The sequence below is a fragment of the Microtus oregoni genome, unplaced genomic scaffold (genome assembly GCF_018167655.1).
Source record: "Microtus oregoni isolate MIOR12 unplaced genomic scaffold, Mior012 000005F_ref0000423, whole genome shotgun sequence".
Lineage (NCBI taxonomy): Eukaryota > Metazoa > Chordata > Mammalia > Rodentia > Cricetidae > Microtus > Microtus oregoni.
Window position 1 is genome coordinate 13,568,328 of NW_024543064.1, and position 59,041 is coordinate 13,627,368.

At 52.5% G+C, this 59,041-nt stretch overlaps 2 protein-coding genes across 2 annotated transcripts; both read right to left on the reverse strand.

Annotated features, from left to right (window-relative positions):
* Positions 1-13,299: 13,299 nt before the first annotated feature.
* On the reverse strand, positions 13,300-26,499 carry Tas1r2 (taste 1 receptor member 2). The gene is made up of 6 exons (XM_041652975.1): positions 26,309-26,499; positions 23,881-24,181; positions 19,994-20,770; positions 18,278-18,487; positions 15,460-15,583; positions 13,300-14,280 (listed from the first exon to the last, which is right to left on the reverse strand). The coding sequence occupies exons 1-6, from the start codon at positions 26,497-26,499 to the stop codon at positions 13,352-13,354; spliced, it is 2,532 nt and encodes an 843-aa protein (XP_041508909.1). The 3' UTR covers positions 13,300-13,351.
* A 3,323-nt stretch (positions 26,500-29,822) lies between these two features.
* Positions 29,823-54,984, reverse strand: Aldh4a1 (aldehyde dehydrogenase 4 family member A1). The gene is made up of 15 exons (XM_041652877.1): positions 54,849-54,984; positions 46,181-46,274; positions 46,006-46,098; positions 44,998-45,045; positions 44,182-44,337; positions 42,590-42,739; positions 42,437-42,511; positions 41,210-41,397; positions 38,828-38,901; positions 37,102-37,298; positions 36,877-36,924; positions 36,050-36,202; positions 35,396-35,517; positions 34,578-34,696; positions 29,823-31,946 (listed from the first exon to the last, which is right to left on the reverse strand). The coding sequence occupies exons 1-15, from the start codon at positions 54,875-54,877 to the stop codon at positions 31,834-31,836; spliced, it is 1,659 nt and encodes a 552-aa protein (XP_041508811.1). The 5' UTR covers positions 54,878-54,984; the 3' UTR covers positions 29,823-31,833.
* Between the last annotated feature and the right edge of the window lie 4,057 nt (positions 54,985-59,041).

Here is a 59,041-nt window from a genome sequence, read left to right on the forward strand (position 1 = left end):
GTCTGATATCAAATCACTCTTCAGATCTCCAACTCCTTTCAGCTTTGTTGGCTGCAACATACTTCTCTCTCTTGGGCTGGTTATACAACCAATCTACAGCCTGTCTAGGCAGGTGTCCCACAGCTCTGGCATCCCCAGCACGTTTGGGTCTCCAAGGCAATCTTAGGCTTCACCTTAACAGCCTCACTCAATGTCCTTTCTAGGCCTTCATGCGGGGACACCCTTGACACACACACGTGACCTCAGCAGGTTTCCTTAGCTGCAGAGGGAGATTCCATAACCCCATTCTTCTGTCCTTGACTCCAAAATCAGAACCCTGTGGCCAAAACTGCCAAGTTCTTGGCCCCCTCATTCAATTACACGCTCATCAGATTTCTATCGCTCACGAGTTCCTTGACTGCCTAAGCTTTTCTTTAATTCCTTTTCACAGGTAGGAAGCTTAGCTGGGTGGGGTCTGGCCCTTAGGTCACCACTCTTTATTTCATTCAGCAACAGACTTTTACTAAACTTTTTATCTTCTTGGGCACTGGACTTAGCTCTGTTACATTTTCTCTTCTCTTTGAACTGTACACTTTGTGTTTCTGTGGTCAGCTGCCTCCTTTTCATTATAGATCTTGCAGGAGAGTGACACTAATTACCACAAGACAGAGTCAATGCTAGGCTGTCTTGAAATCTCCTCTGCCAACCCCATTAATCCAAAACTCTTCATTTTAACCTCAGGTAGATCTTTAGGACGAGGGCAAAAAGCAGCCACATTCTTTGCCAAAACATCACAGGAAAGGTCTCCTAGCCACTTGCTAATATTCTTACCCTCTGAAACGTCTTGTGCTGGGCTCCCCTCAGCACTGTCTTTCTGGCTCCTCCAACAAGCAGCATGATCAGGCCTGGTACAGCAATGCCCCATATCTTGTACCAACTTAGTCATTGCTCTGTTGCTGCAAAGAGACACATGACCATGGCAACTCTTACAACAGAAAATATTTAGTTGGGGGCTGGTTTATAGTTTCATAGGTTTGTTCCTTTCTCGTTATGTCAGGAAGCATGGCACCACACTGGAGTAGTAGCTGAGAGCCGCATTCTGATCCAAAGGCAGAGACAGAAGGACTGGGCTTGGCATGGGCTTTGAAACCAGTGACACACTTCCTCTAATAAGGCAACACATCCTAACCCTTCTAATCCTTTCAAACAGTGGCACTCCCTAGAGACAATATATGAGCCTATAGGGATCATTCCTATTCAAGCCACCACATTCTACTTCCTGGCTCCCATAGGCTTATAACCATATCATAATGCAAAAGACATCCAGTTTATCACAAAGGGTCACTGTGACCCTGTGAGGGGACACTGTGACTCCGTGAGCAGACAGTGTGACCTCGTGAGGGGACACTATGACCCTGTGAGGGGACAATGGGACTCTGTGGGGGGACACTGTGACCCAGTGAGGGGACACTGTGACCTCATGAGGGGACACTGTGACTCTCTATTGTCTTCCTTGACAGTGTCTTTAGACATAATTCCAGGGAGATAAAAAACACACCCAGGCCCATTGTCTCAGGCGTAGTGACCTGAGACAATTTGTCCCCTCAGGTGTAGACAAAGTGTCCCCTCTCATTGACCCCTCACATCGTTTCCTGGTTTCCCAGTAATGAAGCTGCAGTCACTTACCCGGAACCCTTCAATCAAGGAAACTCTAAGAACCGATGTCCCTTGTGTCAAATCTGTAGCCTTTCATTCGTGATTCCATCATGGCAGGACCTGGGGATTCTTTCAAGTCCTCAGAGGCCATTGGGGTCTATATCAGCAGTCCCTTCAGAGAGCTCTTCTCTCCTCTGTGTTCAAGACCACGGTCCTGAGTGGGCTTAGTCTTGGCAGCTCCTACGAGCTCCCTGGCAGCCATTGGTGCATCTGCCAAGCCTCTTCAAAGCGGCTCACACTCACAAACCCTCCCTCTCACTCTGTGTACAAGGACCTGGTTCTTATTAGCGCCCCTCTCCAGCGGTGGTCAGACGGGCCTTGGAATCCATCCAGAAAGTGTCAGCGTCCGTAGAGTGCATTAACAACTTATCTAACGTGGAACATCAGATTGTTTGATCTGCCAATTAGGCACCTGGAGCTGCTAACTGGAAGCAGGTGGCCTATACATCATCAATGGAAGGACAGCCAGTCACTTCCCCGGTAGAGGTAGACCTGCCTTTGCCTGCCACCCTAGACATTCCAGTGGGGTAACCCCATCCTAGGATTGGAGACCCTAGGCAAGGAAGGCTCTGGCCCTGTTGCTTGTACCCCAAGAACTGGACTGCACCAGAAATGTGTTGGTCCTGGATGCCTGTTGGCCTGTGGGGTCCCAAGTTCTCCGCGGGACTCTGGCATCTGCTAGACTTCTCTTGACATCAGTGCACCGCACTGGGAGGCCTACAGAAATCAGTGATCAGACACCAGCGTGGTAGACCAGGTGTCAAGTATGCCTTGAGGCTTGGTGTAGCCCAAAACACCCAACAATGGTCCTAGACAGAACCCCAGTCTTCTCCCCCTCCCCAGCTCCCTCCCTCTTCCTCAGCTCTCTTCCTCTTCCCCCAGCTCCCCTCCCCCACCCCTGCCACAGCCAGTCAGCTGATGTGGTCCCAAACCCATGACCATCACTGGCTCCATCAGACCTAGTAGCACACTCCTCACGGGTCTCCTAGCCTTGTTCAGTTCCACAAGCCTCCTGCTTTCTCCCCAAACCCCCTGGGCCCTGTCTCAGGACAAAGTCTACAACTTGTCAGGGACTCCCTGGGGACAGGTATCCTGCCAATGACCCACGTCTATCCTACAGGGCATGCACAGTCCTTACCCCACTGTCCACACAGCTGCCTGCCTCTGCCTCACCTCTCCACAAGTCCCCTCCCACCCCTGATTTTCTCTCCTGCTCTCTCCCTCAACCCATCTCACCTCTCTGTCCCTCTCTTCCCTTTGTCCCTCCTCCCTTACTCTCAGGTGCAGCTCCCTAATTCTCTGCTCTCTGGCTGCTGGGTCTCCCTGCCATTGGGCCTTTGCTCAGGCTGGGACTCTTCCTGGAATACTCCACGGCATTCCTCTTTCCTTTGCTACCCACCTCTCACCCTTTTTGAAAACATACCTGTTGTGGGATATTTTACCCTTTTGACTTTTTGAGGGGAGCCCACCACCCAGCTTCTAAATAAATCACCCACATGGAGGTCTATTATTACTTATGAATGCCCAGCCTTAGCTTGGCTTGTTTCTTGCCAGCTTTTCTCAACTTACGTTATCCTGACTTCCTTTGGCCTCTGGGCTTTTATCTTTCTCTACTTCTGTATACCTTTCTTTACTTCTTTCTCCATGTGGGGCTGGGTGGCTGAGCCCTGGTGTCCTCCTCTCCTTGTTCTCTTGTCGTTCCTCCTCTTCCTCTCTTCTCCTTCTATTCATCCTCTCTGTCTGCCAGCTCTGCCTATCCTTGCTCCTGCCTTATTATTGGCTGTTCGTCTCTTTGTTAGGACCATCGGATATTTTAGACAAGCACAGTAACCCAGCTTCACAGAGTTAAACAAATGCAGCATAAACAAAAGTCACACACCTGAAAATAATCTTCCCCAACATCTATCTATCTGCCTTGTGTGTGCATGTGTGTAGAGGCATTTCTGCCTGCCTTGTGTGTGCATGTGTGTAGAGGCATATCTGCCTGCCTTGTGTGTGCATGTGTGTAGAGGCATATCTGCCTGCCTTGTGTGTGCATGTGTGTAGAGGCATATCTGTCTGCCTTGTGTGTGCATGTGTGTAGAGGCATTTCTACCTGCCTTGTGTGTGCATGTGTGTAGAGGCATAACCGTCTGCCTTGTGTGTGCATGTGTGTAGAGGCATATCTGTCTGCCTTGTGTGTGCATGTGTGTAGAGGCATATCTGCCTGCCTTGTGTGTGCATGTGTGTAGAGGCATATCTGCCTGCCTTGTGTGTGCATGTGTGTAGAGGCATATCTGTCTGCCTTGTGTGTGCATGTGTGTAGAGGCATAACGGTCTGCCTTGTGTGTGCATGTGTGTAGAGGCATTTCTGCCTGCCTTGTGTGTGCATGTGTGTAGAGGCATATCTGTCTGCCTTGTGTGTGCATGTGTGTAGAGGCATATCTGCCTGCCTTGTGTGTGCATGTGTGTAGAGGCTTATCTGTCTGCCTTGTGTGTGCATGTGTGTAGAGGCATATCTGCCTGCCTTGTGTGCATGTGTGTAGAGGCATATCCGTCTGCCTTGTGTGCATGTGTGTAGAGGCATATCTGTCTGCCTTGTGTGTGCATGTGTGTAGAGGCATTTCTGCCTGCCTTGTGTGTGCATGTGTGTAGAGGCATATCTGTCTGCCTTGTGTGTGCATGTGTGTAGAGGCATATCTGTCTGCCTTGTGTGTGCATGTGTGTAGAGGCTTATCTGTCTGCCTTGTGTGTGCATGTGTGTAGAGGCTTATCTGTCTGCCTTGTGTGTGCATGTGTGTAGAGGCTTATCTGTCTGCCTTGTGTGTGCATGTGTGTAGAGGCATATCTGTCTGCCTTGTGTGCATGTGTGTAGAGGCTTATCTGTCTGCCTTGTGTGTGCATGTGTGTAGAGGCTTATCTGTCTGCCTTGTGTGTGCATGTGTGTAGAGGCATATCTGCCTGCCTTGTGTGTGCATGTGTGTAGAGGCATTTCTGCCTGCCTTGTGTGTGCATGTGTGTAGAGGCATAACCGTCTGCCTTGTGTGTGCATGTGTGTAGAGGCATATCTGTCTGCCTTGTGTGTGCATGTGTGTAGAGGCATATCTGTCTGCCTTGTGTGTGCATGTGTGTAGAGGCTTATCTGTCTGCCTTGTGTGTGCATGTGTGTAGAGGCATACCCGTCTGCCTTGTGTGTGCATGTGTGTAGAGGCATATCTGTCTGCCTTGTGTGTGCATGTGTGTAGAGGCATATCTGTCTGCCTTGTGTGTGCATGTGTGTAGAGGCATATCTGCCTGCCTTGTGTGTGCATGTGTGTAGAGGCATATCTGTCTGCCTTGTGTGTGCATGTGTGTAGAGGCATATCTGTCTGCCTTGTGTGTGCATGTGTGTAGAGGCATAACGGTCTGCCTTGTGTGTGCATGTGTGTAGAGGCATAATGGTCTGCCTTGTGTGTGCATGTGTGTAGAGGCATATCTGCCTGCCTTGTGTGTGTATGTGTGTAGAGGCATAACGGTCTGCCTTGTGTGTGCATGTGTGTAGAGGCATATCTGCCTGCCTTGTGTGTGCATGTGTGTAGAGGCATAACCGTCTGCCTTGTGTGTGCATGTGTGTAGAGGCTTATCTGTCTGCCTTGTGTGTGCATGTGTGTAGAGGCATAACCGTCTGCCTTGTGTGTGTATGTGTGTAGAGGCATAACGGTCTGCCTTGTGTGTGCATGTGTGTAGAGGCATATCTGCCTGCCTTGTGTGTGCATGTGTGTAGAGGCATATCTGTCTGCCTTGTGTGTGCATGTGTGTAGAGGCATAACGGTCTGCCTTGTGTGTGCATGTGTGTAGAGGCATATCCGTCTGCCTTGTGTGTGCATGTGTGTAGAGGCATAACGGTCTGCCTTGTGTGTGCATGTGTGTAGAGGCATTCTGTCTGCCTTGTGTGTGCATGTGTGTAGAGGCATATCTGTCTGCCTTGTGTGTGCATGTGTGTAGAGGCATATCTGTCTGCCTTGTGTGTGCATGTGTGTAGAGGCATATCTGCCTGCCTTGTGTGTGCATGTGTGTAGAGGCATATCTGTCTGCCTTGTGTGTGCATGTGTGTAGAGGCATATCTGCCTGCCTTGTGTGTGCATGTGTGTAGAGGCATAACCGTCTGCCTTGTGTGTGCATGTGTGTAGAGGCTTATCTGTCTGCCTTGTGTGTGCATGTGTGTAGAGGCATAACCGTCTGCCTTGTGTGTGCATGTGTGTAGAGGCTTATCTGTCTGCCTTGTGTGTGCATGTGTGTAGAGGCATAACGGTCTGCCTTGTGTGTGCATGTGTGTAGAGGCTTATCTGTCTGTCTTGTGTGTGCATGTGTGTAGAGGCATATCTGCCTGCCTTGTGTGTGCATGTGTGTAGAGGCATATCTGTCTGCCTTGTGTGTGCATGTGTGTAGAGGCTTATCTGTCTGCCTTGTGTGTGCATGTGTGTAGAGGCATATCTGCCTGCCTTGTGTGTGCATGTGTGTAGAGGCATATCTGTCTGCCTTGTGTGTGCATGTGTGTAGAGGCTTATCTGTCTGCCTTGTGTGTGCATGTGTGTAGAGGCATATCTGCCTGCCTTGTGTGTGCATGTGTGTAGAGGCATATCTGTCTGCCTTGTGTGTGCATGTGTGTAGAGGCATATCTGCCTGCCTTGTGTGTGCATGTGTGTAGAGGCATACCTGTCTGCCTTGTGTGTGCATGTGTGTAGAGGCATATCTGTCTGTCTTGTGTGTGCATGTGTGTAGAGGCATATCCGTCTGCCTTGTGTGTGCATGTGTGTAGAGGCAGTTCAATTCATCCACTACTTGGGTTCTTGAGGATCAACCTCAAGCCATCTCATTCTTCAGCCCTCAGCTTGACACAAACTGTTAACACATCAGGAGCTTTCCATGGCCCGCCAACGGATCCCTTCTCATGTTCCCAATACTCCTCAAGTGCCATCCTCACTACACTAGTGGCTGGTGCCAGGATGAATAAAGACTGCTGGAAGCAGGGATTGCCTTCTGAGGTGACACTGCTGTCCTTGATGCTGCACAGGACCTGACTCTTTGGTAGTCCTTAATTGGCACTTGTTGATTGGATGGATGGGTAGATGGATGGATGGAATGATGGAGGGAGGGAGGGATGAATGGATGGAATGATGGAGAGAGGGATGGATGGATGGATGGATAGATGGGTGGGTGGATGGATGGGTAGGGGGTAGATGGGTGAATGGATGGATGGATGAGTGGATGAGTGGGGGTGGATGGGTGAATTGATGGATGGGTGAGTGGAATGATGGATAGATGCATGCATGTACACTGATATACAACCCCCCCCTCTCATAGCTGAACTCACCTCCTGGCCATTCCTGCCAGACTTCCAGAGCAGCTACTGGGTTGGCTGTTCCTGACCCAGTCCCACATGAATCATTTTTCACCTCCAACAATACTCACAAGCATTTTCTCTGGGCAGGGTGTTCTAGGTGCCTGATGGTCAACAGATAGAGAGTCAAGGTCCCCCGGGTACTGGTGGTTATTGTGTCCTGGGGCCAGTGAACACAATAAGGTAGTGAAATCGGCATTTTCCCTGTGATGGGTGTGAGGACACTTGTCAATCAGGAGGGACAAAATAAACAAGGACCCAAGCCATGGGGCTATCAGAGGGAAGGAGCATTCTGAGAGTAGTGTGGGAGGTCCTTCTGCCCATGTGTTGCTTTTATTGGTTAATGAATAAAAAAGAACTGCTTTGGCCTACAGCAAGGCAGAACTTAGCTAGGTGAAGAAAACTAAACTGAATGCTGAGAAAGAGAAGGCAGAGTCAGTGAGAAGCCATGTAGCCCCGCCAGAGACAGATGCAGGATGGAAACTTGCCGGTAAGCCACACTCACGTGGCGATACAGAGGTTAATAGAAATGGGTTAAATTAAGATGTAAGGGTTAGCCAAATAAGAGGCTAGAGCTAATGGGCCAAGCATTGATTTAATTACTATAGTTTCTGTGTGATTACTTTGGGAGTCTGGGCAGCCAGGAAACGAACAAGCAGCCGCCTACAACATGAGAGAAGAAAGCAGTCAGTGCAAAGACCCTGAGATAGTATGGTGGATTTAGGAACTGGAGAGGAGTAGGTGTGACCAAAGAGAGGGCAGGAGGTGAGTGCACAGTGTGACCACAGAGAGGGCAGTAGGTCAGTGCACAGTGTGACTACAGAGAGGGCAGGAGGTGAGTGCACAGTGTGACCACAGAGAGGGGCAGGAGGTGAGTGCACAGTGTGACCACAGAGGGGCAGGAGGTCAGTGCACAGTGTGACCACAGAGAGGGGCAGAAGGTCAGTGCACAGTGTGACCACAGAGAGGGCAGGGAGGGAGTACACAGTGTGACTACAGAGAGGGGCAGGAGGTCAGTGCACAGTGTGACCACAGAGAGGGGCAGGAGGTGAGTGCACAGTGTGACCACAGAGAGGGCAGGAGGTCAGTGCACAGTGTGACCACAGAAAGGGGCAGGAGGTCAGTGCACAATGTGACCACAGAGAGGGGCAGGAGGTCAGTGCACAGTGTGACCACAGAGAGGGCAGGGAGGGAGTACACAGTGTGACTACAGAGAGGGGCAGAAGGTCAGTGCACAGTGTGACCACAGAGAGGGGCAGGAGGTGAGTGCACAGTGTGACCACATAGGGGCAGGAGGTGAGTGCACAGTGTGACCACATAGGGGCAGGAGGTGAGTGCACAGTGTGACCACATAGGGGCAGGAGGTGAGTGCACAGTGTGACCACAGAGAGGGCAGGAGGTCAGTGCACAGTGTGACCACAGAGAGGGGCAGGAGGTGAGTGCACAGTGTGACCACAGAGAGGGGCAGGAGGTCAGTGCACAGTGTGACCACAGAGAGGGCAGGAGGTCAGTGCAGAGTGTGATCACAGAGAAGGCAGGAGGTGAGTGCACAGTGTGACCACAGAGAGAGCAGGAGGTCAGTGCACAGTGTGACCACAGAGGGGCAGGAGGTCAGTGCACAGTGTGACCACAGAGAGGGGCAGGAGGTGAGTGCACAGTGTGACCACAGAGAGGGCAGGAGGTGAGTGCACAGTGTGACTACAGAGAGGGCAGAAGGGGAGTGCACAGTGTGACCACAGAGGGGCAGGAGGTCACTAGTTTCTATCTCTGTCCTGGCACAAGTCCGCAAGTTTCTCTGATTTAGGTCAATCCAGGCCACATGCTCACCTGAGTCAACCACTGTAGATGAAGAAAAGGTCACCTTTCCCCCACTGCCACCCCAGAAGATGGCCCCACAGAGCTCTGGCTCTGAGAACAGGGACTTCTGGGTGTCTAGGGAGATACAGGGGTGATGGGAAGACAACGGAAATCATGGAAGGTACTGGAGTGGGCACATCGTCAAAAAAGATTGCTTCTGCTGTCACAGAGGAAGGGCGACCATGAGAAAACTTAAGGCATGGTCTCGAAAGCACAGCTAGTGCCCCTAAATAGCAATCCAGAGAATCAGGGTCTTACTTGACCAACCAAGAGTTGTCAGGGCTGGGGAGATCAGTCAGAAACAGGCTTACCTTGCAGGCATAAGGACCTGAGCCCATGTGGGAAAAAAAAAAGCCGCACTCCCTTGTAATCCCAACACTGGGAAAGCAAGACAGCAGGTACCTGGAGTTTGCAGTACAGCCTGGACTACTGGGTAAGGGCAGTGGGAGGCCATGACTCCAAAGACAGAACAACACAGGAGGTTGTCCTCTGGCTACGCATGCACATGGACAAGCATGCACGTGTATATGTACCTACATACACCATGCACATACCCCAAACACACCACACACATACACCTACATACAACCCACATACACACAACCTACCACACACACCACACACATGCCCCACACTTACAACACAACACATGCACATATACCACACGTATACACACGCACACATACACACACAACACAATAGTTGGCTCACAGGGAAGAGTGTCCTCAGTTACTGGAGGGGAAGAAAGGATTAAGCCCCATCCATTACAGCAACCAGGCAGGAAGTGTACACCAGGTACCCTCTGAGGTTGGTGAGGTTCTGGGATTTTCTCCGCTAATGGTGGTCCTCCAGCGGAACCCAGAAATGAGGCCATTAGCTCTTTTTCAACAAAAAAGAAAAAGAAAAAATTAAGCCAAGGCACGGAAGGATGTAAAGAGGAGGAATTAAGAGATTAAAACTCCCTGTGCTCCTACAATCTGGTCCCTCAGGCAAAGGGGACAGATGGGACACAGTCAGGACCAGACCCTACAAAATGTTCCTCAAAACCTCATGACTGAGCCAGGCATCTCTGTCTAGGCGCCAAGCTCCCCTGGGAAATGTGGACAGGATGGAGAAGGAACCTTCTACAAAGACCTCACTTCTGAAAAAATAATGCACATCCTTAGCGTCTACTGAGAGCTTCCATTGTTGCATTAAGAACCACCTAGAAGGTTGGGAAAGCACACTCCTGGTCACTTCCTGGGATGAGTGGCATGACTTTCCCTGAGGGTCTGGCAGGATGAAGCACAGAAGAGAGGAGCTAGTGGGCATTCTGTTATCCTTGAGGGAACACTTCTGCTGCAGCAGACAGCAGCAGACTCTTGGATGTGGGGTGCCCAGGCCTCTGTCCTCAGACTGGTCCTTCTCTGTCTGAGAAGCCGTGGGGTCCCCAGCTCTCCTGCAGACCACTATAGCAGGACTATTCAACCTCAGGCCCAGAAGACTCATCTAATTAGTGACCTCTTACCATTCTGTACACATATTCTTTTTTTAATATTTATTTATTTATTATGTATACAATATTCTGTCTGTGTGTATGCCTGCAGGCCATCAGAGGGCACCAGACCCCATTACAGATGGTTGTGAGCCACCATGTGGTTGCTGGGAATTGAACTCAGGACCTTTGGAAGAGCAGGCAGTGCTTTTAACCTCTGAGCCATCTCTCCAGCCCCTCTGTACACATATTCTACAGCCTGTTTGGGTCCCCTGGGAAATAGTGCCCAGTTCAGGGTCTTTCCCTCACTATCTCCAGCCCTACACCAGACCCACGCTGAGGACTGTGGAAGACACAGCTGGACATGGAGCAAACAGTGCCAGGATGGCTTCTCAGGCCACAGAGCAGAGGGACAGGTGCACACTGTGCCCAGAACACTGGCAGGGACACTTAGAAAGGACAAGGCCCAGAGACCCAGAGCTGAGCCTGGGGCCCCAGCTGTCTGTCTATTCTTCTAGTCTAGGTTCCCATCTTTCTTCATGTCATCCGCATCTGGCCCCACCCCCACACTTCTGTCCTTTAACACGAAAGGAAACAGCCCTGTCTTCCCAACTGCTAGAAAACTGACCACTCCCTAAGATCCATCCTTCAGCGACAAACCTTCAGGAGGCTTGGCCCTCTGTCCTGCCCCGGCACCACCACTCCGATGCTTGCACCCTTGCCTGAGATCTGGGTGCCCCAGAGCTTGCCACTTGGGTTTTCTGGAGAACGGTTTGGAACCTCACATTGGAACTGATCCTCGGTGAGCATTGAGGGCTCAGGCCTGAGCACTGGACATGGACATGGGTGTCAAAGGCCCCTGCCTGGGACTCACCACAGGATAGGGTATACTAGGCAGAGCTATGCTCAGCAGCACGAGGTACCCCACACTGGCTCAAGAGCGCTGAGGCCTGTGAGCCTTGTTTGCTGCCATGGGAAGAGCTGAGAAGCAGTTTTAGGAAAGCTGAGTTTCCCACAGGGACAGTTCCCCCAGGGGCTGGCACTGTGGGCTCCAGGGTAGACGGTCCTTGAAACGTGAACATTGAAAAGTATGGGCTGGGAGGTGGCTCAGTTGCTAAATGCTTGCACACAAGGATGAGACCCCAAGAACCTACATGAAAAAGAAAAAGCCAAGTGTCTTAGTTACTTTTCTATTGCTGCACTAAAGATACCGTGACCAAGGCAACTTAATTTGCGAAGACAAAGCACTTAATTTGCGTCAGGGGGTAGTGGAGTCCATGGCCATCATGGTAGGGATTATGGCATCAGGGAGGCAGACATGACCCTGGGGCAGTAGCTGAGACAATAACCACAATGCAGAGAGTGCTAAATGGGAATATCATGGGCTCCTGAAACCTCAAAGCCTGCTCCCAGTGACACGCCTCCTCCAACAAGGCCACACCTCCTAATTCTTCCCAAACAGTTCCACCAAGTGGCAATCAGCCAATCAGATATACGAGTCTATGGGGGCCCGTTCTCATTCAGACCTCCACACTGGGCACGGTGGCATGTGCTTGTAGACAGGACAGGCAGATCCTTGGGGCTCTGGACTCTAGGCCCATAAGAGACTACATCTCACTACTGTTTCTGAGGAACAGCACCTAATGCTGTCCTCTGGCCTCCACATGCATATACACATGCGTGAAGGTACAGTTGCACATACATGTGACTCATATGTAAAAGAACATACACACACAGGTACAGCTTTACATTGTCCCTGATGGTTTCAGAGGCGTGTGAATTCATAATGATTGGCACTTATTGAGCGGCTGCTATGTGTGTTTTTACCGTACTGTCTTACAACACAGACTCTTATTAAGCTATGAACCTTCTGTCTAGCCTCCCCCCGCCCACTCAGAAATCAGGCCACGCCTCCCCACAGCAATCTCTGCACAGAGCATTGGTCAGCAAAGCTGTTATAACCTAGAAGACTCCCTCTTCCTACAGTTGGAGGCCCAGGTCCCCTGATATTCAGCCCTAAAACAACCTTGAATTATAACTTCGCTTTTGTCTAATGCCCTTCTGCCCTGGACTCCTGGCACATCACCTAGGTAGCACAGTGGAGAGTGTGTCCCCCTCTGCACACCCCAGAGAACAAGGAGCTCTCTTGTTCCGAAGAAGTGAAGGCATATTCTCTTGCAGCCCTGGTGTGTTTGCTATCTGTGGTGGCTGTCTCTCTTAAGGAAGCTCCTCCTAGGATCCATGGGCCCCCTCCGGGGCCCCATCATGGCTGTCTATGCAAACCATGCTGGGACTGTCCCCACACCTCTTCCTGAAGGGTAGTTCTTTGCAGTTTCCTTCCTACCAAGCCTGTAGCATCTTCCATTTCTTCGGCCCTCAACATTTGCAACTGTGGCTCCCACTTCAGAGGTGGACAACTGTAGGCTCAAGAACAAGAGCATGACGAGACAATGAATTCCCCCGACTGAGTTCACGGGCCCTTCCCTCAGCGAACCTCTGAAATCAAGAAGGGACATTGATTTCACCCAAGGAAAGTTTATTCGTAAGCAACAAAGAAGGACCCACAATGCCCAGCTTTCCATTAGAACATAGAAGACCAGATCTGTGCTTCCTGGGGAACTGGAAGTGAAAGGAAGAAGCACTAGACAGCCAGAGAATATGCTGGACCCCACTGCCAGCCTTGAGCCCCTGGAAGGCACGGGCCACAGCTTGCAGGTGCTCACTGTGACCACCAGATGGCAGCGGTGGGCTTATAAATCAGACTGCCCATGGCGCCCCATGGACACCTTGGGTGGCTTCTTCCATAGATGAGTGGCAGCTCCTGGCTGGTGAAACAACGCAGGAGGGAAGAGCGCAGTATGGGTATTTACAAGCGCTAGGTGGGTAAAAATGTCCAAACGACAGGAATGGCATAGGAACAGCAGCAACAGGCTGGGGTCTCTGCCACTTGAGGGTGGTGGGCAAGGCTAGTTCTTCCTCATGGTGTAGCCCTGGATCATGCTATTAAAGTAGGCTGGAGTGTTGCGCTCTGGGTAGAAAAGGATCATGTAACACTTGGGGCCGAAGTATCCCAAGCTGATGGCCAGGAAGTTGAGCACAGTGACCAGGAGGTCCATGATGGTGACCAGCACGCCATCATGGACGGACATGAAAGTGCAGAGGGAGATGGAGGAGGTGAAGGAGAAGGTCATGCTAAGAGTGATGAACTTAGCCTCATTGTAGTTGGTGGGCAATTCCTTGCCCATGTAAGCAAAACTGAATCCCATCACCGACAGCAGCAGGTCCATGCTGGTGTTGAACAGTAGCCCGTTGCGGTAATTAGGGTGGCAGGAGAGGATCATGATGTTAGGGTCTTCGGGGTCGGTCCGACCAATGGGGCTGATGGTGGTGGTCAGCATGTTGCTCGCCACCAGGGCCACCTTGATGGCCGTGATGGAGGCCACAAAGACATAAGGCCCACGGTAACGCACCCAGAAGCCATAGGCCCGTGGCAGGCGTCTGGCCATCTTGAAGACACACACGATCTGGAAGGAGCGTACTGCGATGCAGGACAGGCAGATGGAAAAGCAGACAGTGAAGAAAGCCTGGCGGCAGAGACACGTGAGGACCGTGGGTGGTCCCACGTACACAGGCACCATCACAAACGCCAGCAGCAGCGGCACCAGCATCAGGAAGCACATGGCACCCCCGGCGGAGCGCACCATGGGTGTCTGGAAATGTCTCCAGAATACCAGCAGGATGGCCAGCGTGCTGAAGAAGCCTAGGGCGGCCAGTATGGTCACCACAATGGTGGGCACCTCGTTCCACTCCAGGAAGGACAGCCGCCGCTTGAAGCAAGCAATGTTGTTCTTGTGGGACCACATGGAACCCGGGCATGGCAAACAGTTAAACTCATCTGCAAGAACCCACAGCATCTCCAGTCAACCAGACCCCCACCTGAGAGGCCATGGGCTCTGAGCCAGAGAGAGGTTAAATGGACTCCTATTGCAATGGCTGAGCAAGGCCCACCCCACCCCCTGCAGCCTCTCTGTTAAGATCTCACCCCCTAGTGGGAGAGGCCTAAAACCACATCCTCAAGGACCTCATTCAGTTAGCATTTTGTGTGCGTGTGTGTACCTGCATTGGACATGTGAGTGTGCATGCATGCGCACATGTGTGTGTATGTATGTGTATGTACACATCACTATACAGGCTAAAAACATTGGTATTATTCCTCAAATGTCATTCTCTCTCTCTCTCTCTCTCTCTCTCTCTCTCTCTCATTGAGACTCAGTCTCCCACTTGCCTAGAACTCAGTAAGTCGGCTAAACTGACTGGCCAGTGAGCCCCAGGGATCCACTTGTCTCAATCTCCTCAACCCTGGTTCCACAAGCATCAGGCCTGCCTCTGTTTCACGTGGATTCCAGGGGTCAAACCCATGTCCTTATATATACAAGGTAAGCCCTTTATCAACCATCTGTCCCCAGCCCCATTGAGTGGCAGACATTGTGGCAGGTACCAGAGGTGGAGAGCTCTGGAGACCGGTAAAGCCTGGCCCCTCTCTTCGGGCCACTGAAAACTGTGACGGACAGGCCAGCAGATGCCTTCAGCAAACCTGATCAGCACTTAGCCAGGGCCCTGCATGCCACTGGGCACACAGCAAGTGTCTTTACAAAGGTGAAATGCTCAATTAATTCTTAGTCAATGAGGTCAGGAAAAAGCTTCACACTCAGCCCTGAACTGGGCTACACTAGTGTGAAGTCAAACACAGGAGTCGGTGTTCTAGAGTCTTCCAAGCAAGAATTCAGTCGATGGGACTGGGTAGATGGCTCAGTGAGTAAAGTGATTGGCACACGATGTGAGGACCGATCCCAGAGTACCACACAGAAACCTGTCCCGGGGCTTTTGTTTCATGGGAAACCACAAGAGGCCCCAGGCATGGTTTCTGGCCACTGGATACTCACATTCCCTGGGAAGGCCCCAGAGACCCTGTAAAGGGAAGGAACCCCTGAAAACTCCAGGTAGAGGTGCTGAGCCATGAACAGAACCTGAGGTCTGCTGAAGAAGGGCCGAGCAGGGGCGGTGGGAGCTGTACCTGTAGAGAGGTTGAGGTAGGTGCCTGGTGGGCAGTCCATACACTCAAAGCAGCAGGGGTGGAGACCCACGGGCTTTTTCCTCTGCCCAGGCTGGCAGCTCTTGGAACACATGGACACTGGGATCTGGAGGAGGAAGACAAGAAACACTGAGTCCTCTTTCCCCATTCCTCTGGAAAGCCACCTAGCAAGATGCTCCTCAGGAGAGGGGAGCCTGGCCCCATCTGAGCAGCTGTTAGGACTGGGTCTTTGCAGGACTCTTGTAGTTCCATCTGTCTGTGGCCTAATCCAAGCCGCCACCTCTGGTAAAGCACCCAAGGGACTCAGAAGGTGGAGGCAGAAGGATCAGATAGTCACTTTCATTCTTGGTTACATAATGTGTTAGAGACCCTGTCAACAAGGAAGAGAGAAAAGAAGGAAGGAAGAGGAAGGGAGTGAGGCAAGGGAAATGAAGAAGGAAAGAGGGGAGAGGAAAAGCAGGAGCGAGAGAAAGGTATGGCTAGATGGTAGAGCTCCTGTTTAGCATGTGAAAGACCCTGGGTTTGATCCCTGGCACCACAGAGTACAGAAGCAAACAAACAAATAAGAAAGCACCTCGAATCACTAGCATTCAAATCGCTAGACCAGTGGATCTCAACCTTCCTAACGCTGTGACCCTTCAATACTGTTCCTCATGTTGTGCTGACCCCCAAACCAGAAAATTATTTCATTGCTACCTCACAACTGCAATTTTGCTACTGTTATGAATCATAATGTAGATATCTGTGTTTTCTGGTGGTCTTAGGTGGCCCCCAGACGATCGTACCCCCAGTTTGAAAACTGCTCCACTAGACTGTAAGAGTCGAGGTTTTAGGGGATAGGGTGGGATTCTGGTACCTAGTGGGGAGACAGACCCATGGCAAACCACTCGGTTCCTCTGAGGTCCTCCTACCAGTGAACGAGAAGGTCACAGAAGGAGGGGGTTTGGGTTCTAACAAGAAGCTGGGACATGCAGGGTAGACTGCTGGGCACCTGATAACAGCGCTATGCCTCTGTCTTGGAGATAACCACCAAGGTCCATTTACAGCCAGGCAGCTGAGGGCTGGGACCGTAGGATTGAGGCCTACCATCACTCCCAAGTAGTCAGCCAGAAGTGGAAGAGAAATATGGTTGCCACCTGTCACTTGCCCATCAAATGCCCCCTTTGCACAGACAGGGCTGCTCAATATCCCAAGAGCTCTGGGACCTTCCAGGCTCCAGCGGGACAATCTCATGCAGCCAGCAGTTGCCAGCACCCCGCCTCAGCTACTGGGCCATGCCTTTCACTCTCTGCCATGGGGTTGTGGTGTAAGAGGTCCACCTGAAGCTTCTAGGCACTCGGTCATGTGGGACCTGCAAATACAGGGCTTCACGATCCACAGAGCAACCTGTGGCCATCAGGGTATGGGATCCAGCCAATCCTGCTGCCCATTTTTCTCCCTTGGGGCACAGTTCGAGTCCTTGGGAGGTGACAGGAAAATGGTGCTTCAGCGGTTCACAGCAGCAGCTGGCTTGAGGGCATTCCCTTGAACTGGTTTTTCCTCTTCCCTCCTGCTTGATTTCCCATCTCCCAATCCTGGTACTTGGGGGCATATCTGTGATAATCTATCACACAAGACAGTTGCCTTGGGCTCTGCGTTTCGGTGGGAACTCAGTTCGAAATAAATAAGACCCATGTGCGATCTTAGTGCCTATGACTTAAATATGTAACCTGATTCATTACAGGGTCATCCCATAAGTAATTAAGAAAAAGAAGAGTCCCTCATCCAAGACAACTGGTGTGTTTACCCAGAGGGGACATCTGGACGCTGGCAAGAGCACAAAGACACTACAGGTGAAGAAGGCAAAGATCAGAGTGGCGCATCAAGGAGCTGAGGAGAGCCAGGGAGTGCCAGCAAGCTACCAAACAGCAGGAAAGAGGCCAAGAAGGTTTCTGGCCTCTGCAGGGGTCAGCGGCACCTCTCCCGGCACCTCTCCCTCTGCTTCTGCCTTCAGAAGCTGAGACAAAGAACTCCCGGGGGTTTGAGGTCAAGTAAACCGACAAAGACAACCTGGTTGACTCTACAAACTCAACACTGAATGGCCGGCTATAGTTGGAAGGCTATGCAGAGAAAGCCTCAACCACAGACAAGCTGTGTGGACTTCAGGATATTCCACAACCTCTCTGTGCCTTTGGTGTTCTGGTTCGTACCATGGGGAAAGCAGAGGCCTCAGTCCCCGTATAGACTCCGCAGGAAACACCTCTGGGTATGTTTGAGAGGGCGTCTCTAGAAAGTTTTAGCAGAGGAGGGGAGATCCACCCTGGATGTGGGCACTACCGTGCCAGGGGCTGGGGTCCCGGACTGAATAAGAAGGAGAACGTGAGCAGAGCACCAGCATCCGTCTCTCTCTTCCTCCTGTTTGCGGATGCTGTGTGATCAGCCACCGGGGCTCCTGCTGCCTTTCCTTCCCCACCATGACGGACGGTACCCTCAGACCTCCAGCGGAAATAACATTTCATTCTTTAAGATGCTTCTTATCAGTTATTTGCTGGCAGCCTCAAGGGACATGCCTAATCCCATCACCTCAGGCTAATATAGGGGTCGCATGCACTTCATCGCTGGGCTGTGAGCAGAGCCCCCCTCCCAGTCCCCCATCTCCTAGAGCCAGCACACCTTACATGCCATACTTCTCAGCTGGCAAAGAAGGACATGACCCCAGACCCTGCTCCCCAAATGGAGGCCCCACCGGCTATTGCTGATGCATCTCTGAGGGCCCTTCTTGACAAGCCCCCCCCCCCCGGGCGCTACCCTCCAAGCTGACCGTGTTGTTGGGAGTGTGCCAGGACACATTGTTGATGTAGGTCAGTCTCTTATGGGTGGGGGAGTAGGAGGCAACGCTTTCGAAGGGATTCTGGCCGTCGTCCCACCGCCACTGGATGACGTCCAAGAGCATGGGCATGTCCCCGTGGTCATCAAAGAAGAGCTGGTTGCCCAAGAGGGTGAAGCTGACGTTCCGGATCTCACTGAGTAGCTGGAAGGATCAGAAAGATCATCAGAGGCCTGGCGGGATGGCTCAATGGTTAAGAGCACTGACTGCTCTTCCAGAGGACCGGGGTTCAATTCCCAGCAACCACATGGCAGCTCACAGCTGTCTGTAACTCCAGTTCCAGAGAATCTGACATCATTATACCAATGTACATGAAATAAGGTTAAATAAAGTTTTTTTTTTTAAAAAAAAAAAAGAAAGATCATCAGAGACAGGAGCAGACATTTGAGAGTCTGCCAGCCCTGCATCAGCCTTCACACCTGCCAAATGTGAGCAGCAAGCATTGGGAAAGGAGCAGTTGGGTCTGTTGCTCAAGCTCTCTGGGCTTCATTTCCTTTTCTGAAAAATGGAGGCAGAAGGGCCCTGTCTTCTGAGCCCTGGAGCCACAATAGGAACTTAGAATGGGGGCTAGAGAGACTGCTCAGCAGTTAAGAGCACTGAGTGTTCTTCCAAGGACCTGGGTTCAATTCCCAGCACCCATATTGCTGCTCACAACCACCTGTAACTCCAGTTCAGGGTGGGTCTAGTGCCCTCTTCTGGCATCCACAGGCACTGCACATATGTGGTGCACAGATTAACACATGGGCAAACACTCATATAGAGAAAAATATTAAGAAAAAAACTTAGAACAGTAACAGGGAATACTAACTTTCTCCCCTTCCCCTCCCTAGAAGTCACCTGGGGGCGTCCCTCAGGGGCCCTCTCAACAGCAAACGCCAGCTAGAATTTCCCCTGCACTCAGTCCTTCCCACTGCCCCACACCGTAAGGTCAGCTCTTTCTGAGTCCATCTCCCCAAACCGGTGCTAGCTAGAATGTGCTCTGAGCAGAGCAGCCCGGAGCTGAATCGCAGTCCTAACTCTGCCCTTAGTTGGCTTGGTGACTTTGGCTCCCTGTGCCTCAGTCTCCCTAAGTGTGAAAGATCAACCACAAGGATGCACCATTGTGGGCTCCCAGCAACCAGGACAACACCACTCCGAGCAATGAATGACATGGCTACCAAGGTCTCAGCACTTGAGAGTCAAATCGAGCTGGCAGCCAAATGCCTTTCAAAGAACTGCACGGTTCAAGCCTTAAGTACTTAGAGCAGTGGACCTAGGTTCTGAGGCTAGGCAGTGGAGACACATGGCTGAAACAGAGCAAAGCTGCGTGGGTGTGCCCTTGTGGGGGCGTGTATATATATAGTGTATTACGCAGAGTTCAGAGGAGGACACCAAGTGTCCACTTTACTCCCTTGAGGCAGAGTTCTCTCACTGAACCTGGAGCTCAGTTGGCAGCTAGCAACCCCAGCAATCCTTCCATCTCTAATCTCCCCAGCACTGGGGTTATGGGCACATACAGCCAAGCCCAGCTTTTCACATGTGTTCTGGGGATTTGAAATCAGACCTTTGTGCTTGCTGGGCATCTGGAGGTAGGGGAACGACCTGTGCCTAGACCCTGAGTCCCTCAGCATGGCAATGGTGGAGCCAGTGCCTGCAAGGTTAGGCCCTCACCTTCCACGGGTAGACCGTTTCCTTGGTGCAGCGGACCTGGTTGCAGTGCAGGAATCTGTGCAGGGCATGGGCCACCGCATAGACGGCCGAGTACACACCATAGACCACACGCTCCCCCGAAAGTATAAGAGCGTCGTTGTAGAACTCGGTGGTGTTCAAGCAGGCATCACAGTCCTGGTTGCAGGTGGCCCGTGGGTTGGTCTTGTTGGGCATGGGACGTTCTGGCTTGGTATAACGCACTCTGAATTTGCTGAAGCCAGGGATGGACACCTTCTGGATGGTGATGCCCAGGAAAGTGCCCGTGTGACGCAGGTCTTTGAGCTTGTGCAGAACTGGGTCAATAGACCAGGACTCGGAAGCAATCCACACAAGGTCGGTGATGTTCCACCGCAGCACCTCCTTGAAGAAGATGTTCAGGGCCAGCTCTGGCGAGAACACCACCACAACACGTGCTGTGGTCCACCGCAGCTTATCAAGGATGTTGTTCAGTTGGATCTGATCCTCAGGCCCCAAGACCTGGCTGGGTTCGGGTACAGGAATAACCTCCTGGAAGGCAATGCAGATTTCCCCCGTGGTGATGAGACGCTGGGTCAACAGCTGACCGTTCTCCCGGCCGTACTCATCGTTGCTCACCAGGACAACAATCCAGTTCCAGCGGAAGAGGCTCATCAGCTTCACCATGGCCTCGACGTGATGGGTGGCACTGGGCACCGTGCGCAGCATAGCAGGGAAGCGCCGCTTGTCCCGCAGCTTGTCGGAGATGGCACTGTACGTGATCTGCCAGAGAGGTGTCAGAGGAGCTGACATCGCCACCCCGATGACGTATGGGGACACATAAGTACCCAAGGGCTGTGCTTATATTGCCATCACCATGGCCATCTTGGTAAATATGAGACCCTACCGTACACCATGACTTGTCTGGGTGACCCACATCAGTCTCCTCATCACCTGCTGCTGCTGACAGGGCACCTACTGTGTGTCACACATCTGTCTCCTTCCCACCACTTAGGAATCCTGACTGAGCTCCGACAACACGTCCTGAGCATGGTTTTCCTCCTGGCAGCAGCGTCCCAGCCTTTCCATTGGCCACCTGTCCTCCTAGACCCCACACAAGGCTTAGTTCTCGGGCCCCGGTTACTCCATCTCCTCTGCTGTGACCTCAGCCTCAGTGCACTGAACGTGTAGGCTCCCAGCCTCATTTCTCTCCCCCCACCCCCTCTCCTTCCTTACAAGTCTCATTCAGCCTCTGTACAAACACTGTTTCAAGTCAGTGACCCCGTTATCCAGCTTTGGCCCCAGACTCCCTCCTGAACCTCAGGTATGGAGTTGGGAATGTTCGCCTCCCATCTCAAACTTGACCCAAATCTGTCCCTTCCAGTTGTCAGGCCAAAAGCTCATCAGCCAGTTCTTTTAGCTGTTCCTTCAGGGTGCCCATCCAGACCCATCGCCGACCTTTCCACTCCATCCCAGCCACCATCCTCATGGCCTCTTGCCTTCCTCTCCTTTCTTCCAGGCCCTGGCTCGGCTCTTCCTGCTCTGTAAGCCCACCAGGTGCCTCTTGCCATTGCACCCGCCAACCCTTCTTCCCAGAACGCTCCCTCCACCCCCTCCATGCTTGCACAACTCCCCTGAGCCCTTGAGCCTTTGTCCTGTGGTCAGCAAACCCATCTGATCACCACGCTGAAACGTCCAGTTCTCTCAAGCCTGCTTTAGTCTTCACCCAAAACATTCTACATCCACCCCTGGCTACTCCACCTCCACCCCCGGCTACTCCACCTTGACCCCTGGCTACTCCACCTCCACCCCCGGCTATTCCACCTCCCCACCTCCATCCCACCCCCCACCCCCGCTACTCCACCTCCACCCCAGCTACTCTACCTCCAGCTACTCCACCTTCACCCCTGGCTACTCCACCTTGACCCCTGGCTCCTCCACCTCTACCCCCGGCTACTCCACCTTGACCCCTGGCTCCTCCACCTCTACCCCCGGCTACTCCACCTTGACCCCTGGCTCCTCCACCTCTACCCCCGGCTACTCCACCTTGACCCCTGGCTCCTCCACCTCTACCCCCGGCTACTCCACCCCAGCTACTCCACCTTGACCCCTGGCTACTCCACCTTCACCCCCGGCTATTCCACCTCCATCCCCCCCCCCCGCTACTCCACCTCCACCCCAGCTACTCTACCTCCAGCTACTCCACCTTCACCCCTGGCTACTCCACCTTCACCCCTGGCTACTCCACTTCCACCCAGCTACTCCACCTCCAGGTACTCCACCTTGACCCCCGACTAATCCACCTCCACCCTAGCTACTCTACCTCCACCCCCGGCTACTCCACCTCTACCCCAGCATTTCTAACATACTCTATCACTCACTTATCCACACGTGTTGGCTGTGTCCTCCCACAGGAGACAGACTGCATGCAGGTAGAGATTGTGCTCGGTTGCCAGGTGTTTACCCAGCACCTGCAACCATCCCTGGCACACAGTAGGTAACCAAGAAACAGTTGTTCCATGAATAAAGGGATGAGCTCAGTCCTGGACCAGACACTGCACATCATCATGTTAGCACATACTTAGCGCCTGCTCTGGGTACTTTACAAGGTAAGGGCTGCAGAAGCAGTTCCAATATGTGTGCCCGCCTACTGTGTACCAATCTGATCTTCAGTTAATCTTCTACAGCTCTACTGGACTGGGCACTTTCACCTGTGTGGCTAGTGATGGATTAACAGCGTCAGAGCTTTGCAAGATGTGACTGAGAAGGAAAAGGCATTTGTCGCCCAGCCTAAGGATGAGTTTACTCTTCCAAGATCCACTAGGTAGAAGGAGAGAATCAACTTCCACAGACTGTTCTCTGCCCTCCACACCTGCCATGACGTGTGTGTGTGTGTGTGTGTGTGTGTATTCTTTTCCCATAAATAAAAAAAAATGTAATTCAAACAACTTAAAAGAAGCCAGGTATGGCAGCGCATTCCTTTAATCCTAGCACTCGGGTGGCAGAGGGAGGCAGATCTCTTTGAGTTCGAGGCCAGGCTGATCTACAGAGGGAGTTCTAGGACAGTCAGGGCTATGTAGAGAGACCCCCAACTATGTAGAGAGATCCCTAGCTATGTAGAGAGACCCCAGCTCATGCCCCACCACCCAAATTTAAAAGGTAATAGCAATCAGACTATCAGCACTTTTTTTGTGTGTGCACATGTGTTTATGCACACACATGTGTATGTGTGAGCATGTGTGTATAGGTTCATATGCCCACGTGTGGAGGCCAGAAGTTAACGTTAGACATCTTCCTCAATCACTCTCCACTCTACTTTGGAGATAAGGCCTGCCAGTGAACCTGGAACTCACCAGTTTGGCAAGACTTGCCATCCAGTGAGCTCAGGGAATCCTGTCTCCACCCATCTTTGGCCCCCAGTGCTGGTCCTGGCTTTTTATGCAGGTGTTCAAGATCCAAACTCCGGATCTTGTACAACAAAGACTCTACCAAAAGAGCCATCTCCCCAGGCCTGGGTAGCACTCCTCTTGAGGGCCTACTGTGAGTCAGGTCTTGTGCTAGGCAATTGAGCATGCTCTTTAGTTCTCATCCCTGAGAAAGATGCAGTTATGGTAATGACAACATTGCAGACCACTTACTGTGTGCTAAAAACTCCTTCAGGTTGATCACTTCAACCCACAGACAGTCCTGAATGGAGCTTCATCAGCCCACTTTACAGATGGGGAAACTGAGGCTCAGAGGGGTGAAGAGACTCCCAGTATGTTAGCCTGCCTTCTAAGCCTGAACTGCTGTCTGCCCCTGCTCGTGTTTCTACCATGGCTGACAGGGATGAGCTTCTTACCCTCTGGGCAGTCGCCCTCTGACCCTCCCCAGCCACATCTCCCAGAAATCACCTGTGGCATGAGGAAATGGGAGAGGATGTTGGACACGGTGATGGCAGACTCAGAGTTGTCTGGGCCAATGACGGCCACCACATGGGGCATGTAGGAGCTGTAGTCTTTGAGGATGGGGAAGAAGTCGTCCTCCTGCGCCAGGAAGTAGAGCCCAGGGTGGATATTGTTGGAGAGGTAGCACACGTCCACCATCTCGTAGCCAAGCAGCACACCTGGCAGGAGACTGCTGCAGTTGTTGATCTCCTCCACAGCGAAGCGCATGGCCTGCATGAGGTTGTAGCCCAGCACCTTCAGTTCGAACCTGCAGGGCCACACACTGTGAGGGAGAGGTGGAACCGCAGGGAGGGGAGGGGCTCACACTGTGAGGGAGGGGCTCACACTGTAAGGGAGGGGCTGCAGGGAGGGGGATCACACTGTGAGGGTGAGGCGGAGCCGCAGGGAGGGGAGGGGCTCACACTGTAAGGGAGGGGCTGTAGGGAGGGGGATCACACTGTGAGGGAGGGGCAGGGATACAGGGAGGGGAAGGGATAAGACAAACCTTTGCCCCATTCTCCCCACATGGAAAAGCTTGACAAAGAGCATTATAGCAGATTCTAGCATTTACCATATCCTGTCACCACTGTCCCTGTGACCACACTGTGAGTCCTATGATCTCTATCATTGTCCACCCACACCCACAAGGATCTCCTCCATGATTACCATCCCCACTGTCACCATCATCTCTCCCTATCCCAGCACCACCACTGCCCTCACTGCTACTGTATCTTTGTGAGCATCACTGATAACAACGACATCACCATCACCAACAACATCACTACCACCACCACCAAGAGCATCAGCACCATTGCTACCATCAGTACCACCACACACCATTACCATCACCAACAATGGCACCGACACCACCACTGCTATTATCACTACCATATGCCGTCACTACTGCTATGCCGCTACCAACAGCAGTACCATCACCAATAACACCATTACCACACTACTACCACTATTTCTACCACTACACCATCCCTAACATCAACAGTCTCTACCACCATCACCATCACCACCACCATCAGCACCACCATCATCACCACCATCAGCACCACCACCATCACCACCACCATCACCACCACCATCAGCACCACCATCATCACCACCATCAGCACCACCACCATCAGCACCACCATCATCATCATTACCATTATCACCATCACCACCACCACCATCACCACCACCATCATCACCACCACTACCATCACCACCACCATCAGCACCACCATCACCACCACCATCAGCACCACCATCAGCACCACCACCATCAGCACCACTACCACCATCGCTACCATATGCCGTCACTATCACTACACCACTATCACCACCAATATTACCATCATTACCGCATTCACCACCATCACTACCATTGCATCATCACCACAACGGCTCTCATCGGTACCATCATCACCAGCATAAGCACCATTATTGTAACTGTAAACAGTCACTATCAACACCACCAATACCATCAACACCACCATCAAAACAACACGATAACCAGCACCACCACCATTAACATCATCACCACCATTACCACTACTACCGCCATCTCCCTCACCATCACCACCATCGTCCCTATACCCATTTAACTACATCATTATGGCTGCAGTCAACGTTATTAGGGTCATTGCCATGTCTCTGCCACTGGTACTGGTGATCATTACAAACCTCATCATCATCACCACAGGCATCAGAAAACCTAGCACCACGCTCAGTGCCATCCCTGGACCACCCCATCACCAGCCTCAAGCCCACAAAGTATCTTCCTCACTGTCATCTAATTGAGGAATTCCCATGGGCAACCCTTAGCCAGCCTTTCCTCTCTGCCTCCCTCTTCCCCATCTCCCAGTATCTTCCACCTCCTAGGCAAGGTCAATATGGCTCCGGTGTGCACTCAAGCTCTAAGTGGTGCTCACAGAGAGGGGAGGAGGAGGCCTCTCCAGGCCTGGAAGCACTCCCTTTCTCCCCAGCCACAACCTTGAAAACTGCAAAGTTCTCCTCAGTGTCCCGTGTCTGAACTGGATACCCAAACACCACGTTATGCCTGGCTCTGCCTTGCCTGGCGTCTAGACAAGGCTTTGACATGGTCTTCCTGGGGCTCCAACATGGAGCTGAGGATGGCTTTGGTGGTGACCCTGTAAGCTTAAACGTCCTGTCTTACCAGGGACGGAACACAGGGGCAATCAAGGGGTCAGGGTAACAAACACAACTGCTTCAAATTTCAGAGGCACAGGAGACCAGCAGGCTGGCTCCAGGATTGGGGGGTTAGCAATGAATGAGGAGAAGCATCTGGGGCCCTAGCTCGGCCTTCTGAGGACTGTGCTTTCCCGGGCCCTGACTCCATGCCTTGTCCCACCACAACTTGTAGCTTTGTACGGAGACTCACTCGTTGCACCTCGGCACCTGCAGGTAGCTGAGGTGGGAGATGCTCTTCACGTTGGCATGGAGGGAAAAGAGGCCACCCAGGAGGTAGTCCCCAGCCAGGTGGAAGTCGGAGTTCTCTATCAGCTCGCCTGGCTTTGTCAGAGCGTGGAGCAGGAGAAGCAGCAGGTAGAGTGTCCTTGCTCGGGGCCCCATGACAGCAAAGTAACAGCTTTAGATGCCACTACCTCACTGAGGATCCTGTCACTCCACAGCGAGGCATTTGCACAGACATTTACATAGTGACAATCCTACCTGGGGACAGGTGGACAGCCTTAAAGGCTCTGGGGAAGAACAGAGGCTAGAGCAGGATGTAGTTCTGGGGCCCAGTGGGGCCTGCGTGCCCTGGAAGGACAAGGGATCTTCACGATGTGGCCACACCCAGCCTTCTGCCTGAGCTCATACCTGTGTGGCCACTGGCTGTGAAGGTGACAGCCAGCCGTGGTGGACATGCAAAGCACATAGGAAAGTCAGAGGGGATGGCCGTGGGCACAGCGAGCCCAACCTGGTCCATTGGTTTTGTTTCCCTCGGCACACAAAGAGAATAGGCATACCAGTAGGCACGCAACCCAGAGCTGCCCCCACCACACATACCCAATGGATAGAAGGGAACAGGGTGGGGACTCCTGGCCACCCAAGCTCCTTTCCCCACCACCTTCCACTCTGTGCCCTCATGACCTTTATACCTTTTTTTGTCCCTTTAATTCTGGCCTCTGCACCTACCCTTCTCCTGAACACACTGGGCTCTGAGCTAGCTTAGGATGCAGGGGGTGTGGGCTTTCCTCAAGGCAGGGTCCATAAGCCAGTCTACCTTGTTGGGACACTGGGCGGCAAGTGCTGGGAAGGTCTGCATTGGGTCCCCACAGGCTGGGCCTCCACAGCCCCTCATTCAGCATCACAGGCTGTTAGAAGACACATCAAGAATGGCTGGGTATAGTGGTATAGAGCTAGCATCTAACACTCAGGAACTGGAGCCTTTGCTCTACAGGGCGCTGGTTGGTTACTTGTCAACTTGACACCGGCTCAAGTCATCTGGGAAGAGGGACCTCGACTATGGAGGTGTCTCCATCACACTGGCCTAGGGGCAGATCTCTAGAGGGGGCTTCTTGATTCATGGTAGAGGTAGGAGGGTTCAGCTCACTGTGGGAGGTGCTACCCCATGGTATGAGAGAGCAAAGTGAGCCAGCCCCGGGGAGCAAGCCCGTAAGCAGCACCCCTCCACAGCCTCTGCTTCAGCTCCCACCCCCAAGGTTACCGCCCCGACTCCCCTCCAAGGTGCACTATAGCCTATACGCGGAGAAAAACTGTTTCCTCCGCAAGTTGCTCTCAGTCCATATTTTATCACAGCAACAGAAGTTAGCTAGGACAGAGAGTTTGAGGCTAGCCTGGGCTACCGGAGACCGGGGGTGAAGGAGAGCCTAAAATAATCTGAAGAGGTTCTGTAGATGTGGGGTGCTCTCTGCAAGGGAGCACCATGCTGATGAGGCCCCCTCCTATTCATCTGTGAAAGGTAGCTAAGCCACAGCCCTCACAGGTTGCCATGGCCTAGACTAACCCGGCAGAACCATGGGACCCATCAACAGGTCCCCATCTCCACTGGGTGTGCAGCCTCTAGAACAGATACTGAGGCTGAATGGTCCTCATTCGCCAAGTGTCCCGCTCTGTGGGCTGCCACCCCAGAACCTTCTCATCTGGTCCCCAGCTGAGAACCTGAAGGGTCAGGCCTGGGAATCCACCAGGCAGCCTGGACAAGAAGCTGTAGTGGTGTCCCATGGCTTAACATCCAGGGATGGAAACTAAAGCTTGGGCCATCATTTCCTCTTGTGCTGGTGTCCCACCACCTACGTGTCCTTCAGCGTCCCCATCAGGGACATGGTTGGGATAGGATACACTTTATATGCTGCTATGAAGGGTGAGATCAAAATGCTTTTTCTAATTTATCGTGTGCACAACGCGCTAGGGTGAGTGGATGGAGGTCAGAGGGCAAGTTGCAGGAGGGGGTTCTCGCCATCTATCATCAGGCTCATGTCACTAAGCCTGGAGGCCAGTGCCTTCACCCTGAGTCATCTTGCCAGCCCAAAGCTAAATTCTCTAAAGCCCTCAGTCTAGCACCAGACACACGGCCTCTGCTCTAGACCAGCCTGGCCTTGAATCTCCACACACTGGGAAGACGGTGACACTGGGCTGCTGCATGAGCTAAGGGAATGAAGACAGGACTGGACGCAGGGAGCAGGTGTGCACCCTGCCGTTTCCTCTGCCCCATCCTGCTGAAGCTCCGGGTCAGCGTCCAGGAGGTAGCAGATGGTCCCTCATTTCCTTAGAACACATGCTTGAGCGAGTGCGTGCAGCAGGGGCAGCGGGGACGTCCGGCCACAGTCAAATGGTCCCTGTTCAGACTCAGGGCTGTGGCTGGGGCCCTGGCCACAGCAGGGAAATGAAGGGGCTCTGCGGGTGACCGCAGACATGGGGACTGACAGTGACGACCATGCAAAGCCTCAGGAACGCAAAGGCAAATGGGGAGCATGGCCTTGAGAGCCAGCACTGCAAGCCTAAGGGAACCATGATGGCTTTGAGTCCTTGCAGTTAAAAAGGAGACATCATGAAGGTCACATAGTGACAGTGACAGAGGAGCCCAGAAGCCAGTGACCTCAGTGGTAGAATGCTTGCCTGTCAGGTGCCAGAGTCCAGGGTTCATCTTCAGAACTCTAAAAGCTACTCAGTATGCCCTGGAGTGATCGGCACATTCATAAAAACATAAACGGAGCTATAGATGCCATCCTCCCCTTCTACGAGTCATAGCCAGGGCATCCATGTTGCTACCACCTAGAAGGAAGCTACTGTGACCAGTTAGCTTGAGCCCAGAGCCTTGGACATGGACAGGGACCATCACTGGCTCCTTCCTCCAGCAGGAATCAGTGGTGGCTCCAAGGACTAGTGGAGCAGGTCTCCCCAAGGAGGCACATCACCCCGTGTGGACTCACATCACCAGGTGCAGACGCAGGAGTACAGCAGAGACATATCTAGTCTCACATCTCAGAAATACCACCCTCCTGGTGTGGTGATTTGAAAGAAAATGGTCCCCAAAGGGAGCCGCACTACTAGGAGGTGTGGCCTTATTAGAGGAATTGTGTCACTGTGGGGTGGGCTTTGAGGTATCCTATGCTCAAGCTACTCCCAGTGAGACAGACCACTTCCTGTTGCCTGCAAGATGTAGGCCTCTTAGCTCCTTCTCCAGCCCCATGGCTGCCTGCACACCACCATGTCCCACCATGATGATAATGGACTGAACCTCTGGAACTGTAAGCGAGCCACCACAACTAAATGTTCTTTTCGTAAGAGTTTCTGTGGTCATGGTGTCTCTTCACGGCAATAGAAACCCTAACTAAGACAGCCAAGAAGTACTCTGTCAGCTCTGCCTCAGTTTCCCATCTGTAAAATAGGTACTTGTTCGTGGAATTGAGAGTACAGAGACACACGGAGTCCTTGATGTGTGTATTAGCCAAGGTTCTGCAGGGACACAGACTCCATGGGGTGCGGAAAGGGAGGAAGATGGGTATGAGGAGACAGATGGAGGGAGGGTAGGAAGGCCAGGGAAGAACTGTCTCCAGAGAGAAGCTGCTGGCAAATCCCCCACCTGGGCAAGCTCATCCACTGCTGTATTTTAATATTCAACTGGTACAAGGTTCCTTCACACTATGAAAAAAATCTACTGTGTTTCCTACAGTCAGGCATAGAGACATACAAAACCCAGCCCTCGGGAGGCTGAGGCATCTGGATTTGGGGTCTATCTGGGTTACACAGCAAGACCATGTCTCAAAACAAACACGCTGGGGCTGGAAAGATGGCTCATTGGTTAGAGTGTTCACCACCCTGTCAGACACCTAGAGCTTGGATCTGAGCACCCATACTGCACAGCTCACAAATGCCTGCAACCCCAACTGTTTTAATCCTCCCCTTCTGGCCTCTGTGGACAACCAGTACACACGTGTGTACATACAAACACACATAATAAAAAATTTAAAAGCCCACTTATTTAAATCTTACTCTCATCCAAAAGATACTTTCACAGAAACTTTGACAATGGTTGACCAGGTCTCTGGGGACTGTGGCCCAGCAAAATTGGCACACAAAATGAACCACCACAGTACATAGTGGTGGTGGTGGAACAATGTGCAAACAGGTGATATATCTGATCACTTGTCTTACGCTGTCCAGAATCCACATGGATTAGCTCACTTGATCCTCTGTGTACAAGGGGAATCGTCGCCATTTTAGAGCTGGAGAGATGGAAGGTTGGGGAATTTGCATAATGTTTTGGCGATCACATTGATGGGAGAGAGAAAGCCATGCTCTAAACCCAGAGTTCAGATCAGGCTCCAGAGTCACTACTTCCTCTAGCAGGAACTCCCCAGGCTCAGAGCCCACCCATCCCACCAAGGTCATCAAATGCACCGTATGACCAGACACTAGCAATACACTAGATCTGGAAAGAGAAGCTAGCCAGCCCCTCCCCTCCCTCCACAGCCACCACAACTTTGACTTGGTAGCTGGTGTTTTCCTGGGTGGCAATAAGTGTGCTCCACCCTCTCTCCATATAGAACCAGCAGAACTGGGACCACTGCAGCCCAGCCCTGCTCCCTGGGAGACAGCACAGACCCTGAAAGGAAGCCGAGCTCAGAGCAGGCCTGGTACTGGTACCTGTCCCTGAGTGTAGACTGTAGTGACTTGGAGTGGCCCTTGGGGACAGCCACACCAGCTCTATGTGGAGCCCTTGAAGGGGAACGCTCTCAACAACATCATCCAGGACTCAAGTAGGAACTCACCCTAGCCGCCCCTGGGCTGGCTGCTCTGACAAGAGCATAAAATGGAGGCCCACCTCAAGGTTTCCCAGATGACCACACTCCCAGCAGATGGCCAGGAGGGAAGAGGGCTCAGGGACACCCAGGCGACCTAGAGGAAGGCACGTGGGTCTAAGGCATATGGCTGGGTACAAGTGCCTGCAGGAGGATCTAGCAGACCAAGGGGCGAAGCCAGCTGGCACCCCTGTAGCCTCCTGACTGAGGTCCACTGGATATGTGGAAGAGCCAAGGCCAAGGTCAGGAGTCTGAGTGACGAGAATGCAGGGCACCAAAGCTATCTCCTTTCCCCAGAGAGTCCCGAGAGTGTCTCTCTGTCCCGAGAGTCTCCGAGCCACCAGGCCTGGGATGAAGGGAGAGAAGCAGACAGGTGGAGAGCCTGCCAGGCACGAGGGTGTTCCGTAGAAGATGAGATTTCTGGGTGAACTGGTTCTTCCTTCCCAGTATAACCCAAAGCCAAAGCCTGGGCACCTGACACCAAATAAGGAGGGGTCGGGATGCAGCCCAAAGGCCAGGACTGGGTCAAGTTCAACTGCAGAGTCCAGGAGGAGCTGGTGGGGATCATGGGATCAGGGCAGAGATGTCAGTCACCTGGATGGACAGACAGGTGGACGGCACAGGTGATGAGCAGAGCTCACTGCATGTAGGAGTATCGCCAGTCTCCCAGGGGCTTATGAGTTTCCTTGATGACCTGGGGCGATGTCCAACGCAGGATGTAGTGGGGGCCTCCCGGTTTGTCATTGGTTCCTGAAAAGGGAAGGCACACTGGTTCTTGACAGGTGGTGGGCACGCGGGCTGGCAGAGTGAATGGGGCAGCACAGGGGTGAATAATGGCTCCATCTACAACGCACCCTGCTGAGAAGCTTAGAGAAGGAGAAACTAAACACATGCACAGTCTCAGAGCTGGCTGAGCACATCAGGGCCGAACGTGCAGGGCCAGAGGCCAAGTGTGCACAGCCAGAGGGCAGCTGAGAGGCTGAGGCTTACAGTACCAAAGAGATAGAACGCCAACCAAAAACAACACTGCCCAGCCAAGTTGCTCTTTAGAAACAGAGAGGTGGACGGTCCAAGACAGGAACTAAAACACAATATTTGAGTGAATCACTTGATCATAAAAGAAGTTGGGAAGAGAGAAAGAAAGAATGAAGTAAGCATTACCTATCAGCAATCACCTTAAATGTAAATGGGTTAATTTCTGCAATTAAAAGTCATAGTGAGTGAATGGATTTTTAAAAAAAAAAAAGGCCCAGGGTGGAGAGAGCGTTTCCTGGTCTTCTAGAGGACCAAAGTTTGGCTCCCAGCATCTACACAAAGCAGCTCACAACCCCTAGTAACTTCAGCTCCTGGGGATCTGACACCATCATCTGGATCTCTATGTACCTACATACACATGGCCTGTTACTCATACACATACATAGAATTTTTTTAGTTATCTTTTTTTTAAAAAAAGATGCTGGGCCAGGTTTGGTGGTTCATGCCTTTAATCCAAGCATTTGGGAAGCAGAGGCAAGTGGATCTCTGTGAGTTCAAGACCAGTCTGGTTTACATAGCACATTCCAGGCCAAAGTTTTTTGAAACAGGGTCTCACTATGCGGTCTTGGCTGGCCTGGAATTCTCTATATAGACCAGGATAGCCTTGAACTCAAGGAGATCCACCTGCCTTTGTCTTCCAAGAGTTGGCATCAAAGGCATGTTCCATCTTACCCAGCCAAAAAAGTTTATTTATTTTTAAGTAAATAAATAAATAAGACCCAATTATATGTGGCTTACAAAAAACTCACTTCACCCCTGAGGACACAGGAAGAAGATATAAAGGGTTCTAAAGACACAGAAGTAGCTCGCCGCAGATAAACGCTAAACAGCTAAAGCTGGAGGGGGTATAAACGAGAAAACCTGGGACAGAGACGGGCAGCTGTAAATATGTGGGCCACTGAAACACAGAAAGCAAATAGTAAAAGACACAAAGGGAGAAGGAGATTCCAATGCAAGGGTAGAAACTAAATACTCCACTTCCAGAAAAGGGAAGATCATCCAGAAAGGAAATCAACAAAGAAATTAATCACACACACACACACACACACACACACACACGCACGCATGCACGCACACGCACATATGCACCACACACACCACACACATGCATGCACACACCAATACATGCATGCACACACACACACACACACACACACACACGTGCTAAGGACGATGTAGAGTTTCAAAAGGGAAGCCTTACATAGGAAAGTAAGTTAGTACAAGATTATGAAATGGTTTAGAAATCGCTCTTTAAAGACTACAACAATCAGCCGGGCAGTAATGCATGCCTTTATTCCCAGTACTCTGCAGGCAGAGGCAGGTGGATTTCTGTGAGTTCAAGGTCAACCTGGTCTACAGAGCTGGTTCCAAGACAGTTAAGACTATACCTGTGTACCATGCCCCCTCAAAAAACCCTACAACAATCCCTTCTGGGTATTTATCCCAAAAAGGAAATTAAAGCAGCATGCTAAAGAGACATCTGTGCAACAGCCTTCACCTCTCTGCTCACAACTGCCAAGGAAAGGGAACAACCAAAGGACCCAGTGACACATGGGCGGTTGAAATATGGTCCTATACATTATGGAATGTTATTCAGTCATGAAAAGGGAAGTGGGAACCATTATCCTGTAAGAAATAAGCCAGGCTCAGAAAGATGAGAATGTCGTGCTCTCACGGGACCTGACAGAGCTGACCTCACAGAAGCTGGCAATAACAGCAGTTACTAGAAGCTGGGAATTTCGGGGACACTGAGTTAAAGTCAAGAATAACTCTTGGGGAACTACATTCTGTACCATAGGGTGAATATGGGTAACAATTAAGCCACGTATTTCAAAGACCTAGAAGAAAAACCTTTGAATGTTTTTAGTCTCTCTCTCTCTCTCTCTCTCTCTCTCTCTCTCTCTCTCTCACACACACACACACACACACACACACACACACACACATTTGAAGAGACAGACTGCCTTAAATGCTACATGCTGGTTACATGGGTAGAAACATCTATCCCGTATTAACGTGTGTTCTGACCCTGGCTGCCACTAGGGCATAGTAGCCCCTGGCAATTCATTACCCATCCATCCAGAGATTCTCCATCTAAGACCTAGAGCGCACCGGACTCGGGTGATCTTGAGCCTGGTGGTAAAAGCGTGGGCACTGAAGCTAACATTCACAGCCCTCCCCCATGCCTCAGCTTCCTCCCCTGTACAATAGAAGAATGGCCTCCTAGCGTTGGAAGCCCCTGAAATGATTGCTTTTGAACATTCATACACTGCACAGTGGGCTGCTCTGTTCCTTGTCACAGCCTCCCTATGGCCTCTGACCAGGACCTGCCTCTCACTCACTCACCAGAGGCCCGGGCACCCCCAAAGGGCTGCTGGCCCACCACGGACCCAGTAGACTTGTCATTGATGTAGAAGTTGCCAGCAGCATTCCTCAGCATCCTCGTGGCCTCCTGGACAATTGCCCTAGGAGACAGGACAGTGATCAGAGGGGCTGCCAGCCCCAGGTCTGGCCTCCCAGCTAAGAAAGCAGCCATGGTGTAGGAACAGGACACTTGCCAGCTACTAGATTGGGCCCTGGGCAAGTTAGTCTCCCAGGCTCAGCTCCTCCCCTGGGGCCAATGGGAGGCCTGGGTGGAGAGCACAGGGGATGGGGCTATAGCTGTGGGGACAATGGGAATGGGAGTCCCAGTCTAACCTGGCCATTCATGGAAATTTAGCTAACAGCCACACCCCATGCTTCCTCTTGGGCTCCAGTCCCACTACTGCTCTCTCAGAGGCAGACACAGTTGCTAGCAGGGCCAAGGAGGAAGGAAAATGCAGAGTCAGGGTTAGGGTGGCAGGTCCCAGATTAGATCTGCCTCTGCTGTGGCAAGTCTCCGCAGCAGCACGGGGCAGGGCAGTCACCTAGCTCAGTGAGGTCCCAATAGGCCAATCATGAGCTCCCAGGTCTGTCCCTAGAGATTCAGACAGTGGTCACGGGGGGGGGGGGGGGGGGGGGGGGCTCCCGCTATCTGTTTCTAACAAGTCAGCCTGCTGTGCGGTCTAAACGTGCAGAGGGAAAGCAGAGGGGTTAGCAGGAACTGCGTCCAGGAGGTGGGGATGGAGTTGAGCTGGCGGAGACAGCACACTAGCTAGCACTGCTCTCCGGCCAAGGCCACTTACTTATCCTGGGCGAACACTGCCCCCGTGAGGCCATAGCTGGTGGTGCTGTCGACCAGCTGCAGCGTCTCTCTGTACTTCTCATCCGGGTACACATACACTGTGAGCACAGGACCAAAGATCTCCTGGGAGAGGAGAGAAGGGTTAGTCGCCTGACGTCCCCTTCTGGCCATTCTCTCCACCCTCCCAGGCTTCAGATCACACAACAGTCCTGAGCACGGGCAGAACCGGGCAGATTCCTCCAGGTTCCCTCTGGTCTCTGCATGCCTGGCATTTGGCAAAAGACCCAGAACTTTTCAGCCTCCTTGCCATGCCCTCACCTGGACAGTAAAGCAGGGGTTTTCCCTGGTCCTGCACCACCACCCCATCTCAGGCATCAGCCACAGCCAGATTGTGAGCCAGTGAGCCCAAGCTGCCATAATCCCACAGTGGCTGTGGTAGCTGTGGCAACAGAGTGGCAGGCCACAGCCAGAACCGACAGTGACAAGAACAGAGTCTTGGATAGGGCTGAGCTCCGGAGCACAAGACCCAGGTCTGTTCACTCCAGCTGTGAGCCACTCCTGGCAGGCCACCCCTCCTCATACCTCCTCATCCGTGAAACCAGTCAGCATTAGAACCCAGCATGACGCCCTGACAAGGACAGCCCATTGCAATCACCTCCTTCATGATAGGCTCCTGTGGGTCCTTGCTCTCAATGATGCACGGCTCCACATAGTAACCCACCGACTCGTTGCACTGGCCTCCCGCCAGGACACTGAGGTTGGGGGAGGAACGTGCATGCTCCAGCCACTTCTTGATGCGGGCGAAGGCCTAGGGCAGGTGAGCAGGAGGGTGTCAAAGACAGCTGTCCCTCATACTTGCCCCCAAACACCTCTATCTAAAGGGCCTATGTGTATCTGTAGTATGCATCTGTGTCTGATTGTATGTGTAGTGTGTATGTGTGTGTGATTATGTAGTGTGTGTGTGGTGTGTATATAAGTGCATGTGTGTATTGTGTATGTATATGGTGTGTGTATGTGAGTATGCATGCTATGCATGTGGGATCCGTGTGCATGTATATAAGAGTGTTACATAGTGTGTACGCAAGCTTCTGTGTGGTAAAGCCACAGGTATCCTTACATATAAACACACTCTGAGAAAAACATACAGAAAGGTGTATATATAGCTACATGTTTACATTTAAGCACATGATATGTGCATGTGGCTAGAGATGTGTTTTCATGGTCATACACTATGGTTTCAGAGCTGTGATCTCAAGTGCGTGTATGTGGGCCTGTCTCTGTGTGTATACATGAGTGTGTGCACATATATGTGCTCTAGGGGCTTGCTGAGCCTGGCTCAAGGGTGTGTAGACAAGAGCTATTTCTGGCCACGGGTGATCCTGTCCTCTTCAAGGCGGGGGGGGGGGGGCATGCCTGTTTAGAAGCCACACTGACTAGCCAGCCCCTCTCTGTCCTATATCTGTGCCCAGCACCCCTCCCTACCTTGGCATCAATCACTGCGGAGAAGAAGGTCCCAAAGTCCTCTGCAGGCTGGGGACAAGGAAAGGAGCCATGAGACCCTGCAGGCCAGAGACAAAGGGAGTCCCTTCCCCACAGCCCACCCCACATGCATAGAGCCCCAAGGAAGGCACCCTGCCTCAAAGAGCCAGAGAGAGCTGCAGCCAATCCCATCAGCCACCTGCTGGGTGCAGCAGAGGGGCCACTCACATCTCCCACTTTGATCCTGCTGTGCTCCTCCAGCAGCCGCCCTTTGATCTGTGGCCACAGAGACTGGGGAACATAGAGGCGCGAGCAGGCTGAGCACTTCTGACCACCGTATTCGAAGGCCGAGCGCACTGTCCCGCTCACCACGCTGTCCACATCGGCCGAGCTGTGCACGAAATGGAAATTCTTCCCGCCACACTCTACAGGGTACAGGGTGTGGACGTGAATGGAGGGTGCCAGCTGCAGCCCAAGTCGCCACCCACAGCAACCCACAGCCCTGCATTCAGACAGTGAGAGAGAGCAATTAGAACAGAGAGGAGGAAGGGGGGGGGGCCACAAGCCAGGCCTGCCCCACTCCCCAGAAGGGGAACGGGAGAGCAGAAAGCATCGGCACCTGCTCCCTGTCACAGATGAGAAAACCAAATGGTCAACATGAGGCAGGAGCATAGCAAGCCAAGCTACCAAGAGCCCACCCAGGCTTTCCTGAAACCCCCCAGGGAAGCCCACCTATTCCCTTAGAGAAGACCTTCAGACTGTCACAGCACTGTCCAGCCTCAGTTTACCTGCTCAGTAACAACTGATAACAGCAGGCAAAGGCACATACCCCTGCCAGGTGCTGGAGGAAGCACCCTGAGCTGTCTCCCAGTGTCTCAAGGACTACCCCCATTGTTGCCCCCCCCCATCTCAAAGATGAGTAAACTGAGGCAAAGCAACGAAGTCACTGGCTCCACGTTGGGCCAAGGCCCTGAGAGGAAAGGGCCACCCACACCCTCCCCTGCAGAGTCCCCCATTCATCTCACAAATGAAAGGACCGAGGACATGAGGGCTAGGAAACTTTTTTTTTTCTGTGTTGCTTTGGAGCCTGGAACTAGTTCTTACAGACCAGGCTGGCCTCAAACTCACAGAGATCTGCCTGCCTCTGTCTCCTGAGTGCTGGAATTAAAGGCCTGTGCCACAACCGTCCAGCCTAGGGCTGGGAAACTCAAATGCTACAGCCTACCCAGACTCACTGTCAGAGGTCAGCCAGCTCAGGAAGGGCCTTCCCACGGGCCCACCTCACACTAGCGGTTAGAGGGTTAAACCGCCAGCCCTAGCTTCTGCTGTCGAGTGTGCCCCAGACAGAACTTCCTATGTTCTACAAACCTCTTCATCCACAGGGGCTTTGCAAAACGGGGTTCTATGGCCTGGAGAGTCTGGGAAACATTGCATAGCCAGTCACGCTTTCCAAGTCTATAAATGGAGTACTCAAGGCCCTGCAAAGCCCTGCGGAAGAGGACTCACTGGCTTTGCTTCATACAACATGTGTCAAGCTTTTGTGACCAAGGAATGGTTTCTCAGGAGTTATCACTGTCAATGAGAGGTGGCCCTGCTGTCCTCTCAGGCAATTTCCTCCTCCTGTCCCCCTCCACAGAAATACACACATGCACAAACCAGGCTCCTGCCTCCCCTGCTCAGACCCATGCCACCCGCCACAGCATCCCCCACCTCCCACCACATATGTGTGCTAACAGCTAACAGGAACACAGCCCTCAGTTCCACACACAGGCATGTTTAAATGCTCCGTAGCCACACGTGGCTCCCGAGGGGGTCACTGCAGAGGCAGATAGAGAACTCTTCAATATGGGTTCCCAGCAACCTGAGAGAATCCTGGCCATTCCGCTCTATCTCCTGCTCTCTCGTAAAGGCCCCCGAAGAGGGTCCCTGAAAGCGTGTGAGAAACGGGGCTTACCTCCGGCCAGGCGTGGGAAGGTACGGAAACGGTCCAGATTCTGGGCCACCTGCCTCCACAGATGTTTGAAGGTGCTAGAACCAAAAAGTAGGGTGTCAGTGTCAAGACGTCCCACTAGAAGAGGCTAAAAGGCCTTGGGAGGAGAGCCAGCCGTGTGGAGGGGTCATCGTAGTACCAGGATGTAACTAAGTGGGTGGTGGCAGCTGGGATGGGGGTTAGGGAGCAAGGTGGGCACAAAGAATGCCCAGATGCAAAATCAGAAAGTGCTGGTTAGCTCTTTCTGACACAGGGCTATGTGATCTTGGGTTCATGATGTAGTATCCCTGAGTCTTCAATCCTGCACCTGGTCTAGAACAAGAACCGTCCATGTGCATAGACTGTAGCGTGAGTTGAAACTTCTGGGCATACGGGGCACACTGCAGTGCCTGAGAAGGAATACACAGACCTGTGGCTATGAGGGGCATCCTGGCCCAGCGCCTGGCCTGACCAACCAACCCAACAACTCAGGCTGTGTGCCCCCAGAGACTCTGCCTCCTCCCCAGGCTTCACTGTGACCAACCTCAACACCACAAAACAATAAAAATGCTAATCACCCAGCCACGGTAGCTAACGGTAATTTACAGCTTTCCTACCTTCGGCCTAGCAGCTTGCCAGAGCGTGGCAAACAGGGGCCAGGCCCACTGCGCCTGCTAACAGGCAGAGACCCGAGCACTGGCAGAGAAGGCCTCTGGGGAAAGGCCTCCTCAGCAACCTTCAAGCTGCCACCCACACCAGTGATCGAGGCAGGGAAGGTGCAAAGAAGCCACTGTAGGTGCCCCACAACAAGAGTTAGATGCAGATGCAAAACGGGACACCAGGCTGTCCCTGTCACCTCTAACCAGATGCCCAGAAGGCTCCTCGGTCAATGATATACACAGAACTCCACGTCCCCCCAAGCCTGTATGTCTGACAGGATCTATCCTAGTCTACAATGTCCTCTCTGCCAAGGCCAGAAGGTCTTGGACCCACACCCCAGCCCTGCAGACTGCCAGCGGCTTGCCACGCTGCTCTGCCCTAGGTTCTAACATCTCTGCCTGGTCCGTGGCCATTATTCCAATCCCTGGAGCCCACAACCTCTGGAGCAGCCCCAGCCAGTTCCTAGGACGGGGTACAGTTGCAACGGCCAGGAGGGCCAGCAACGGGCAGACCCAAGATATACAGACCCAGGGCCTAAAGTGGGACTGGGGGAATCTACAAAGTGTTATCCACCTCTAGCTAATGGCACCACGACACACACGGGCCCAGGGGGACCAGAGCACACACAATATGGATTTCTAAAATAAAACAGTCCCAATTAGACATGGCTGGGTCATCGCTATTAGAAATCCAAGAAAATAAAGCCAGTCACTCCCCAGGTTCAATAGGTAGCCCCAGCCTGAGACAGAATTGTGCTTACAGCTTCCCTACCACCTTCTGTGTCTCCTGTCACCTTCAGCATGCAGCTCAGACACTTCTGTAGATTCCAAAGGCTCCTAGGAGCCTCTGGGCTAAACCTGAGAGGTGGGGCCCAGGGAGGCAGGGCTGGGGCAGATGGTCCAGTCTTCCCCCCAACTCCACCCTCCAGGCCCAAGGGACATGGCTTAGCCTGCAGGCCCCCTTGGTGTCCTTCCCCTTTCTATCACCCTGTCCCCACCTCCTCACCTATGCCTGACAAATCCTTCACCCTTTTCCAAGAAGCAAGGCCAATATCTCCTGGCTTCAGCCCGCCCACTCATGCCCTCTATGGTAAAGGCTGCTCTCAGCTTCACAGCACTCTCCTTTCCTATCCTTTCAAAGACTCAGCAAGACAGGGACCACCGCCAGGAGGTGGAGGCGCACGCCTTTTTTTTTTTTTGTTTTGTTTTGTTTTGTTTTTTTTTTGGTTTTTCGAGACAGGGTTTCTCTGTGGCTTTGGAGCCTGTCCTGGAACTAGCTCTGTAGACCAGGCTGGTCTCGAACTCACAGAGATCCGCCTACCTCTGCCTCCCGAGTGCTGGGATTAAAGGCGTGCGCCACCATCGCCCGGCTGAGGCGCACGCCTTTAATCATAGCACCTGAGAGGCAGAGGCAGGCGAATCTCAGTGAATTCGAGGCCAGCCTGGTCTACAAAACTAGTTCCACGACAGCCAGAGAAAGCCCATCGTGAAAAAAACAAACCAAAATCTGAAGAAGAAGAAAAAAAAAAAAGCTAGGGGCCCACTGTTATTTGACTGATAAAAAAGAAACAAAACAAAACTAGATTGAGAGAGGATGGTCACAGAGAGAAAGTAGGTATTACCAATGTGTGACCTCTGGGTTCACAGCCCCAGATAGCAGCACTATTTTCCTAGACCTGTGCCCGACCCCATCCCCGCACGGACTTACGGCACACTGCCTGTGAAGTTGATGCCACAGAGGTGCTCTGAGCTGGTGACCGTGTCCCCGAACGTTGGCCCATCCGCTGGCACAAACTGGATGATGTTGGGGGGCAAGCCGGCCTCCCGAAGGACGCGGTAGATGGCATAGCTAGCCAGCATGGCAGTGTCACTGGGCTTCCACAGGACCACGTTGCCCTGCCGGAATGGTGTGAACGTGGCTCACAAGGTAGTGGGATGCCAACCACACCAACCATGTACCCCAACCATGCACCTCACCTGATAGCACGGACACCCCTACCTGGAACCATGACACCCCATGTCCCCCCACCTAAGCCCACCAGGTGATATCTATCTGCACTGTCTCCAGAGGATCCTGTGTGGAGGCCCTAGGCTTCGCCTCTGACTCGAGCCTGGGTTCCCTTCCTCTGCAAGCCTGGGCGAAGTCCTGCCCTCACTGCAGGCGAGGGCTGTTCTCGGTGTTCTGGGCCACTCCTGGGTGTGGCTGAGCAAGTACAGATGTTTTGCATGTGTGTTGGGTCGGAGCACGTGCAGCATCCATCATAGGCACCAGAGGGGCCCATCCGAGGATGCAAGAGGCTGTCCCTGTGCCTGGACATAAGACACACATCGGGTACAATGCCCTGTCTGGGGTCCAGGCTGCTGGGTCAACACCAGCCCTCCTCCTGCCCAGTCTATGGAGGATTGGCCTGTATTCCCCATATCAGACTGGGAACTCCCACAGGTACAAACACCTTTACTCAACAAATTCCTATCTGTTCCACTGCTTACTAGTCTCAACAAGGAGGTCCCTACTGTATGTCTCTAGTATCACCTGGCAAAGAGCATAGGGGTGACCACTTCTCTCATTGCTTTTTTAGTTAAATGACATCATCAGCCCAGTGCCAATGGCTGTCATACACCATCGCCATCGGCAGTCGCTGGACCTGTGGCTTGCTCTCGCCTGGACCTCCCTGGTGTCTAGATCTCCCTCCATCTCTGAAACCCAATGATATGCACCCCACCAAACACACATAACTGCTCCTGTTCAACAGAGGTGAACACTGTGCCTCAGCCTGGAGTCTCCCCCAAACAAACAAGGCTATGCTGGAACCCAGAGCTTATCCGCATCCCCTGCTGCTACCATCTGCGCTTCTCCCATGCCTGAAGGCGGGGGCTGTGTTGGTTTGAGATCTGGGGCATGACTAACTAACTACCCTCGTCCCCGGCTCCTCACCATTAAGGCAGGTGCACCCGCCAGGTTGCCTCCGATTGCGGTGAAGTTGAAGGGAGAGATAGCTGCCACGAAGCCCTGAGGACAGAGGGGGAGGGTGAGGCACAGCCCGAGGCTCCCAGCAGCCCCTGTGGCCCACTACCTGCCCTGCGGTACCTCCAGACCCCGGTACACCACATGGTTGGTGCTGGGCGGCACGCTGATGGGCTGCTCCCCTTCCAGCTCCACGGCGAACTTGGCGTTGAATCGAAAGAAGTCGATGAGCTCCGCTGCAGCGTCGATCTCCGCTTGGATCACGGTTTTTCCCTGGTAGGAGGGCACCCTATGTTCAAGGACAGCAGACGGGCCAGAGCCAGCCCCCCAAAGGGAACAAAAACCTTCAGTGGGCTGACCAGGTCTGGCCCCAGGACTGAGGAGGGAAAGGATCTGGATCTCAAGCATCCAAACCTCCTCCATCAGACAGACTAATGCACACTGGACCAGAAAAATACCCACTGACCATCTTGGAGAGCTACACGGCTCATAATTCTTGGCATACTGTCCGAGGGTGCTGCCTAGGAGGCTAAGACTTGCATTCAGAGTGCTACCTAGAATCCCTTGAGTCTCAATCCAAATAAAAAGAGACCCTAGAGTGACAGCCCACACGTCTATGTCCATCCTCCTGACAATTTCACTCACATCATAAGCTCAACACTGAAAAGGCAGGGAGCTGTTATCCTGCTTCTATGCAGCAGAGGGCGCTCTCACCATGGAGACAGGTGAGCCGGTGGAACTCCATGGGCTGCCTGGGGCGGTTCTGTTAGGGGAACTCTTGGAGTAGGCCAAATTGTGCCCTTCTCCCTAGCCCCTTCCTAGCAGTATTCAGCTCAGTTGAAAAGCCCATTTCTCAGACTCCATTTCTCAGGAGACATCCTTGACAACTTAAAGATGAAGATCAAGCAAGACACTTCTCGCAGGGGCAGTAAATATATACGCTTAGCATCCAGCAGCTACCTGAGCTGTGACTGTAAGTGACGAGGGACAGAACACTCCTGAACGGAACAGAATGGCCCTTCTAGACCTGGAACACCAGGAAGCGCCGGAGGACAGGATGGGGCCAGACCACATGGTCAGGGTCCCTTCTAGGCAGGAGAAACTGGGCAGAACTAGAGGAGGCCTGGGTTTCCCACAGACTCCTGCTGAGTCCAGACTCCATCACAGGCAGAACAGCCTGGCAAGGAAGGGCACAGTGACTGAGGAACCAGACAGAGGATGGGTGCAGGGGCCCCGGCTATGGGATGAGAACCTGGGAGAGAGACCTAGGTGGTCCCTGAGTCAGGAACAACTTCGTGGATGTTTAAAAGCTACCTCTGATGGCTACAGGGAGACCAGAGGCAGGGTCCGACCTGCAGCTCATGAGCCTCGTGAGTCCCTGGATGGCTCCGCATACAGCCTGACACATTTGTAGATGGCAGTGCCATACAGTGATGTCGGAAGGCTAGCAGGGCAACTGATGATCCTGAATGACAAAGGCTTGGCCCAGAGTAGGGGGACAGGAACAAAGGGGAGGTCATGGGCCATGACAGGACACATGGGCTCAGCACAATCTGCCTAGCATGGTAACCTATGTTACACCCCTGACTCCAAGGAAAGATTCTGGGAATGTCTCCAAGCCTCCAACAGCTCCTGGCACACGGAGGAGGCTTTTCAGCTGATGGCTAGTGACAGGAATGGAGTAAGCCAGCCTGACAGGGCCTGTCAATCCTCACCTGTCCCACCATGGTCTTGGCGAGAACCTCAGCCCTTCGTGGCCCGCTCAGCATATCTGCCGCCTTCAGGAAGATCTGGGCCCGGTCTGCCACGGGCTTCAGGTCCCACTCTTTCCTGGCAGCCAAGGCAGCTTCAATGGCTTTGTTGAGCAAGGCCTGGAGAGAGAGGAGAGAGAGGTAAAGGACTGCCTTCTGATTGCCCAGCAGGAAGGGTCCCAGGGCATAGAGGAGGGACCGGAAGGACACTAGCTACCAGCAGAAAGCCCCCAGTCCTGTCCACACTGCTAGAGACAGCCTGTCCTGCTGTCATTCTGAGGCCTGTCAGCTGCTACAAAAGAAAGCCCCTGCCCCCCTTCCACCCATGGTCTAACTAAGGGGGTACTGCATCCTTGGGATCCAAGGGGCTCCAGCCTTGCTGTTAGAATTGCGGCTTGACACACACAGTAGCTGCAGGTGACCCAAACCCCACCAACCCTCATGACCACGTGGTACCAGCCATCAGCCCCTCCCATGGGCCCCCTCTCTCACTCTCTGCATGGTTTCCATCTATGTCTCTAACTTCTCTGGTGCAAACTTACAGAATCTACCCCTTCCCTCCCCAGCAGCTCTCCCCAGGTCTCCCTGGAGCAGCGGGCACATTACAGGGAACATTCGGTGCTGCCCCCACTCTGACCAACACAGCTAGAACTTGGCTTAAGTTAACCTGTATGTGACTGGTGCGGTTGCAGGCTCAACCCAAAGACTCCCAGGGCCAGGGAGAGAGGTAGGGGGGTGCACTCAAAACGGGCAGGGCAGCCATGGTCACCAGGGACTCACCTTGTCCGCATAACAGAACTTGGCAACTTTGTGTCCATGGTTAAAGGGCTGGAAGAAAGGGCAGGGAGTATCATGGTTCATAAGTAAGGCCAAGACCACAGATGTCTCTGCCTTTTGGGGGAAGCATAGCCTCCATGTTCAGTTACACATGCCTGGATCCCAGCTCATTCACCTATTGCACTAGGCCATGGCAGCTCCCTCCTCCTCCCTGTCTCTCCATGCCTAGAAGCTGTACACCAGCCTCTGTTAAAAGTCCTTCCAACAGGCCTGGGAGACAGCTCGGCGGGTAAAAGCTCTTGCCACTTGGGCTTAGTGATCTGATTCCGTTCCCAGTACCCGCCTAAGGGCAAAAGGAGAGAACCAACCCCACAAAGCTGTCCTCTGATGTCCACAGGTACCTTGTGCTCAGTCACTGAGCTATGGGAACACGCAGGGAAAGGTAAGGTAGTTCTGTCAAACTAGATCCAGCACACGGTGCTCTTGGAGTTCTAGCTAAATAGACTCATTGGCAAAAAGGCCAGCCCCGAGGGGGCTGGAGAGATGGCTCAGAGGTTAGGAGCACTGGCTGCTCTTCCAGAAGACCTGGGTTCAATTCCCAGCACCTACATAGCAGCTCACAACTGTCTGTAACTCAAGTTCCAGGGGATCTGACACCCTCACAAAGACATACAAAACACCAACGAACATAAAATAAAATTATAAAAATTAAAAAATTAAAAAAAAAAGGCGAGCCCTTCACCCCCCCCCCCCCCCCACCGCAACTGAACGCTCTGTGAGTTTCCCTGTTCACTGTGGTTCACTGTGGTCCACCCTGGTTTCTACAGGGCTGAACCCAGTTCTCTGTCCCTAGCTTACAACTGACCCATAAAAGAAACCGCCAGGGACAGACACACTCTTCCCAGGATCCTTCTGTGGACGTGACTCACGAATGGGCTGGGCATGGTACCCTTTGTTCTAAAGTTTTAGACATCCTAGGAATTCAAATTCTGGGAGGTGACAAGGACTTACCGACAACTGGTACTGCACATCAGAAGTCCACACCTCCTCGTCCCCGACAACACAGGGGATGGCTTCCGTCTGGCCTTTCAGGTTCTTCAGAGCCTGGGGGAGAGGCACAGAGATGTGGATGGAAACTCTCTTTGTTCCACGTCCCACACACCCTGGGGACACCCCACCCTGTTACCTTCTGCAGTGCGTCCCGCTCGGGGCTGCCCTGAGTGAACGCTAAGATGGGCTCATTGGCCACCTTCAGAGAGGAGGTGTGCTTCCAACGCAGCCTGGAAACAAAGCATGAAAAAAAAAACAAAACAGGTAAGTCAGCAGCCGCCATGCCAGTCCCTCTGTTTCCATGGGTGGTCCTGGGCTGACCCACGTGGCTGAAATCCAAGCAAATCCAGAGTCTGGGGAGACAGCTGGCTTTGGTTCGAGTCTAATACTTAGAAGTCATAACTCTACCACTCACTGTGTGTCTTCCGTCACATGACTTGCCTGCTCTGAGTGTTTCGAAAGCGACTGAATGAGAACCCACATGGTTACTTGAAGTCAATTCTGTATAGGTTGGAGGCCACTGCCCCTTCTTTTCTAAAAATCACCCCACAGAATCAGGCTTTCTCTGACATGGAACAGGCAAGCCTGTGAGAGCTGAGTCTCTTGGTGTAAGCCAGGGAGATGCCCTCGGCAGAGAGCCAGCATTCAGGTGAGCAAGAGCATCAGATACGGACCGTGAACTTGGATGATGGGCCTGAGTGCTAAGCACAGCAACCCTGGTCTGGGGAACCAGCGTCAGGTTCCCACAACCTCCATTGGCCTCCACCTTCTTCCTTGTATGGGGGTGCAAAGGAGGGAAGATGGAGGGGATTAGAACCAACACTCGGGGTCCATCATTCCAGAGCTAAAGGCCCAGCTCTTCCACTTCCCAGACATGAGATGTCCCCTCAGCCGTCAGCTTCTTGTGTAAATGAGGACAGCTCAGAGGACACCTTAATGCTGGCAACATTCACAGAGCACAAGGCCCCAGGCCAGGCCTCACCAGCTGCTCAAACAGCTGCCCCTGACAGAACAAATCATCCGGGCATTTTTATAAGGAAAGTTTATGAGGAATGTTCAGGAGGAAGTTCCACCCCCAGCGCCCTCCCTCTTCCATTTCTCTCCAAACCCTGCTGCATCTCAGACAGCCCGTAACTGGCTGGGTAATCGGGAGTGCCCTGGGTTGGTGCTGCTGGGAAACGAGAGGGATGCTAGAGTTGGGAGAAAAGCCACCCCTCTGAAAACTGTGGGTACGCAGTGGCCTGGACCGTTCTTAGACAAAATGGGAACTGTCTGGGCTTCATCTATCTGGGTCAGAGTGATGCTGTTGGCTGGGCCTCCATTGGCATAACCATGCTCAGAAAGACAGAGTGGCCAGGCTGAGGGAGTGGGGTCATGTGTTTCATTTATCATGGGAAGGAATGTGAGGGCCCAGAGGTCACCTGGAGGGAGAAAACAAACCCATGTGGGGTGGGTGTGGCCCTAGGCCACATTCCAGAAGGAAGGAAGAGCAGAAAGGAGGAATAAATACAGGCAAGGAGAGGCCTATAGGGTTGAAGTTGAGGAAGAGAGACATTCACTGGCAAGATCTTGAAGAGGAGGGAGGGTAAGCATCTAGCTGGAGGCGGGGAGAACGTCCATGCTCCCCACAGTAACACCCACAGGCCAAGTGACCCTCCTTCCTCCCACACTTGTCTGGCCAAGAAAGCATAGGTAAGATAAGACAGCTGCAGCCCCCAAGGCTACCCAATCCTGCCTCCCATGAGCCTCTTGTTCCAGTATAGGACAGTGAGGCCCGGCTTCTAGGGTTACTATGGAGACCGGACAGCTAAAAGAAGGCAAAGTTGAGAAATCCACTGTGTCTCCTCCTGCAGTCCCGGGAACAGGGAGAGCAGAGGCAGACATCTCTAGGGACTGACTGTGGAATGGTAAAAATCTCGCCCGTGCTTCCTTAGCTGGACATGGACTGAGTCCAGCAGGGCTCCAGGCCTCACCCTACCACCCACCAGGTTGGACACTTGCCGTTTCTGGAAACAGATAAACCAAAGCCAACACCCCTGTCCATCAAGATCCCTCTTGGTCAGCAACATTCCTCACCACCTCAGCAGAGGAACCAGAATCAAGCTCACCTCCTGCTGTGTGTGAACAGGCCAGCCGTCCCTCACCCGCCGGCTCTGGACAGACTTATTCAGGCCCAGGAGTTTCCAAAGGCCCCCCACACCAGGACCGCATTCAGGTAGGAAAAAGTCAGCGTGTACCCCACCCACACCAGGCCTCTCCTCCCAGCCACCCCCAAACGTGATGCCCGAAACAGAAACCCCACAGAGCTCCCTCCACCTTTCCTGGGGCAGCAGCCCACTGTGACCTCAGGCTCACAGGGACTTTCTCTGGTCCTGGAAAGTCTCCAGGCCCGGGAGAGACTAGTTCAAAGATCAAGTTGAACCTGAGTCAAGCGGTGTCAAAAATAACAGGTGTCTCTTCCAACAGGCAATCTTCCCCCCTTAGGCTTGTGGTCCGTCCCTGTTTGACAGGCACCCCTCCACGAGCTCAGATGAAGATGGAGCTGGATCAGTCCACAAGACTCAGGGCCTCTATGACAAAGGTTCTCAGCCTTCCTAATGTCACAACCTTGTAATACAGTTCCTCATGTTGTGATGACCCCCAACCATAAAAATACTTTCCTTGCTGCTTTGTAACTGCAATGTTGCTACTGTTACGAATCATAATGTAATTTTTTTTTTTTTTTTTTTTGGAGATAGAGGTTTGTCAAAGGGGGTTTCAACCCACAGGTTGAGAACCACTGCTCTAGGAGGACTCCCCAGGACCTTCTAGGCAGGATGGTTTCATTCATTCATTCATTCATTCATTCATTTGTTCATTCATGCATGCAGCCAGCACACCTACCCCACAGCATAAATACAGAGTTAATCCACCCACCCAGCTGTTTATTCTCCGCACACTTCCAGGACTCAAAGGTGCCTGGTTCTGGATGCAGACTTGACCCCGCTCTCAATTCTCTGTCTGTGGAGAGGAAGTGCAGGGTAGGGGTTGTACCCAACTTGGATTTCCCTAGTAATCTGGGAAAACACAGCCCATGCTCCCCTTCGCCCAAGAAGCAGGAGATGTCAGGATTTCCAGGAAGAGCCTGGGCCAGCAAACTCAGCACTCTTTAGGGGAGGAGATGGGGAGGTAGAGGGCACAGGCTCTACCCCGTCCAAGGGTCAAAGTGCCACCAGCTCGATTCAGAGATGATTCATCAGTCGCATCCCCTCCTCCACCTCCAGGCTGCTCGTGCCAAAACCAAAGCTACGTGACCCCGTCACATCAGCACTGGGGATGTGCTCTGAGAAACACACACCTAAGCAACTTAGTCATTGTGAACGCACCATAGGTCATCAATTCAGAAACCTCACAGATGGAAGCCACTCTAGAGGGGGCCTTTGTCAACCGGGCGATGCTGTATGCAGGACATATGTTTTGCAGACAGCAAGCTTATTGTATTTTATTTTGAGACAGGGTCTCACTATGTAGCCCAGATTAGCTCCAAACTCGCTATGTAAAAGATCTTGAAGCCAGGCTTCAACCACACAGCTTTAGTCCCAGCATTCGAGAGGCAGAGGCAGGAGGATCTCTGAGTTTGAGGCCACCAGGATCTACAGGAGCTAGTTCCAGGACAGGCACCAAAGCTCAGAGAAACCTATCTCAAAAAAAAAAAAAAAAAGACCCTGAACCTCCTAAAGACAGGCTGGGATTACAGGAGTGATTCTCCGTATGGGGTTTATGCAGCATTGGGGATGGAGCGCAGAACTTCATACATGTTAGGCTCCTTGGGCTCCGCCATGAACCCCCAGCCCTCCGTGAGAATTATATGGGACCACTACTGGATGAGGGAGTGAGGTCCATGATGGTCTTCACAGCACAGTGAGGACTATATTTTATTTCTTTCCAGCGTGTCACAGCCCACAAGTGACGATCAGAAAATGACTTGTAAGAGTCGGTTGTCTCCTTAGACCAGGTGGGTCCAGAGAACCAAATGCAGGGTATCAATCAGGCTTGGCAGCAAGCGCCATTACCCACTATGCCAGCTGCGGCCCCACAACCCGGCGCTTAACATGAAAACTGGATCAGGGGAGACTCAACCTAAAACCTCTCTTTCTAAAATGAAGATTCTGGATCCTCAGGGGTCCTCAGGTTCGTTCCCCACCACCACATCCCTTGCAGGACCCCCAGCTGCCCTACCTTTTCCCCAGACCCCCCCCATACTTGGATGCCCCTCACAGGTGAACCCCCCAGTCTGAAGGGGGTTCCTTTCCCATTATCTCCAAGCCAAGAAAGGGTTCCCGACGGAGCCTGAGCATCTTGCTCTTGAGAAAGCATCCGGCTCCTCGGAGCAGCCTGTGCCCATTCCGGCACATAATAAACACCGCCAGAGAAAACACTTGGAAAGTACCAGACCCCTGGATCTGAACTTGGCCCGTACTCTCCTGCCAGCTAAATACCCCACCAAGAAGAAAGCAAAAGGAGCTGTCTTGCTTCCTTTGGCCTCCAGTTTTCCAGCTGTAATCTGGGGCCTGATAAGACAAATCCCCTTATCAGGCAATTAGGTGTAATCAGGGTAGCAGCGGAGGCTTCTGGGGAGGGAAAGTACAGGGCTCAGGGAGGGCAGGTTATGTGAGCACTTTATCATCTCCTGAGCTCTTAGGGCGCTGCTGCGCACTGGGACGAGTGAGGTGCAGACACCGTCCTCACGTCGTTTCTGTTGCTACGATAAAACACTATGACGAAAAGCAGCTTAGGGGGAAAAGGGTTTATGCTGGCTCACAATCCAGGTCTGCCTCTGTGGGGAAGTCAGAGGCAGGTGCTTGAGACGTTAACAGTCACAGTCAAGAGCAGAGGGAACACATATATGCTCTATGTCACATGCTCGGCTCAGGAGCCTAGGGAATTGTGCCGCCCACACCGGGATGGCTCTTTCCACAATTAACTTAATTCAAACATTCCCCACCCAGGCCAAACCAAGGTAGCCGATCTCTCACTAAGACTCTTCCCAGGTGTTCTCAGGTTGTGTCAAATTGACAAAGCTAACCCAGGTACCATCTCACTTATCCACCCTCCCAAGGCAGCAGGCTGCACTGCGGCCTCTTTTTATGGAGGAGTAAACCGGATTACTCCTTTGCAGCTCATGGTCACAGCTCATCTGTAATGGAACATACTTACGGCTCTTTTTGTCCTAGAACTTGCTCTGTAGACCAGACTGGCCTTGAACTCAGAGATCTACCTGCCTCTGTCTCCCGAGAGCTGGATTAAAGGCATGTGCCACCAAGCCCAGCTTAATTTATGGCTCTTCTTACTTAAGAGATAATCTCTGGTCAAAGAACAGCTCAGTGACCCAGCCTGGGTGACAGGACAGGTCAATCCCCTGACCACACACATTATATCAGAACCACTCACTTCCCATCTAGAGAAGGAGACCTCCTTGGTTAGACAGTCACTAGCACAGCCACTACTGTGTAGACCAGGCTGGCCTTGACCTCACAAAGATCTGCCTGCCTCTGCTTCCTAAGTGCTGGGATCAAGTGTTGCCCTGTTATCCTTGGTATTTCTGTCAAGGCTGACCACCCAAGGTAGCCCACTGTGGTTGAGAGATAGGTCAAACTACTCAGCATCCATGAACTCAATTAACCCCCAAGACAAACCTAGTGATGAAGTTAACTATAATCCCAGTTACTCCGAGGCTGGGGCAGGAGGATTGCCAAGTTCAAAGCCAGCCTGTGCAACTTGGTAAGATTCTGCCTCAAAATAACGGTTAAAGAAATTGGCTGGGGGAAAGCACTTGTGTTATATGCACAAGGTTCCTAGGTTCCTGTACTGCACGGGGGGGGGGGGGGGGGGATAAAATCTCCACAGAAAAGACAGCCCTGTGAGTCAGCTCCTGCTAGTGTTCCCATGACAACAGAGAAGCCACGCCTCCTGCCCAGGGTCACAGAGCTGCTTAGCAGGGACCAAGCTGCACTCTGCTCCGGGATTCTGACAGCAACAGTGCAACACCACTGTGTGCCAGGCACACACTGTTGCCAGGTGCCAGTGCCATCCGACCAGAACAACGTCAGAAGCATGGTGAGGACCTCAGCCACCATCTAGTCCTCTGCATCTGTGGATGTGCACATGTGTGCACAGTGTATTGCTGAGGATGGGACTCGGGTCCTAGGCAAGCACTCAACACAGGGTTGCATTCCCAGCCCTTACAGAAAAACTCAACAAACCAAAAGCCCAGGGTTCCGTCCTCAGCACTGTATAACCCCAGCATGGTGGTGCACCCTCGCAGTCCCAGCGCCTCAGATGTGAAAGCCTTCTGAAGGATCAGAAGTTCAATGCCACCCTCAGCTAGAGAGTAACATCAAGGCCAGCCTGGGCTACTGGAGCGACTCGAAGAAAAGAAAGAAAAGGAAAAAAAAAAAAAGACAAACGAAAGCCACTGTCACCACCCCCTCCTCCAAGGCCACATGGTGAGGTGATGAAATGTCTGCCAGCAAGGAAGGGCTCACTGGCAAGCTCATTCATTTACTCGGTGTTTGCCCAGGAATTAACAGGTGTCGGTCCCAGCTCCATGTCCTGGGGACAGCCAGTAGGAGATGACAGGCCTATGAAAGAGAAGGTAAGTTATGTGGCTTTTACCCACAATGTGTAGGACCACCAGTGTTTCGGATTTCATTATCTCTTCAGATTTTAAAATATTTTCATTCTCATAACCCTGGGAATGGAACCAGGGATCGGATGCGAGTCCACAATCCATTAAGAATACAAAATGACAAAAAAAAAAAAAACAAAACAAAGAAAAACCAGAAAAAGAGAAGACTGGGTGCAATGGTGCACATCTTTTTTAGGAGACAGAGGGCAGGCGGATCTCTGCGAGCTTAAAACCAGCCTGATCTGCAGAGTGAGTCCAGGACAGCCAGGGCTGTTACACAGAGAAATTCTGTCTTGAAAAAACAAACAAACAAACAAAAAAGAATGAGGAACCAAACAACTACAGCTGTCCTAGGACTGTGCCTCTCAACCGGCGACAACAAAAAGACATCTGAGGATTGTCATGACTGAAGAAGCCACTGGCACGAGAGGCACAGGTCGGAAGTGCGGCTAAGCATTTGCAGGGCAGAGCAGCCCCCAAGTACCTGCCCCAAAGGTGGGTGAATGAATGAATGAATGAACGAACGAACGAACGCTGCTGTTGTTAAGAAACCTATCTGGGCATCCTGCCAGGCCAGCCGTGCTGTACAAAAAGCAGGCAGCCAGAGCCCAGAGAACTGGTTGCAAAATCCTCTTCCCACCAGCGAGCGGTTCAGGAGGCGGCACACTGAAGAGCGGAGATCTGGATCAAGATCAAACTACAACTCCAGTTACATCTGCCCGAACAGGCAGAAAAAGTTCCCCAGTTGCAAACGGGGACTAAGCAAGTTCCTAGGCTCGGAGTGGAATCCATTGTACTTGTTAGCTTGTTAAATGATACTGCTCTTCGGAACTGTTTTATAATGTGGACTGCCTCCTACAGCCCATCAGGGGGTCTTTGTGTCTATTTGCCTTTCTCACCACTAAGCAGTAGGTGGTCTCAGTCCAGAAGGTGAAGACCTGGAGTCTCAATCTGAAAGAGAACCACGTACACTCCAATCCCATCTCCTCTTCCTGACAGCTCCCCACCAGAACATACAGAAGAGTTGGAACTGGCCCATGACATCCCATGGCGGGGGGGGGGGGGGGGGGGGGGGCAGGGAAAGGCTCACTAATTAACTCAGAAAGATCACAACTCAGTGGAGGAAGACACAATGGGTCGCAGGCCACAGAGCCAGCAAACAGCAACTAAAGTGGGGGTGTAGGTGCTGTGTAATTCTAAAAGGCAGACAGAATGGATGGAATCACACCCACACCCAACTGGCTGTGAGTCCCACTGGACCAGGATCTTGGTGAGGGTGCTAAGGTTCCCGCTGAAAAGCAGTGTGCAATTGGATCTGAAGAGCAGCACTGTCCTGGAGATTGTCCGGTTCTTCATTATTGTAATGACTGTATCTACATCTTATGAGAAATCTGAACAAAAGTGGCAGTTTAGACAGGTGTAGTAGCTCTGGCCTTGAACCCTGCCTCTGCCTTCCAAGTGCTAACCAAACACTTCTTTTCCCCCCTGAGACAGGGTTTCTCGGTGTAGTCCTGGTTGTCCTGGAACTTGCTTTGTAGACCACGCAAGCCTTGAACTCACAGGGATTCACCTGCCTAGGTCTCCACAGAGCTGGGATTAAAGGTGTGTGCAACCACCGCCTGGCAATAATTTATCTTAATGAATTTATTTAAATCTCAAGCCGTAAACCATTCAGAACCCAGCATCACACGTTATAAAAGTCATTATGGCACCCACTGAAAAACAAAAGCCCAATATTGAACTGCAAAGGGAGTGGAGTAGAGAAGTCCCCAGAATTATCAGGAGGCTCCAGAACGTGAACTGAGGGATGTCCTAGGGCTGGGAGAGTCAACAAATTTGGAATATTATGCGTTCGGAGGAAGAGGAGTGAAGAAACGGGACGTGCGACACTGCCCGGGCACCGCACCCGACGCAGGAGTCAGCGCTGGCGGGTAGGGGGACTTGGCCAAGGAAAAGGGACCATCTAAGGAGACCCAGGAAGATGCCGTGTCTCCATGGGAGAGTGACTCTGCAGGACGCGACCCTCCAGCTTAGGGGAGTCTTGGGGACTTGGGAGAGGGTGACTGCAGCTCAGAGCACCCGCAGGGAGGGAGTCGCCCGCCGTTCTCAGGGCTCTGGTAGCAAAGGGTTCACTCACCCTGCGCTCCTCCAGACGTGGGAAAGCATGGCTCGGCTCAACACTGGAACGAAGAGCGTCGAGCGGAGTCTGAAGGTCCAGTGCGTCTGTGGGAAGCTCCGAGTCCTCCCTGCGAGGTTGGACTAGTCAAACCTGGAGCGCACCACCTCTGCGGGAGGAGCAGTATCATCCGGTCCACCTGCCTTGGGGTCCCTCTGCGCCAATATCCCCTCCTGTCAATAAACAGCAGCCTTAATTAGCATCACAAATGTCACTGTGAACCGCGGGGTAAGAGAACCTGGCAGAAATGCGCTAAAATAGATGATCTTTCTCCTCTCCTCCTCTCCTTATGGTATGACCCAAGGCAAGAGGGCGTGAGCCTCATTGACCAATCACAGTCACACATGGAGGCCTCCGGGCCAATCAGCGGGACTCCCAAGTTGCCCACTTCTTAGGTCGGGTCGGAGAGTTGCAGTAGCTAATGCCAGATCCCGATTGGCGCAAGTGCTCAGTAGTAGATGGGGTAGAGTGACCAGGTCCACGCGACAGGTGCAGCAGGGATCCCAGAACCTTGGCTGCTAGAAGGCTGGCCACCTGCGGATCATCATTCTGCACGAGCCCTCGGGGTCACACTAAGGCCAGCTCCCCGCCGCCACCCCGAGGGCTACCGCCCTGGATGGAGCCTGGTCGGCCCTCTCAGCCTGGCACAGGGCCAAGCCAACTGCCAGGGCCTGCTTCCTTCCAGATTGGGATCAGTATGAGATAAAACCATAGCGGGCCTGTGCTTAGCATTTTTCTTTTTCTTTTTTTCTTTCCTTCCGTCTTTTTCTTTCTCCCTTTTTTCAGCCTCTACCCACAAAAAAAGATTTTCCTCTGTGTCCCTCTGTCCCCCGGAAAAAAAAAAAAATCAGTTTTCTGCATGAGAAGTTACTTGATGAATATTCGAACATATTAAAACTGCTTCTCAGCCAGGCGGTGGTGGAGCGTGCCTTTAATCCCAGCACTAGGGAGGCAGAGGCAGACAGATCTCTGTGTGTCAAGGCCAGCCTGATCTACAGAACTAGTTCCAGGTCAGCCAAACCCACACAAAGAAACCCTGTCTCGAACCACCACCACCTCCACCCCCCACCCCACCCCCCCCGCAAAAAAAACTGCTTCTGAAGCTTGCTCTTAGGATAATGCCTGAGGAAAGCACTATATTCCCAAGATTCCAGTATGTGTTTCTATGTCTGTGGTAGTGTGACTTGGGCATTTGCTGTAAGGTCACTTCTATCCAGTTCTAATTTGATACCACACTGGGCAAATTAGCCTCTGTCTTAGGGTTACTATTGCTGTGATGAAACACCATGGCCTAAAGCAAGCTGAAGAGGAAAGGGTTTATTGGCTTACACTTCCACATTGCGGTTCATCATTGAAGGAAGTCAGGGTATAATCCTGAAGGCAGGAATGGATGCAGAGGCCCATGGAGGGATGCCGCTTACTGGCTTTCTCGGCTTTCTTATAGGACCCAAGCCCACCAGCCCAGGGGTGGCACTGCCCACAATGGGATGGTCCCTCCCCCATCAATTAAGAGAATGCCATGCAGGCTTAACGACAGCGTGATCTTTGGGGAGCCTTTTCCCAGACTTGGTTCCCTCCTTTCAGACGCCTCCTGCTTGTGTCAAGTTGTCATAGAAACTATCCAGTCCAGCCCCTCTGGGCCTGTTTCCTCTGCTGCAGGCTAGGATGATAGTCTCCACCTCGAACGCCCGCCCACCACCTTGAGCTTCTCCCTTCCGTTCAGTTACACCATCGGAGACACCTTGGGAGACCTGAGCCAAGAACATTGAGTAGGAAAAGGGCACAACATAAATATGAGGAAGCAGCAGCTTCTCTTCATCCCTGGGAAAGATGGTGCACGTCAGAGGGATGACACTTTTGAAAGTGGCCACTAAATAAAAGTCACTGGAACAGTGGACAGAATCGAATCCAGAGCCCAGCAGGTGCTTCTTGTAGATACTCGGGGGAGGTTTGTGAAATGGGGGCTTTGGAGCTGGTGGGACCTCAACTTCAAACCGGACAGTGCCGATTAGTCTGGGCTCTTTGGTCAAGTCCTGCCTTATCTCCTTCTGGAAGGTCTCAGTGTGAGATGCAAACAGGAGTCCCCCATCTTATCACTGATTGGCTAATGTGTTTGCTTTAGTCTTCTGACCCCTCCCACAATCGCCATGACAAAAAGCAGCACACACGGTCTGTTCTAAGACATTTTTATTTTATTTAAAAGAAGCCAATATACAGGATATAAAGGGCACGGTATTTACAACAGTACAGTAAACAGGTTGATTTTTCTGGTAGGGTCAGTAGTCTTTTAGTGAGTACAAACCCCTCCCAGTGATTTTCAGACCCAGCTGACAGACACAGCAACCGTGGGGTAGGGTGGGACTAAAAACCAGGTAGATGCTACAATGTGCATAAAGAGGTCCTTGTGGGGAGTTCACCACGTTTCTCTGAGAGCGTGGGAGGGAACAGGAAAGGTAAGGGGTTGACCTAAGACTCACACAGAGCCCATACTGAGCCTGAAGATCTTCGCACAATGGAAAATCCCCTCCCAGAGAGAGTGTATGGCTTCGCTCAGACCCCTCCCCACTTCTCCTGGTAGGTGGTTACCCTTCAAAACCCAAACTTGGGGTCCCAGAGCAAGGACCCAGGTCTGAGGCAATCTTCCAGAGCCCTGGTCCTTCATCCAGGGAACAAAGACTGCAAGCTCCACCTTGGCCTGGAGTAGACACGGCCAGGGCTGAGCTCTGAGCATCTTGGGGGTCCCTTCTGTGCCTACTCCAGCTGCCTGGTAACTTCAGACACAGTAAGCCCCAGGCACCCGTATTCCCCAAGCCCACAAGCTCTACCCCTGCACAGCTGAGTGGGAACAGAGGGGAGCTGCAGAAACATTATACCCTACCTCTGAAGCACCCCTTCCCCCACCTCAGTTTCCTGCAGTCACTTGCCCGTCCTCCCTCCTACCTCCCCCCACCCCCAGCTCACTTCTGAGACTTCCAAGGACAGCACTGAGGGCTGAGGAAAGAAGAATCCATTTCTGCACAGCTGTGTGCATTGACGACGGACGGCAAGGGGAGGAGAGGGGAACTCAGTGTTAGGTCCCCCGAGTCAACAAGCATGGTGGCATCTCATCCACAGCAGAGTGCTGGGCCACCACGACTGCCTACCCTAGATTAAAAACCTGATCCTTTCACAAAAATAGAGTCTCTTGCTTTATAAATAGAATACATTTAGCTTAAGTTACACCTTATCACATCCCTTAGCCCACCCCCTCTCCTCCCGCCCCACATCAAAGTCGCCTGACGCCCCACATCAAAGTGGCCTGATGCGCCACAGGTCATCTGAGCTCCACCCCTGGAGCAGAGTCCAAAGTGGACAGGCCTTCCAGACACAAGGCCACAGGGAGACAAAGCTTCTACCCAGTCGTTCTCCTTTGGAGTCTTAGAGGAGTGTGAGTGGGTGTGTTTGTGAGTGTGTGTGTGTGAGTGTGTGTGTGTGTTTCACAACCAACCAGGGACCTGAAAGGATGCAGCTGTCTCCCTGCTGTGCCTGTGTATGTGGCCCCCCCAAAATAGGTGCGTGCCCAAGGGCGACAAGGAGAGCCCATCTGAGAAGCCCTGAAACGCCAGTGTCAATATGACACCGGCTCAGAGATAGAAAACTCAAAAGGAAGTATGCGCATTTTTACAAGGATGGACGAGTCCGTCCAGAATGGGCAGGTGCTGCCCCAGTGAGCGGTGTGGTCTATCTTGGCAAGCTGTGGGCTCACAGTGAGGGGACAAGCAGGGCCCACTGGCAACAAACTAAAAAAAAGAGAGAGAGAGAAAGAGAGAGAGTGGAGGCCAGGCCCAGACTCCAGAACCAGCCCAGGAGGCATGCCCACCATTCCCTCGCTCTTCTCCCATCATCCTCCTGCCTCGGAGCCTCTCTCTCCAGGAGAAAGCAGACTTTGAAAGCCCACAGGAAGGAACACTCCCGCGTCTGCCTTTCTCAATGCCCTAGACAAATGACCTATGTATACAGTTGGGAAAGCAAAAAATAACACCACAGGACACCAGTTTCCAGGGTAACCTTCGTCACCCCAAATGTTTATACTATAGCTTACTGTCTTAACTCTAGAGATATGTGTCACCACACCGCCACCTTGAAGAACAGCTAAGGGCCAACTTCTACTCTGC

Coding starts and splice junctions, on each gene's coding strand:
- Tas1r2 (XM_041652975.1), bottom strand. CDS start 26,499: ATGGGGCCCCGAGCAAGGACACTCTACCTGCTGCTTCTCCTGCTCCAC. Junction 18,488..19,993: donor AAACGGTCTACCCGTGGAAG/GTGAGGGCCTAA, acceptor TGATCCTTCCAG/CTACTCAGTGAGATCCGGAA. Junction 15,584..18,277: donor GGCACACTCCCAACAACACG/GTCAGCTTGGAG, acceptor TTCCTCCTCCAG/ATCCCAGTGTCCATGTGTTC.
- Aldh4a1 (XM_041652877.1), bottom strand. CDS start 54,877: ATGCTTTCCCACGTCTGGAGGAGCGCAGG. Junction 45,046..46,005: donor ATGTGCAGTACCAGTTGTCG/GTAAGTCCTTGT, acceptor CCTTTCTTCCAG/CCCTTTAACCATGGACACAA. Junction 38,902..41,209: donor AACTTCACAGGCAGTGTGCC/GTAAGTCCGTGC, acceptor TTTTGGTTCTAG/CACCTTCAAACATCTGTGGA.